General features: G+C 36.6%; 2 protein-coding genes and 2 pseudogenes across 2 annotated transcripts in view; all 4 read left to right on the forward strand.

Moving 5' to 3' along the window:
• Positions 1-4452: 4452 nt before the first annotated feature.
• Prl7a4 (prolactin family 7, subfamily A, member 4) lies at positions 4453-13510 on the forward strand. The gene is given in 6 exon segments (NM_001008341.2): positions 4453-4512; positions 5601-5776; positions 6529-6567; positions 9615-9722; positions 11333-11512; positions 13123-13510. Coding segments are annotated over 6 exon segments (753 nt in total). The 5' UTR covers positions 4453-4481; the 3' UTR covers positions 13342-13510.
• Positions 13511-15089: 1579 nt separating this feature from the next.
• Positions 15090-18358, forward strand: Rpl7a-ps15 (ribosomal protein L7a, pseudogene 15; annotated as a pseudogene).
• A 10105-nt stretch (positions 18359-28463) lies between these two features.
• Prl7a1l-ps1 (prolactin family 7, subfamily a, member 1 like, pseudogene) lies at positions 28464-40668 on the forward strand (annotated as a pseudogene).
• Positions 40669-71162: 30494 nt separating this feature from the next.
• The window catches only part of Prl7b1 (prolactin family 7, subfamily B, member 1), an 8304-nt gene continuing 7377 nt past the window's right edge, over positions 71163-72089 (forward strand). Inside the window, exon 1 of the mRNA NM_153738.2 lies at positions 71163-71227. Within this exon, the coding sequence (NP_714960.1) occupies positions 71197-71227 (31 nt within the window). The 5' untranslated portion in view covers positions 71163-71196. The remainder of the gene's footprint in view (positions 71228-72089) is intronic.

Genomic DNA, 72089 nt, shown 5'->3' on the forward strand with positions numbered 1-72089 from the left:
GAGAATTGTTCAATTTCCATGATTGTGCTGACTTTTGTGTTTTTCTGTTGTTGAAGTCCAGCTTTAATCCATTGTGATCAGATATGATACAATGCTTTATTTCAATTATCTTGTATTAATTATTTCTTGCTTTTTGAATAATGATATTGTCAATTTTGGAGAACGATCCATGAGGTGCTGAGAAGATGGTATATCATTTTGTGTTTTGGTAAAATAATCTATACATGCCTGGCAGGTCCATTTGATTCATAATGTTCGTAAGTTATATTAATTCTCTTTTTATTCTTTGTCTGGATGACCTGTCAATTGTTGGGAGTGAGATACTGAAGTCTCTCACTATTAGTATGTGGGGTTAGATGTGCAACTTAAGCATTAGCAATCTTTATTTTACAAATGTACATGGCATTTTGTTTGGGGCATAAGTGTTCAGAATTGAGATATTGTCTTGGTAGATTTTTCCTTTGATGAATATGATGTATTCTCTGTCTCTTTCATTCATTTTGGTTGAAAGTATACTTTATTAGATATTATAATGGTTACTCATAATTGCTTCGTGGGTACATTGGCTTGGAAAAGTTTTTTCCAGTCCTTTATTCTTAAGCATATGTGCAAAAATAAATAAATAAATAAATAAATAAATAAATAAATAAATAAATAAATGCAAGGATAACCATGTAGGAATCCACTTATGCAAAGTTAATATTTAATAAGCCAATAAACATGCATAGTAGATAAAATATACATCCTCAGAAAATTATATGTGTAATATGTAAATTATGATATGTGTTATACATGATATATAACGTAGTGTATATCATATATGTTCTGACAAAAGGAGTTTTGTTACCTTAAAAAGGTAAAGTGTGCCTACTAAATGCATTTGACAGTGTAAACTTTGTGCTAAATGATAATAGGTTTGAAGTAGTTGATTATAATGATAAAGATGATATATACCACAATTGGATAATGTCAACTAAAGACAAGAAATTAAGTTGAACTTAACTGCACATGTGAAATTAGAGGCTTTTATTCTAAACTTTGTTCAAAAAACCCTGAGCCTTTTCAGCAGACACATATAGGTAGATAAACAAGATTTCACGCCAGTATTCGCCTGGCGCCATTTATGTAGAAGAACCCAGGTTCTGTAGATAAAGATGGAGTAAATCCCCATTTACTCCTGTCAACTACAGACATTGTTCACTTTCAGTACCAAGGCCATTTTGTAAAAATGATTCAAGGCAGTGAATACGAATGACTTGTACAAATTCCTCCTCGTCTCTATCAAGATCAAAGACATAGTTAGACTGACTTTTCTCAGAAGGTTTTTGTAAAGTATAGCAACTATGGAAATTGATGTAGAGCTTCTTCAAAAAATATTGATATGGATCTAAATTATGAGCCAGCTATAGAACTCCTTGGAGTATATGGAAACGACACTATTATAATTTTTACACAAGTTATTTCTGCACTGTGCAAAATAAACAAGAATTAGAAATAGCTTAGACCTATCAATAGATAAATGAATAATGAAAATATGGCATACATAAACCATGAGTTTTTAGTGAAATTTAAGTATACTGAATTTTTTAGGGAAATGAATGTAGCTGAAAATAATTATTCTTAGGTAACTCAGACCCACAAAGACAACTTTTTACTTCTCATATATGGAATCTAGCTTTGAATTTATAATTTTTGTGTTACCTTTTTTAATGTGCTTGAGTATTGGTTTCAACTGCCAGGACTGAGGGCTAGGAATCAGACCCAGATCCTCTGAAAGAGCAATATTTGCTTCAGCTCCATATTTTTGAATCTATAGATATGACTGTTTTAGTAGAAATACCTTTAAAATTCAAGAAACTTTAATAGGTCTTTGGGATGACTGGCAAAATTTCAAGCCTGCCATGTGATAGTAAATTCTGGATGCTATTAAAGGAATGAGGAATAATTGGAAGAAGATATATTAAGTGATATGGAAGTGGGAACACAGGAGAAATGGTTACAACAAAGGATTAACTAACATTAAAAAATTTGAAATTCATATTCAAACCTATAGAGCCTAGTTGGTATTGAAATTTGGTAATGAAGGGTGTTAATGAGATGTCAACAAGCCATTTCTAAAACAATGAAAGAATTATTATTATGTTTAGTTGCTCCCTCTTACTAAGAATGATAAGCAGAGATGTTTGAATAAAAATCATGAGTACATTTAATTCTGTATAGTATACTCTCATTTTATATTAGGATTTAACTTTATTACCTTCAGGTCATTTCAATGATCCATGAAAGGGGCATTATGGGTGAAATTCAAGCTTATCCCTGTCATGAGTGAATGGGGAACCAGTCTATTTTTTAATACGACGATTACTATGGATATTCCTTGTTATCATGGTCTCAAGAGTATCCCTTAGTTAAATCCTTCTTAGTTAGATAAGTTTGATGAAACAATCCATTGAAAGAGGAATAATGTCTACCCTGAAGGCTTTCTTGTCTTGCAAAAAAATAAGTTTAACTTACATGACTTATGCTCAGGCATTACTTTTCTAGTTTTGTTATACAATATAATCTCTAACAGAAAGGTATCCTGAGAATATTTTCCTTTTGAAAATTTATTTTTTATTCACTTACAACCAATTATCAACACTTCCTCTCCTCCCAGCAACTCCACACACAAGTCCTCCCCGCTATTCTACCCTCTGGATGCTAGTGTAACTGTCCTATTACAGATTCTTACACAGCAGCCAATGGAATAAATGCAGAAACTCACACTCAAACATTAGATGGAGCTAAGGGAATCTACAGAAGAGGTGGAAGAAAGATTGAGGGGCCAAAAGAGAGTAGGGACTCAATAGAAAGACAAACATTATCAGCTAATCTGGACCCTTGGGGTTTCTCAGGGACTGAATCAACAAACAAAAAGACAGCTGCACTAGACCTAGCCCTCTTACACATATGCAGCAGATGAGCAGGTGGCCTTCATGCAAGTACCCCAGTAACTATAGAAGAGGATGTTCTTGAGCACGTTGTCTGCCTGTCTGTGGATCCTGTGCCCCTATATGGACCAACTTGTCTGGCCTCAGTGTGAGAGGATATGCCTAGTCCTACAGCAACTTAAACTGTGGTGGTGGTAGGGTGTTGTAACAGTGTGGGGTGTGTGTGTGTGTGTGTGTGTGTGTGTGTGTGTGTGTGTGTGTGTGTGTAGGGGGATTAACGCCCAGAGGGTATGTGTGTCTTTTACCAGACAAATTCATACTATATGATATCTGGAACAAAATACTTTCTAATATAAAAAGTTCCAAATTTCCCCATTTTTGTTCAGTACTCTAAATTAATTTTTGATATTCATTGGAATATACTTCACCAAAGTACTGCTCACATTTTCTCTGCTATTCAGAGAATGGTTGTTTTGAGATTACCACATCCATGAATTCTTTAAATTGTTGAGCTATGCAGCATAGACTATTGACAATGTGTTGGATGCAAACAATTTAACACAATAGGGAATGCTCTATCACACAGTATAATTGCAAAATAAAGAGATGTTAACTGAAACTGAAATGAAGATTCCACACTTTCGGTTTACTTTCTTATAAAACTTTGTTGGACACTGCTGTGAAATATAATAAAAAGTCCTGCTTAGGACAAATATATTTAATAATCCAATCATGATGCTTGTACTCAATCAACTGTGGTACAACTCTCATAGGTGCAGTCTGAATAGAATACATTCTACTTAGTTTTAAGCCAAGTTGCATGGACAGAAAATATGTTTATATCTGTAAGCCTGGCTAAAAATCTGTGACTTAGGATATTCTAAGGTACAAGAAGAACTTGTATGATGTTTTGCTAAATGAAGGTCCTTTGCCTACAAAAATGAAAAAAAATCCAAAACACCAAAAATCAAAAAACACATTTGTATTTAAATCTTTCATTCTCACCCATTATATCTAGTATGTTGAAAAAAACATGTAGAATCTAAAACCTATCATATGTTCCCTGGCCCCTTGAAAAAAATCATAAATAGTAATGACTCAGATGCAGTACTCTTCCTGTAACTTTGTATTCCAATGTTCAGAAAAAGTGAAAAACAAAGTTGTCAGTCAAAGATTCAGTGACACAAACAGGTAAGTCTTCAGAAAGTGAAACTCTGGGGCAGAAAAATTTTCTAGGGGTAGAATTCACATCAGCATTTATCAAGTAGAGATCGATATAACAATTGACAACTTAACTTGGATGCCTGTTATGTACTTGAAATAAGCTGAAGGGTATATATTGATGTCTTGATTCATCATGATCATGAGGCTTTTCGCATTGACTGAAGTTCAAGAGTCATATGATAGTCAGCTTTATTCCTCGTGTTACTTCTTCTTGCCTCCTAGCAGTGTGTTGCCCTGGGGATGGTTCAATGTCCTACATAAGAGGTGGGATATTTACTGGGTGTAAGACTGTGTGAAGAAGGCAGGCTCTGCCAGGACTCTCCAGAGATGCCACTGTCTTTTCCTCAACCACGCCTCTGTGAGTAACTCTATATGACAGGAACATATTGTTATTCATACCTGGTCAGGACAAGTAAGAGTAGAAAAAGTTGAGTTGTTTCTAATTACTACTCTAGAAAACAAATACACCACACATTCTTGGAACAGAGGTTCTGAAAAGGAGTTTTCCTTCTTGGAGACATGTTGGTATGTCTAGAAACATTGTGAATTTTCTTAAATGATCAATATAATAAGAACTGTATTACTGTGTAGTAGTAAGAGCAAGTGTTCTATTTTTATGTTCTCAGATGACCAGGGCAAAAGTGATCAATCCCAAAAGCCAGATAAGACATTTGATTGGATTGAGAAAAAAATTTTATATTAAATTTATAATTACTATAGAGGAAGAATGAAACATGTTCTGTTTTCTTCATTTCGGCTATAGATTCTTGACTTGAATGAACTTAATCATATTCTCTAATGTTGGGCTTATTACACAAGAGTAGCAGATGAGTATCTAGCCATACATCTTTGGGATTGTTATTCCAGCAAAATATTTTCCAAAAAATTCCAAAACAGGAGATGATGTATTAATTACCTTGTCTTCTTCATAAAATTTCTAAGTAAATGAATTATAATCAATATGAATAATCATTCATATTGAATGGATTTTTGAGGTTAAAGACTAAAAAAGTAGTAAGATTAAGTCCTCATATTCTGCTTAAACTGTGAATATCTTTTATATCATAAACAGTAGCAAAGTACACGTACTTACTGTACATGATGTACTAATTTCAAAAATTAAAGAAAAATGAAATTTTGGTGGAAGTGATCATTGAAAACCAGCACAAATTCTTACAATATTGAACTAGTAGACAATTAATTTAATCTCCAAATGTATGAGAATTTCAGCATTTTTTCTAGTATTTATTCCAAAATGAAGGAATTCACTAATTTCTAACATCATATACCTATGCACATGTAACTATTGAATTACATTTTACAGTGAAAGATTCTTTTACCCTACCACTGAAACACAGTATCAAATCTTATAGGGATAGGCACAGGGCAGAGAAAATAAAACTTCTTTTGATAATTTTGTATAAAGGCTCTTGTTTCTATTGTCAGGGGCACTTCTTCTGATGGTGGTGTCAAACCTCCTTTTATGGGATAATGTGGCCTCTGGAACATTGACTAGTCATGAGACTGATGGTGATCCAGTATCCATCAAGGGACTGTTAAATAATGCCACCAGAGTGTCTCAGAATATCAGGAACCTGAACATAGTATTGCGCAGGAAATATGTAAGTACTTCATTTATTTCTGGTCAATTTCAAAATGCAACCTCCAGCCAAATTGTTCTATACTTCATCTACATTTACAGTTATTATCAGCCAAATCTTTACAAATGCACAGTCTTAATAAAAATTAAAGCATCAGCTATTGAAAAGTGGAGTAAGAAGAAAGTTTCATGGAATCCCAAATATTTTGGAAGAAATCAATGATTCTTGGGATTTTCTCCTAGTTATTTCTAATTTTTTTTTAAAATTTCCATTTGTGGCATAAACATCTAATAGACACAGAAGGTGAAGGGCTCTGACATCCTTACCTTCTTTACAGCTCTATCAACACGTTTAGGTAATTCAAAATAATAATCCACTGGAGAAGAAATGTATTGCAGTGAGTCACATGGGATGAATGAATCTAATTTAAATAGTGATATAACAAGTGTGAAACAAAGCAAACAAACAAACTGGCAAAACATAAAACATTAGCCTCCTAAATGTTTCAACTCTCAGAGTCATTGTTTAAATAGGTTCAATGGGTAAGTTTTGTTTCTATTGGAAGGCTTGCTTAGAATAGGAAGGAGTTTGCTGTTTCAAAGTGTTACATGTTCTTGGTTCAGTGTCAGTACATATCAAGGACAAAATAATACATGAGGATTCTTTTTCATAACTAGGCACCCAGAAGATGTGTCTCTTTTTGCAATAAATATGCATTAATGTCAAAATTTAACTCACTAATTTTCTTTCTTTTTTCTGTTATCTTATCTCAGACAGTCAATGAAATCTCTCCCCTCCTATTTGGTAGTAATGTAAGTACATTTTTACTTTCCATCCTTCTCTCCCAAAGCCTCCTTGTTAATGACCTTGCTTTAGCTTAACACTGAAAATTAAATTCCAGTTTCAAGAGATACCCCTCCAAGGGTAAAATAAAGTGCCAGCCATTAAAAAGAACAATCACAGGATACCTTCATGAAATCAATGACTTGGGAGAAATATCATAATCTGTAGGTCTTTATCTGTCTTTTTAAATGGCTGTTTTTATTTAAAAACAATATTTGCACTTGAAACATAATATTTTAATAGTTGTTTTCTGGGAAGAATTATGATCCCTTGACTTTTGCTTCTATGGAGCCGGTCTCTGTTGACATTTTACTTTGCATACTGGATAAATCCAATAGAAAAGAAGTGTATTTCATTGAATCAGAAAGAAGGAATGAACTGACACTAAATTTTGATAACCCAAGAGGGGAAAAGGCAAACAGCAGCAACCATATATTAGCTTCTCATAGACCCCTAAATACTTGTGTTATATTTACATATGTTTACCGAATTTTGGTGCAGAAGTTATTCACTGGGAAGGCTGGATTATGACAGAAATAGGGTCTGTGATCCTGAGGACTGTATGTCTCTGTTCAAGGCCAGTTAGTAGCACAAAAGGGAGAATATAATGACTTCATTATTTACGTGGGAGCTCAGAGACTGTCTCTTTCTGCAAAAACTATGCAGTCATGATGACTCTTTATTCATTAATATTTTGCCACTCCCCTCATCATGATTCATCTAAATTCAGTATCAGGATCTTTTTTATAAATTTCTATTTTCCCTTATTTCAAAAGCCTTCATTCTAATGGTGTCACTTAAACTTAGAAGAGAAAGCATCAAAGACCAATTGACAAGTAACACATTTCCAGGTGTATTATGATCGTTCATTCTGTAGTATAATAAAAGAAAGCCTCTGAAAGTAAAGAGTGAATGGGGAAGCTGGCAAAGACTGATGTTCTGTTTTCTATAACTGTATTCATTTTTTAATTTAAAATCATGCTTTTGAACTATAAGTAACCGTTGTAACTAAGGAAGATCTCCTATATCTGCATGTAGTTTTGAAGGAGACTGTCAACATTGGCATTTTTCACTTAGCAGATGCCCAAGAAGGCTGAACTGCATGGTAGTCAGTGTGTGTAGGGAAAATAAACAATACAAATGGAAACCATATCAAGAGGGAAGAAAAGTACTAATTGATTTCAGAAAAGCCTAGTGCTTAGATTTATTTTTTAGCTCTTCAGTGCTAGAGTTTATTCAGTATGGAGGGCTGGTTGATAAGCAAAAATAGATACCCTCTTCCCGATGACTGCATGCTATCTATTCAAGGTCAGTAAAAATGTAAAACTTCTGTAACCGTGACATTAAGAGAACGTGCCTCTACATTTGCCACAAATGTGTTATTATTGTCTTTCAAATTGGTTGCTCTTTCCTCATTTCCTACCTACCCTTTTTCAAATGTGTAGGATTCCTGGAAACATATTCAATTCTACACAGAAGGTGATTAACAATTTTAAATAATACCTTATTAATAGTATATTTAAAGTACATTCATAATATCTACTGACCCAAATGTAAGGATTAATTAATATTTTGTTGATTTTATTTTCATTTTGCCTACTATTTTCTAAAAATGTTGTTTGCTTTATCTAATTTTATCAAACATGTCACATTTTCAGTCAGGATTTATGATTGTCACTGTAGGGTATGAATGTTTAGATTCTCTTGTAACAGGAAGAAAACACAGTTTTAGAATGCCTAGGTAAAAGTATATGCATCAATAGAACAAACAGGAAACAAGAAGTTAATAAATGTAGGTACCAAATACCACAATAATCGGCCCAGATTCTATAGAAAAATGATCTCTAAGACATTTCATATTGTCTAACTTTGTTATTTTTAACTTTCCCATTTAATATTGAAAAAAAATTAAGGTAAATAAGAAAAAAGAAGAGAGTAAATAAAATCATAATAAATAAAGTACAGAATGGGGATGGACATTTATATGACAGATAAAATGAGATTTCAAACCAATTAAGAGGTTTCAACATGTTTGTGTTGTTAAGTCTTTAATCTTAGATTTCATTTTTATAAAGCATATATGTTGAATATATTAATATTCTGGATAAAATTTCACTGACATATATCTCTATTTTGATTAACTGAATGCTAATTTTTTTCTTTTTTTTTTATTAACTTGAGTGTTTCTTATTTACATTTCGAGTATTATTCCCTTTCCCGGTTTCCAGGCAAACATCCCCCTAATCCCTCCCCCTCCCCTTCTTTATGGGTGTTCCCCTCCCCACCCTCCCCCCATTACTGCCCTCCCCCCAACAATCACGTTCACTGGGGGTTCAGTCTTAGCAGGACCAAGGGCTTCCCCAACCACTGGTGATCTTACTAGAATATTCATTGCTACCTATGAGGTCAGAGTCCAGGGTCAGTCCATGTATAGTCTTTAGGTAGTGGCTTAGTCCCTGGAAGCTCTGGTTGATTGGCATTGTTGTTCATAAGGGGTATCGAGCTCCTTCAAGCTCTTCGAGTTCTTTCTCTGATTCCTTCAACAGGGGTCCCGTTCTCAGTTCAGTGGTTTGCTGCTGGCATTCGCCCCTGTATTTGCTGTATTCTGGCTGTGTCTCTCAGGAGCGATATACATCCGGCTCCTGTCGGCCTGCACTTCTTTGCTGCATTCATCTTGTCTAATTGGATGGCTGTATATGTATGGGCCACATGTGGGGCAGGCTCTGAATGGTGTTCCTTCTGTGTCTGTTTTAATCTTTGCCTCTCTATTCCCTGCCAAGGGTATTCTTGTTCCCCTTTTAAAGAAGGAGTGAAGCATTCACATTTTGATCATCTGTCTTGAGTTCCATTTGTTCTAGGCATCTAGGTTAATTCAAGCATTTGGGCTAATAGCCACTTATCAATGAGTGCATACCATGTATGTCTTTCTGTGTTTGGGTTAGCTCACTCAGGATGATATTTTCCAGTTCCAACCATTTGCCTACGAATTTCATAATGCTAATTTTGACATATGCAGATACATGACTTTCATGAGCATATGGAGTTCGTGGTCAAGACTCTCACCTCCTGCCACAATTATTCCATTAAAACTCCAGAAAACTTGGATAAAGCTTGACAGATCCCTGTGAGTATTTAGCTTGAATATTTTTTATCTAAGAAGCTGAAGCAGTAAACTAACATTGTTTTTTTTTTTCATGCTGCTGGTTTTTGTAAGTAGTGTAACACATGTGGAAATCATACCTACACGGAAATGGAGTAGTAACGAACAAAGACAATATATGCTATTGATTTCATAAACAAAGGAAATGTTAAGTAAAATTATAGAAAGTCCTTTAATACTCGATAAGACATTTTAGCTTAATGATATCTCACTACTAGAGTTAACTTAATAAGGGCAAATGTCACTTACTGACTACCATGTTCAGTTTTCTTGATTTTCATAACTCTTCTTCTACTCGTGCTTCTTACATATTCTTGCCTGCATGAGTTCTGAGCTTTCTTCTATGTCTTAACTAAAGGCATCTGAAGAAAAGAGTGCTCATAAGCACTGTGAAATGCTCCTGAGAGTAACTTATATCCTCAGTTTTAATGAGGAGGTCTACATATCAGTGCAGCTCTAATTATAATTGTGTTACCTTTCCTTATGATACTTATTATCAAATGAACGTATTTAAACATCTTGTAGTAACAGACAAACTGAAGGAAGAAAAGATTTATATATATATTTTTTCAAGATACTCTACAAAGTACTTTATTGATATTACTACAAATACCCAGTTACAAAAACTAGCTGAGGTAATGGGACTGAGGCATTGGAGGGGTGTATGGAACTTGTATCTTTCATCACAACAGGAATCTGGGCTATATACAACTTAAGTCCTCATTCTTACCCATTACGCAATGATGATTCTTAGGAGACTATATTGCCAACAACTTTGGGTCTGGTTTTATCCATCATGTATTTTTCCCACTTCCGTCACAATGTCCACTCATTTTATTGTCTCTATGATAGCTGGAGATATCAGTACATATAGCCTTTTTACTCAAGAATAAATTTCATGTAATATCCTGGAAAGCACTGCCAAGTCAAAATTGCATTGTTATTTTTATTCATGCTATTACCAAGTACAATGACATTCCATTTTTTTTCTGTTATTCTTTGGTTATATGTTCCAACAAATGGTTTACTCTATTAGAGGTAAGAAGAGAGAGGGCTCTACACTGAGGAATCCACACTTATCAATGCCAAATTGACTTTATGGAATATATTTATTAATATTCTAAGATAACCTAAAATATAAGTAAGACTGTGAACAATGTAGTTCATTGGTGTGGTGAATGTAAGTTAAATGTTTTGTCATTTACACAGTGAGTATCTATTTCTCCAGAAGCAAAACATCTACTTAGCCTGAGCAAATTCTTGACCTCCCCACAATGAAACAAAAAAAAGAGACCACAGGAAGGTCTGATGGCAGAATTGCATACGGAAAGTAATATCAATAAATAAAATAATAATGTGAAATAATATATATCTACATAACCTATGTTGAAGGTAAATTATAGGTTTTATTTTACTTAATTAGTCTACATTATTTTTATTCCCCAAACCTTTCTGCTTTCCTATAAAAATATCAAATGGATATTTATTTCAGTCTGTCTCATAGAAAAGCAAAACTAACTAATCCTTTTTTTATTTACTTATCATAATGTAATTGATAAAATGTGGCTGCTTAGTTTAAGGACTTTCCAAAGCTGATCCTCAGTAGAGTGTGGGCTTGGAATGAAACTTCTAAAAATCTACTGAACATACTCAGAAGTATTCCAGAAACGCATGATGACGTCATTTCACTCGCCAAAGATATTGAAACAAAATTGGCAGAGCTTTCTGAGTATATCCAGTCTATACTTAGCTCGGTGAGTAATGTTCTCTCCTTCTACTTTTTTAAATAATAAATGATGTGACTTCTGCAATGGCAATTAAAATTTGAGGTGTTTCACTTGCAGATATTCTCAGATGTAAAACATACAGATTACAGTTTAACTTTTCACAGTTATTTGAACATTACCTCTTTCTCTGAGCAGAATGAAAAATTTCTTCATCAGATAATCTTAACAAAATTACTACTTGCTGATCAGCATTCTTGTATACCATGGCCAAACACAAGTCTATGTTTAAGTATAAAATCCGGATCCTCCATCCTCACAGTAATGAAAAGACAAATTTTACCTGAAGTCAATTAAATATAAGAAAATGTGTACAGGAGTCTTGATTTTACTTGGTGGTGCCTGACATATATATAGTACTGCATGCTAGAGATGTGAAAAAATCTACATACCTGTGATTTAGTTTCATATCGTTTTACTTTTCTTTGTTATAACATGTTTTCTTTTTTCTTAATTTTTTAAATTTTTTTTAAAAATGCGTTTAATACAGTATACTTTGATCATATTCTTCCCCTTTCCTAACTACTCCAAATTCTCCATACCAATTTATCTACCAAATTCTTTCTCTCCCTTCTTTCCATTTACCTTTTTAAAACAAGAAATGTGACAAAAGGGAAAATATAAAAACCAAAACAGAGGAGCAAAGAAAGAAAAAGTTAGCCAATGAGACAAAAATATCCAATGAAAACAAACAATCCACCCACACAAAACAGAAAATCCCAGAGACTATATTTTGTGTAGACTCCTGGTTTTGAAGCTTGACCCAGTGTATGGTTGAAATACCCAATGATATTCTTCTGGAAGAAACAGATTTCCCTTGCCCCTTTTATTTTGGTATCAATTAGAAATAACTTTTTGGTTAAGGATAAGACTTATGTCCACTTCTTATTCTCAATGATAGCACTTTGTGTGGTTTGAATCTGTGTAGGTCTTGTGAATGCTGTCAGAGTCTCTGTGAGGTTATTCATGTATCATTCCTATTGCATGTTGAAACTGCTGATCCCGTTGACTCACCTACTGTCTGTGTTTCTTTTACAATTTTTACCCTCTCTTTCTTTTTGATATTGGACCTTTGGAGGTAGTGGTGGGATATTAAAGACATCCTATTTAGTGTTGAGTGCTCTAGAATCTCTTACTCTCAGCACATTTTTCAGTTGTCTGTCTCTTTTTAAATTATTATGTACTGTCAGAAGAAACCTCAGACTTGAGAGATAATCTGATCTATGGGCATCACAATATTTCTATGCTAATTTTGCAGAATAATAATATTCTTTACTTTAGGTCAATGATCTTTGTAGTCTTAGATTCTAAGTCATACTAGCAGTGTCAGGTATGTGTTCAATCCAGTGGAATGATGCTAATACCAAATCAAAAAGTGGATAGTTACCCCTCTCAAAACATTTTTGCCGTCATTTTATCAGTATATCTTGCAGGCAGATATACTAAAACAGAAACCTTTCTGCAAGAAGTTCCGCAGTCTTATCATTTGTCTAAATGTAATTTGACATCTAATTTAAAAAAGGAAAAAACTAAAATAAGCTCTATAAATAATAACTGACTGATTTTAATTTTGATTTTAGATTTATGGACCAACAGAAGATGTAGATTACACCATCTTTTCCGGTCTTGAAGACTTACGATCATCTCATGATGAGTTTCGCATATTTGCTCTTTGTAAATTTTCCTATTGCTTACGTGATGATATACGTATGATTGAATTATATTTGGAGCTCTTGGAGTGTGTGAAAAATGTTAATGTTGATATGTGCTTATCCAACTATAGCAGAGATGCTTCTTGATGCTGAATCATTTTAAATAATCTTAATTTCATAATTGTGAAGGTATGGTTGTATATGATGGGTGTCTTTAAAAATATGATGGATGTCTTTAAAAAGAAAATGAATAGATAAATAAATAAGAACATATATGTATGTTAATGTTTACAAATAAATTTGTTAGTATCATTTATTCATTTAGTGCTAATTGTATTAATAGCTTTATGAGGTAGAAAATACAGATAATCTACAACTTGCATCAGATTCACAGTAAATTAATAATAATGGTGATAGTTATTAGTATAAAATATTAATCAACAATTGAATATATTTCCATGCTATTAAGTATGTGGGACTATTGGGATACTGAAAGAAAATAATTCAGTTTGACAGATCTTAACTTATTGCCCTATGCTATAGTCAGACACCCATCAGGTCTGCCATGCAATTAGCGCCATGTTCTATGGTTCAATTGGTAAGATTTTCCACTAATATACAAGTCATATGTACTCACTACAGCTTTCAAATGTGTCCCTGAAGTACCATACTAAGTAGTTCAATCTAGTCTTATGAGCCATGTCCATGGCTTTGCAAGCTTCAGGTTAGAACAGTATTCACATCCTGTGTACATGACCAGCTTCTCTGTCCATCATACATGATCACAACATCCTATGATATTATATTATGTCCAGGTACAGCCAGGTTGGCACAAAATGTGCTCTGGACAGAGCCTACAATCTCTTCTAAGAGATACATCCAGAGCATGTCCAGTACAGAGGTCAATGCTAGTAGCAAACCACCGAACTAAGAACACTACTCTCTTGGGGGGAATTAGAGGAAGTACTGAAAGAGTTGAAAGAGCTTGAAACCCCATAAGAACATCAATGCCAACCAACCAGAACTTCCAGGGACTAAGCCACTACCCAAAGACTATACATGGACTGACCCTGGACTCCAACTGCATAGAGAGCAATGAATAGCCTAGTAGGGGCACCAGCGGAAGGTGAAGCCCTTGACCCTGACAAGACTGAACCCACAGTGAATTTGATTGTTGGTGGGAGGACGGTAATTGGGGGAGGATAGGGAGGGGAACAACCACATAGAAGGGGAAGAGGGAATGTGAGGGGAATGCTGGCCTTTAATAAAGATGGGAAAAAAAGAAAAGATCAACGGCAGAGATGATATAAGATGTATCTAGCTTCTAACATGCTTATCAGTGTATATCATCATACCATTCACTGGTCATAAGAAGAGATGGTTACTATATATTGTCTCATTTCCTTTCTGGTGGCATAATTTCCCCATAATTATCTTAGGCTTAAGGACAGTAATGTCATTTTCAACTTACTTATTAATAGATTAGCTACTAAAACTTATTTAAGAGATGACTGCTTAGAACTCAGAGTTTCAGGGGCTGGAGAGATAGCTCAGTGGTTGGGATCTCTGGCTGTTCTTCCAGAGGTTCTGCATTCAATTCCCACCGACCACATGGTGTCTCATAAATGTCTATAATGGGATGTAATGCCCTTTTCTAGTGTGCAGGCATATATGCAGGCAGAATATTGGATAGATAATGAATAAATCTGTAAAAAAACCTCAAAAAAAAAGAAAACTTCGATAACCTAAAAAAAAAAATTCAAGCAGCTGACAGAACTCAAAATGGATTGGACCAGAAAGGAAATTCCTCCCATCACATAATAGTCAAAGCGTCAAATACCAAAACAAAGAAAGAATATTAAAAGCAGTAAGGAGCTCTCCTCCAGCAGAGCAAGATGACAAAATGAAAGAAGGCCAAGGGGAAGAAGGTGGCCCCAGCCCCAGCCATGGTCAAGAAACAAGAGGCAAAAAGGTGGTCAATCCTTTGTTTGAGAAAAGGCATAAGAACTTCAGCATTGGGCAGGACATACAGCCCAAAAGAGATCTCACACTCTTCCTCAAATGGCCCCGCTATATCAGGCTGTAGCGGCAAAGAGCCATCCTCTATATGTTGTTGTAAAAATATAAAAATACAGTTTCCTCTTGGGCCAGGGATATGGGCAGGGGTGGGCAGTATTGGTGATCTCTTCTGCTCTGCAGTCTCACACCTATGGTCACTTGATTTTTGACAAAGGAACCAAAACCACTCAATGGAAAAAAGATAGCATTTTCAGCAAATGGTGCTGTTTCAACTGGAGGTCAACATGTAGAAGAATGCAGATCAATCCATGCCTATCACCCTGTACAAAGCTTAAGTCCAAGTGGATCAAGGACCTCCACATCAAACCAGATACACTCAAACTAATAGAAGAAAAAGTGGGGAAGCAACTTGAACACATGGGCACTGGAGAAAATTTCCTGAACAAAACATCAATGACTTATGTTCTAAGATCAAGAATCGACAAATGGGATCTCATAAAACTGCAAACCTTCTGTAAAGCGAAGGACACTGTGGTTAGGACAAATCAGCAACCAACAGATTGGGAAAAGATATTTACCAATCCTATAACAGATAGAGGGCTTATCTCCAAAATATACAAAGAACTCAAGAAGTTAGAATGCAGGGAGACAAATAACCCAATTAAAAAATGGGGTTCAGAGCTAAACAAGAATTCAGAGCTGAGGAATGCCAAATGGATGAGAAACACCTAAAGAAATGTTCAACATCTTTATTCATAAGGGAAATGCAAATCAAAACAACCCTGAGATTTCACCTCACACCAGTAAGAATGGCTAAGATCAAAAACTCAGGTGACAGCAAATGCTGGCGAGGATGTGGAGAAAGAGGAACACTCCTCCTTTGTTGGTGGGATTGCAGACTGGTACAATCATTCTGGAAATCAGTCTGGAGGTTCTTCAGAAAATTGGACATTGAACTACCTGAGGACCCAGCTATACCTCTCTTGGGCATATACCCAAAAGATGCCCCAACATATAACAAAGATACGTGCTCCACTATATTCATAGCAGCCTTATTTATAATAGCCAGAAGCTGAAAAGAACCCAGATGCCCTTCAACAGAGGAATGGATACAGAAAATGTGGTACATCTACACAATGGAATATTACTCAGCTATCAAAAACAATGACTTTATGAAATTCGTAGGCAAATGGTTGGAACTGGAAAATATCATCCTGAGTTAGGTAACCCAGTCACAGAAAAACACACATGGTATGCACTCATTGATAAGTGGCTATTAGCCCAAATGCTTGAATTACCCTAGATGCACAGAACACATGAAACTCAAGATGGATGATCAAAATGTGAATGCTTCACTCCTTCTTTAAAAGGGGAACAAGAATACCCTTGGCAGGGAATAGGGTGGTAAAAATTAAAACAGAGGCAGAAGGAACACCCATTCAGAGCCTGCCCCACATGTGGCCTACACATATACAGCCACCCAATTAACAAGATGGATGAAGTGCAGGCTGACAGGAACCAGATGTAGGTCTCTCCTGAGAGACACAGCTAGAATACAACAAATACATAGGCGAATACTAGCAGCAAACCACTGAACTGAGAATGCTACCCCCATTAAAGGAATCAGAGAAAGGACTGTAAGAGCTTGAAGGGGCTGGAGACCCCATATGAACAACAATGCCAACCAACCAGAGCTTCCAGGGACTAAGTCACTATCCAAAGACTATACATGGACTGACGCTGGGCTCCAACCTCATAGGTAGCAATGAATATCCTAGTAAGAGCACCAGTGGAAGGGGAAGCGCTTGGTCCTGCCAAGACTGAACTCCCAGTGAATGTGATTGTTGGGTGGAGGGTGGTAATGGGGGGAAGATGGGGAAGGAAACACCCATATAGAAGGGGAGTGGGAGGGGTTAGGGGGATGTTGGCCCAGAAACCGGGAAAGGGAAGAACATTCGAAATGTAAATAAGAAATACTCTAGTTAATAAAAAAATAAAAAATATAAAAATAAAAAGTACAGTTGTCTTTTACCCTGCTAGGTCCGCGCTGCAGTGCCCCAAGATATCTGCTAGATATCTTGTCTGAAACACAGCCCAACCACTTTCCTACACTCAAAGCCTCACATAAATGAACACACAACACAATAATCTTAGATCCAATTGATAAGATATAATTGCCCACTTAAACATACAAAGCCCAGTACCATCCATATCTTGAGAACATTAATAACAACCTGTAAATACACAGAGCAGAATCTTAACATCACCTGCCATCTTGTCCTGCCATGGCTTCTCTGCTCTCCTCCTCCTTTCTCTTCCTCTCTCCCTTAGTCTCCTCCTCTTCCTTCACACTTCTCTCCTACCCATCCTTCCTTCTCCTCCAATGACAGGCCTCCTTCTATCCTGTACCTGCCCCTCACCAGTACTTTACAAATTCAATGGATAGGTGGTTCTGGTGAAGTAACCTGAGTTCTGAGTCCTTGACTAGGCAGCTGTCCTTGGGGCAGTGGAATTAGCATCAAAATATAGTAACTGCAGGGCAAACCACAACATCTATTGGTGGCTCAAAGTACCTCCTGCCCTCAACCAGTTCAACCAGGTGCTGGACAGGTAAACAGCGACTCAGCTGCTTAAGCTTGCCCACAAGTACAGGCCAGAGACAAAGCAGGAGAAGAAGCAGAGGCTGCTGGCCCATGCTGAGAAGAAAGCTGGTGGTAAAGGGGACGTTCCAACTAAGAGACCACCTGTCCTCCTAGCAGGGGTAAATACAGTCGCCACCTTGGTGGAGAATAAGAAGGCTCAGCTGGTGGTGATTGTCCATGTTGTAGACCCCATTGAGCTGGTGGTTTTCCTGCCTGCCCTTTGTCTAAAGATTGGGGTGCCCTACTGCATCATCAAGGGAAAGGCCAGGCTGGGGCGCCTGGCCCACAGGAAGACATGCACCACTGTTGCCTTCACACAGGTTAACTAGGAAGACAAGGGTGCTCTGGCTAAGTTTGTGGAAGCTATTAGGACCAATTATAATGACAGATATGACGAGATCCGCTGCCACTGGGAAGGCAACGTCCTGGGTCCTAAGTCTGTGACTCACATTGCCAAGCCGGAAAAGGGAAAGGCTAAAGAACTCGCCACTAAGCTGGGTTAAATGTACACTTAAGTTTTCTATACATAAATATAATTACAATATTTAAACAAAAAAGCAGTAAAAAGGAAATGTCAAGTAACATATAAAGGCAGACCTATCAGAATTTACACAAGACTTTTCAACAGAGACTAGAAAAGCTAGAAGCTGGAAAGATGTTATACTGACCCTAAGAGAACACCAATGCTTGCCAAGGCTACTAAATCAAGCAAAATTCTCAATTACCATAGATGGAAAAAACAAGATATTCCATGATAAAACCAAATTTACATAGTATCTTTCCACAAATACAGCCCTACAAAGAATAATAGAAAGAAAACTCCAATAAAAGGATGGAAAATATACCCTAGATGTATGAAGAAAGTAATCTTGTAAAACATAAACCCAAAAGGAGATAGTCACACAAATATAAGTCCACATCTAATATCAAAAATCACAAGAAGCATTCACTATTCCTTAATATTTCTTAACTTCGATGAACTTGATTCCTCAATAAAAAGACATGGACTAACAGACTGAATATGTAAACAGGACCCAGCATTTTGAGTCATACAGGAAATCCATCTCAGTGAATAAGAGAGACACTACATAAGAGGAAAAGGCTGGGAAAAATATTTCCAAGCAAATTGTCCCAAGGAAAAAGGTGGAAGAGCCATTCTAATATCCAATTAAATAGACTTTCAATAAAAAAAGATAAGAAGATCACTTTGCACTTATCAAAGGAAAAATCTAAGATGAACTCACAAATCTGAACATATAGATGCTCCAAAGGCAAGGGCACCCCCATTCATAAAAGAAAGTTTACTAAAATTCAAAGCATAGATTGCATTACACACAATAATAGTGTGAAGTTTCAGCACACCACTCTTATCAATGGACAGATCATAACAAAGGAAACTAAACAGAGATAGAGTGAACCAAACATAGGTTATGAACCACAATGTTTTAACAGACATCCAAAGAGCATTTCATCTTAAAACAAAAGAATATACCTCATGGTACTTCTCAAAATCTGACCACATAAAAGGTCTTGAAACAGGCCTCCATACAATACAATACAATACAATGCAATGCAATGCAATGCAATGCAATGCAATGCAATGCAATGCAATGCAATGCAATACAATACAATACAATACAATACAATACAATACAATACAATACAATATGAGGAGATTGAAATAATTCCAAGTATACTATCAGATCACCAGGGTCTAAGACTGGTCTTCAATAACAACAAAAACAATAGAAATCCCACATGTAAACTGAACAGTACTACTAAATGAACATTTTTTCAAGGAAGGAATAAAGAAAGAAATTAAAGACATTTTTTGGAATTTAGTGAGAATGAAAAACAACATAACCAAACTTATGGGGTTCTATGTTAGCAGTGCTAAGAGAAAAACTCATAGTTCCTAGTGTCTCAAAAAAAATGGAGAGAGCTTGACAGCACACCTAAAAGCTTTAGAACAAAAAGAAGCAAATACACCCAAGAAGAGTACAGAGCAGAAAATAAGCAAACTCAGGGCTGAAATCAACCAACTAGAAACAAAATGAATTATACAAAGAGTCAAGAAAACCAGTAGCTGGTTTATTGAGAAATCAATAAGTTAGTTAAACCCTTAGGCACATTAACCAGAGGCTCAAAACAGTATCCAAATTAACAGAATCCCAAATGAAATGGTAGACATAACAACAGAAACTGAGGAAGTTCAAAAAATTATCAGATCCTATTACAAAAGTTTATCCTCAACAAAACTGGAAAATCTGGAGGAAATGGACAGTTTTCTAGACAAATACCAGGTACCACTGTTAAATAAAGATCAAAGAAAAACTTAAATATTCCCATATCCCCTAAAGAAATGGAAGGTTTCATTAAGTCTCCCAAACAAAAGAGAGCCCAGGATCAAATGGGTTAATTTCAGAATTCTACCAGACCTCCAAAGTAGACCTAATACCAATACTCTTCAAACTATTACACATACAACTGAACAAACCTATAAAGAGAATTTCAGAGTGATTTCTCTCATGAATATCAAAGTAAAGATACTCAATAAAATTCTTGCAAATCAAATCCAAGAATGCACTAAAATGATCATTCACTCTGATCAAGTGTCCTTTATCCCAGGAATGCAAGGATGGTTGAATATATGGAAAAGCATCAACATAATCCACTATATAAACAAACTCAAGGAAAATAAAACATGATCATTTCATAAGATGCTGAGAATGCATTTTGCAAAATTCCACACCTCTCCATGGTAAAATTCTTGGCAAGATCAGAAATTCAAGTTCCATACCTAAACATGATAAAGCAATATAGAGCAACACAATAACCAACATCAAACTAAACTGAGAGATAGTTGAAGCAATACCACTAATATCAGGGACTAGGCAAGGCTGCTCACTCTCTCCCTACCTAATCAATGTATTACTTGAGGTCCTAGTCAGAGTAACTGGACAACAAAATGAAGACAAAAGGATACAAATTAAAAAGGAAGAAGTCAAAATTTCACTATTTGCAGATGATATGTTAGAAAATGTAAGTGATGCTAAAATTTCCATGAGAGGACTCCTACTGCTGATTAATAACCTCAGCAAATTTGCTGGTTCTAAAATAAAGGCAAACAAATCAGTAGCCTTCCTCTACTCAAGGGATAAATAGGTTGAAAAAGAAATTATGGAAATGACATCTTTCTCAATAGCCAAATCTAATATAAAATACTTGGTATTACTCTCACCAAGCAAGTGAAAGGTCTGTAGGACAAGAACTTCCAGTCTCTGAAGGAAGAAATCAAGGAAGACCTCAGAAGATGCAAACAAATCCCATGCTCAATGATTGGCAGGATTAATATAGTAAAATTGGCAATCATGCTGAAAGTAAATGACTGATTCAATGCAATCCCCATCAAAATTCCAACTCAATTTTTCATAGATTTAGAAAGGACCATTTGAAAATATATTTGGAAAAGCAATAAACCCAGGATAGTAAAAACTAATCTCAACAATAAAAGAACTTGTGGTGAAATCACCATCCCTGCTCTCAAGCTGGATTATAGAGTAATCATAATATAAACTAAGTGCTATTTGTCCAGAGACAGACAGTTAGATCAATGAAACAGAGTTGAAGATCCAGAAATGAATCCACATACCCATGTTCACTTAATTTTTGACAAAGGAGCTAAAACTATCCTGTGGAAAAAAGACAGCATTTTCCCAAAAATGGTGCTAGTTCAACTAGAGGGCAGAATGTTGAAGAATGCAAATTGACCCATTGTTATTCCCTTGTACAAAGCTCAAGTCCAGGTGGATCTAAGACCTCCACATAAAACCAGATACACTGTAACTAATAGAAGAGAAAGTGGAAAAGAGCCTTGAACTCATAGGCACAAGGATAGTCTTTCTGAACATAACACTAGTGGTTTATGCTCTAAGATCAAGAATCAACAAATGCGACCTCATAAAATTGCAAAACTTCTGTAAGAGAAAAGACACTGTCAATTGGACAAATCAGCATCCACTAGATTGGGAAAATATCTTTACCAATCCTATATCCAAAAGAGGGCTAATATACAATATATGCAAATAATTCAAGAAGTTATACTCTAGAAAATCAAATAATCCTATGGGTACAGAGCTATACAAACATTCTCAACTGAGGAATACTGAATGGCTGAGGAGCACCTAAAGCAATGTCCAATGTCCTTAGTCATCAGGAAAATGTAAATCAAAATAACCCTGAGATTCTACCTCACACCATTCAGAATGGCTAAGATCAAAAACTCAGGTTGCAGTAACTACTGGTGAGTGTCTGGAGAAATAAGAACACTCTTCCATGGTTAGAAGTTTTCAACTGGTACAAACACTTTGGAATGCAGTCTGACTGTTCCTCAGAAAATTGGTCATATTACTACCTTAGGAGCCAACTTTACCACTCCTAGGCTCACATCAAAAATATGCTCCAACATGTAACAAGGACACATGCTCCACCATGCTCACAGCATCCTTATCTATAAGATCCAGAAGTTGGAAAGCACCTATATGTCCTTCAACAGAGAAATGGATATAGAAAATTTTGTACATTTACACAATGGAATAATACTTAGCTATTAAATGCAGTGAGTACATGAAATTATTGAGCACATTGATGAATCTAGAAAATCATCATGATTGAGGTAACCCATTCACAAAAGAAAACACGTGGCTTGCATTCATGATAAGTAGATCCTAGCCAAAAAGCTTTTAATATCTTAGAAAAATTCACATATCGTATGAAGCTCAAGAAGAAAGAAGACCAAAATGTGGATGCTTCATTCCTTTTCAGAAGGGAGAATAAAATATTCATGGGAGGAAATATATGGACAAAGAATGGAGCAGGGACTGGAGAAAATGTCATCCACAGACTGCCCCACTTGGGGGTCCATCCCATATGCAGCCACCAAACCCATTCATTATTGCTGATTCCAAGAAGTGCTTGCTCAGAGGTGCCAGATATGGGTCATTCCTGAGAGGCTTTGCCAGAACCCTACTGATACTGAAGAGGATGCTTGCAGCTCACCATTGGACTGAACAAGGGGACCCCAATGGAGGAGTTAGAGAAAAGACTGAAGAAACTGAAGGAGTTTGCATCCCCACTGGAAGAACAATAATGTGAACTAACTAGAACCAACCAAATCTCCCAGGGAGTAAACCACCAACCAATGAATACACATGGAGAAACCAATGACTCCAGCTACATATATAGCAGAGAATGGCATTATCCAACATCAACAGGAGGGAAAGCCCTTGGTCTTGTGAATGCTCATTTCCCCAATGTAGGTTAATACCAGAGTGTTGTGTTTGTGGTGAGTGTGTTGGAGAGGGACCATCCTCAGCAGGAGAAGAGGGAAGGGTGTATAGAAGAGTGTGGAAGGGGTATAACATTTGTAATGTAAATGCATAAAATACCAAGAAAAATAAAATGAAAAAAGTGAAACTCTTCAAGCTGACCTAGATCTGTTTGTTTTCCTTAATTGTAAAAGTCAAATCAAAGAGGTAAGTTTCTTATAAAATATTTTTACCATTGTTTTGTAAATAATTTTGCTAATTATGATGAAAGAGCACAAGTTGTTGAGTGAAGCTGTCTGCGTCTTCATCACACTGCTGGAGAACTAGAGAGAGGAGGAATCTTAGTATGCTACTTTGACACTTAAATTTATAGTAGATATAACTGAAATATTAGATGTTAATTGAAGAGCTGTTCTATTTTTTCCTAAGTGTTAACATTTTTTACTACTGTGTGTGTGTGTGTGTGTGTGTGTGTGTATGAGTATGTATGTATATATGTATGTTTATGGATGGCTAGCAAATAAATAATTTATTTAATATGTAATTTAAATTTATTATCTTAAATATTAGAACACATTTTCTTAAATTGTGTATATTCATCAATCCCCTCTTATCAATGCTGAGGAAGCTATTCTTAATAGGTTGCCAAAATTGTAAAAGCTTGCAGTGATTAATCACATGTCAAAAATATTGTTTTACATATACAAATTGGGAGTTGGAATGCAGGGAGAGAATCTTCAAGGAGTTGGGAGAGGATAAAGTATTACTATAATATAATGTCTGGAATAACATTTTCAATAAAAAGATACATTTCATCTTATAAAATATTGCAAACAAAAATGTTAAATGATATGTGCACATCTCACTTAAGTGCATATTTGAATCTTTAAAGATCAGAGTAATCACAATTTTTCTTATTATTTCACTTATTGACAAATTTCTCAATATAAATACATGAAAGGAACACGATTCCTCAAAACTATGAATTTGAAAGTATTGAATTCATAGATATTATATAAGGAAGATCTAAATGGAGAATGGCCATTTAACCTCTTGTTTGTAAAAATTATCAGTGAACACAAACAGCATAAAAACAAGCAAATGGATGATATCAAAGAATCCACTGGAGATGAAAATCAGAAGCATGAATGATCCTGAAAGATGACATGCAAATACATTAATTATTTATAAAAATGCTTGGAAGAATCATCAAGATGGAAATAAATATCAGCAACATAGAAATGAAACTTTGACAAAAACCTTAGATGGTATAACAATCTATAAATCTTTTCTTCCGTGTATTAATTTATCTATTCATTTAACATTTTTGTCCCTTCATTTTCCTCCCAATCCCACCATTACAAATCTCTACCACCATTACTCACTACAGTTCACCTTAGAAAGTTAGAAGCCCCTCTTGTGTCCCAATGTTCCCATGTGACATCCAGTCACAGTAGGACTAAGAACATCCTCTCCAACTGAATCCCACCCAGGCAGTCCAGTTAAAAGAGGAGGATTCAGTGGCAGGCAACAGAGTCGGAGACAGACCTTGTTCCAATTCTTAGAGAACACACATGAAACAAAGCTGCACATCTATTCCAAATATGTTGGGAAACTAGAACCAGCCCCTGCATGCTCATTGATTGGTGGTTCCACAGGGAACAGATTAGATGAATCTTGATGGACTTGATGTCTCTGTTCACTCAGTTCTATATGTCACTCTTCCACAAGTAAATTAAGACAGTTCATTGATACATATTTTTCTTTAGACAATATACTTTTTGCTCTCTCTGAAGTGAATACACTGTTGTTCATGCCTTTTCAAGATAAATACAATTTGATTAAGCTGAGAAGTACTTTCTACTCATTGCTATTTAAAGTAAATACACCACACACTCTTGAATCAGAAGTTTTAAAAACAATTAATAATTATAGGTGACATGTAGAAATGTTTAGAGATATTTTGTATTTCTTAATTGACCTTGATAGAAAGGGAAGTTTATCATTGTATAGTGGTAAGAGCAAATGATTTGCTTATACCTCACATGATCAGAACATGAAAAGATCAATTTCAAACAGTCAAATTGTAGAAAATGAGATATGTGACTGAAATAATATAAGAAATTGTATATTAAATTTGTAGCATCTTCTATTTGTAGAAGACAGAATAAAACATGTTCTGTTTTCTCAATCTCTTCTCTGATATACTTGACTTAAAGGAATTTAGTTATATTGTATAAAGTGAGGACATGGTATATAAAGACAACAGATGTGAATCTCTACAACTTTAAAACTCTCAATCAAGCAAAATATGTATTACTTTCTCTTATTGGTAAATTGTTAAATAAATAAATTGGTAACCAATATAAATTGTTTTTTACAAGATTAAAAAGCAGTCTTATTTGCTACTTGCATTCCCCTTACATTGTAAATATTTTCATGTGATATACATGTATCTATACTGTATATATGTGTATCTACTGTTCATAAGATGATTTAGAAAAAGCATTTTTGTTGTTTTTAATTATTTTTGAATATTCGTGGTTAGGGTTCTTTTCAGGTTAATGAATTTCAACAGTGCCCTAGCATAATTTGAACATTATCAGTTTTATTTAGCAAAACTTCCATACAAGAAATATTTTTTCAAGTTTTTTGCCTAAATACTGCAAATAGAATTTTCATTTTGATTTTTATGTAATGATTCATTCTTTTAAAAGGATTAATTATCAATATGTATAGAGTTTTGACCACCTATAAAATCTAATTGGATGATGAAACTAATACTGTAGATTGTCAAGAAAACTCATTTAGAAGAGGGTTTTGTATAGAGCAAAACAAGACAATAAAATAGAGATTCATGGAGCTTCTATGGTACAGTGCACAAAGAAGAAACTTGACCTCTACAAGCAACAATTTCTGCTAACACAAAGCCAAAGATAATAGATATATTATGTGTACTCCAGTTATAACTGAGAGAGCCTGGTGTACTAAACCAAAGTGCATAATGCAAAGTCCAAAGTGTTGACAACCTGTTTTATATCAACTCATACTGGGAAACTCAAATAATGGAGGAAAACTCAAATAATCCTTTCAGCCCTTTCATTTCACAATTCAGTTTGAAGATACTACACAGGATCAGTCTATCCAGAGTAGTACTGGACATTACAGCATTATAGGAAATATATGATTCTGCCTGTAAAATTGCAAATGCACACATTATTACTGTAAGAGAGTAAATCCAGACCATAGGTTCCTCTTCTTCCTTCCTTCCTTCCTTCCTTCCTTCCTTCCTTCCTTCCTTCCTTCCTTCCTTCCCTCCCTCCCTCCTTCCTTCCTTCCTTCCTTTCTTTCTTTTCTTTCTTTTTTATTATTTTTTTAAATTTTCATTCCAAATGTTAACAACTTTTCGTTTCCTGTCATTAATCTCCTTATCACATCACTCTTCCCCCTTCTTCTATGAGGGTGTTCCCCTCTCACACCACCCACCCTTTCCCAGCTTGGGACAATCCTCTACAGTGGGAGTCCAGTCTTGGCAGGAACAAGGGCTTCTCCTACCATTGTTGCCCAACAAGGCCATCCTCTGCTACATATGCAGCTAGAGCCATGTACTCTTTGGTTAGTGGTTTAGTCCCTGAGAGCTCTGTTTGGTTAGTATTGTTCTTCTTATTGGGTTACAAGTCCCTTCAACTCTTTCAGTCCTTTCTCTAACTCCTTTAATGGGATCCTGTTCTTAGTTCAGTAGTTGGTTGATAGCATTCACCTCTGTATTTGTTAGGCTCTGGCAGAGCCTCTAACGAGAAAGCAATGTCAGGCTCATGTCAGCATGCACTTCTTGGCATCAGTTATATTGTCTTGGTTTGGTGACTGTATTTATATGGTCTGGATCCCCAGGTTGGGCAGTCTCTGAATGGCCAGTCCCTCAGTCTCTGCTCCAAATTTTGTCTCCGTATCTCCTCCTATGAATATTTTTGTTCCCCTTTCAAGAAAGACAGAAGCATCCACACTTTGGTCATCATTCTTCTTGAACTTCACGTGGTCTGTGTATCTTGAGAAATTCTAGTTTTGGGGCTAATATCCACTTCTCAGTGAGTGCATATCATGTGTGTTTTCCTGTGATTGGGTCATCTCACTCAGGATGATATTTTCTAGTTTCATCCATTTGCCTATGAATTTCATGAAGTCATTGTTTTAATAGCTGATCAGTACTCCATTGTATAGATGTACCACACATATTGTATCCATTCTTCTGTTGAGGGGTACCTGGGTTCTTTACTGATTCTGGTTATTATAAATAAGTGTGCTAGGAATATAGTGGAGCATGTTTCCATGTTAAGTGTTGGAGCATTTTTTGGTATATGCCCAATAGTGGTATAACTGAGTCTTCAGGGAGTACTATGTCCAGTTTTCTGAGGAACCAGGAGTCTGATTTCCAAAGTGGTTGTACCAGTTTGCAATACCACGAACAATGGAGGGATGTTCTTCTTTCTCCACAACCTTGCCAGCATATAGGCCAGGCTGAGCCAGGAGGAGACTGATTAGGGATGCAGGGGAGATTCTGGTACTAATTTCAGGAGAGCAGATCTCTTCCCGAGGCAGCAGTATTGCAGCTTTTATGACAGAAGCTCTCAGATGGTGAAATAATTCCTGCACACGTTTAATTCTGAACAAGATGCTGAAATAGAGGTTTTTGGATGGGTCAATGTCTACCAGTAGTTACTTCCTATTGGTTTGGCCTGAGAGCATGGGAATAATTCATCTACACATTTGGGGGTGTGGTTCTGTTTCAAAGACTGACATGTCTTGAACCTATGTGACCTATGTTCACGTCAATTGTTGGGGAGAAGTTTAGGGTGTTTTCCTATGTGACTGATCTTTCTTGGGCCTATGTAACCTGTAGTCATGTGCTCACCTGTGGAGGAGGGGCTTGAGGCAATACCTACATGACTGGCCTGTCTCAAACCTCTGTATAGGGGTCTTTTGGGGGTGCAGCTATGTGAGGTACTGATACTCTGGGAGACTAGGAATGTACCTGCCATCCCTTTGAGGGTCTCCTTGGGATTCAACTTATCTTGACCAGGAATAAGGGTACCTTCACTGCCCACCACCCCATACCTTCTACAGGTAGTACTTATATATTTAAGAATATATATCCAGGGGTTGGGGATTTAGCTCAGTGGTAGAGCGCTTGCCTAGGAAGCGCAAGGCCCTGGGTTCGGTCCCCAGCTCCGAAAAAAAGAACAAAAAAAAAAAAGAATATATATCCATATATATGTATGCATGAATGAATATTAGCATTCTCTTAGCAGGGGCACTTCTGTTGCTGGTGGTGTCAAGCCTCCTTTTATGGGAGAATGTGGCCTCTGTACCTTTGAGGAGCAGTGAGACTGATGATGACACACTATCCATCAAGGAACTGTTTGATCATGCCATGATACTTTCTAAGAATATCAGTGACCTCAACATGGAATTGCACAGGATATTTGTAAGTACTCCACTTACATCATTGTTGTTCTTGTTCTTGTTGTTATTAAGCAACCTTCCTGTCAAAAATTATCCTGTACCACAGTTATAGTTTTAAGAAGACAAATTTCTAATAAAATACGTTTACAAAAATGATTTAAAACAGTAGTTATAGAAATGTGAAGTAACAAAAATTGGATATACTTCATGAATGAACTCTTACTGATCTTTGAATAATTCAATGAGCCTTGGAGTTTTCCCCTACTTATTTTTTTAATTTTTTTTAAATTTCCACTTTTAGCATACAAATCTAATAGACAGAACTGGGGAAGAGGTTTGAATTCCTTACTTTGTTTGCCAGAGGACAGTCTCTTTTAGAATCTTTACTTAACACACAGCACCACATTCATTAGAGGAGAAATATATTACAGTGAGTCACAAGGAATGGACAAAACACATTTAAATGGTGATGATATGACAAGAAAAAAGCCATAAAACAAAAGAAAACAAAGAAAACCAAAAACCCTGAAAGATTAGACTCTCAAATGTTTAAACACCAAGAGTCCTTGTTCAAAGAGCTACAATCATTGGAAGTTTGTGTGTGAAGAGCAATGGTTCTCTGTTTCTGAAGGCTACAGGTTATCTATTCAAGGAGGAAAGAGTATACAGGGTTTCAGCAAGAAATACATACCCAGAGAATATGTCTCTTTTTCCAATAAGCATTCATTGATGCCATCGTTTAACTCACCACTTTTTCTGTTTTTTCTCTCATCCCGTCTCAGACTATCAGTAAGATCTCTGCAAAACTTTTTGATAAATTTGTGAGTACACTGTTTACTTCTATCTTTTTTCCATGCCCCCTCCTAAGGTTTGAATTAATGACTTTGCTTAAGCTTAGAATGAGAATGAATCAAATTTTACTTTCAAGTGTCATACCGCCACCTGTATAAGAAAATGACAGCCACAAAAAAGCAGAATAAGAAAGGGACAGCTTTAGGACATCTCTGGTTTGCAAGAAATACAAGGATTTCTAAGGTCCTTTTCCAATTTTTAATTGTTGTTTACTTAAAAAATTGTGTACTTGCAACATAATATTTTAATAGTTGTGTCTTGTGAAGAATTCTGATCCCATGATTTTGCTTCTATGGAGCCAGTCTCTGTTAACATATTTGCCTAGCACCTTGGAGATATCCAATAGAGAAGACAGGCACTGCAGTGAGTGAGAAGCAATGTGTGGAATGAATATAAAGTGTAATAATTCAAGAGGAGGGGAATAGAAAACAGCAACAATACCATATGTATTTCTCATAGACACCTAAATGCTGAGAATCATACATATTTTTTATTTAAAACATATGTAAGGATTTCTGTTTTAAAAAAAAAGGTCATTCACTGGAATTGCTTGTTTAGAAAAGAAACAGGTTCTGTCTTCCAGAGGACTATATGTTCACTGTTAAAGACCAAATGGTTTTAGTACTTAAATGTGCACCCATAGTATGTCTCTTTTTGCAACAAATATGCATTTGTGTTGTTGTTTGCACATATTTTTTAACCATTCTGCCCTTTCTGATTCAGCTAAGTTCATCATCATCACATTCCTATGACCAATTTATAAGTAACAAATTTATTTCCATTTCCCCCAAAAATCTTTAATGCACTAGTGATATTACTTGAACTTATAAGAGAAATCAGCAAAGACCAATCACCAGGTATTATATCCAGAGGTGCATTTTTGTTATTTCTCTCTTGTATTATGATACATGAAACATTATGGCAGTAAAAAGGAAAATGAGAGTGAAGGAATTTGTAAAAAATTATTTGCTCAATTTCTAAATTCTTTAAAATTTTAATTAAAATTTTAATTGTAAACAAAAGTATACCTGTTGTTGTGACTGGGGAAGATCTTCTGTATCTGAATATAACTTTTAAGCAGACAGGAAACATTGGCATTTTTTACTTAGTTCACTGCAGATGTCCTTGAAGGCTGAACTGCATTGTAGTCACTTGGGTGTAGGAAACAGAAGCAACGAAAATGTAAACCATATCAAGGGAATTGAAAAACACTAATTTACTTTCAGGAACCCCAATGCTTTGATTACATTTACAGATCTCCAGTGTTGGAGTTCAATTCGTAGGGGAGGCTAGTTGACAAGAAAAAATAAACATCCTCCACTGATGACTGTTATCTATTCAAGGTCAGTCAACATAAAGGAGAAAACTGTAAAGCTTCAGGAAAACCGTGGGTATAAAGAGAATGTGTCTCTGCATTTGCCACATATGTGTTATTATTGTCTATATTAAAGGTGGTTTCTCATTCCTAACTCTATACTGACTCTTTCAAATTTTTAACATTCCTGGGACCTCATTCAACTTCTCAGTAGCTGATTATTAGTTTAAATAATAAGTTATTATAGTATGTTTAAAATATAATATTTATAAACAATTTGTTAATCAAAATGCAAACATTATTTACAATTTCATTGATTTTAAATTTCATTGCTTACTAAAACGATAAAATTGCTATATCTAGTTGTGTCAAACTTAGCACAATTTCAGTCAGAGTTTATGATTAACACTGGATGGTACAAATGTTCATTTTCTTTTTTGTTTAATTTTCTTTTTCTTGGATATTTTATGTATTTACATTCCAAATGTTATTACATTTCCCCCCTCTCCCATACTACCTCCCCTACTCACTGCTTCTTAAAGGATGCTCCTTCTCCATCTCACCCACTCCCAATGTCAACAACCTGGCATTCCCCTACATTGCGGGGAAAAAGCCTTGACAGGACCAAGGTCTTTTGTCCTATTGATGCTAGACAATGCTGTTCTCTGCTATTATCCAGCTGAAGCCATGGGTTCTTCCATGTATACATATTGGGTGGTAGTTTAGTCCTTGGGGGTTCTAGTCGGTCCTGTTTAGTTGATATTGTTGCTCTTCCTATGTGGATTTAAAACCCTTCAGCGCCTTCAGTTCTTTCCCTAACTCCTCCACTGGGGTCCCCATGCTCAATGGGTAGGTGCAAGGATCCTTATCTGTATCAGTAATGCTCTGACAGAGCCACTCAGGAGACATTCATATCTGACTCTTGTCAGCAAGCACTTCTAGGCATTAGTGACTGGGTCTGATGACTGCATATGAGATGGATCCCCAGGTAGGGCAGGCTCTAGATGACATATTCTCCAGTCCCTCCTTCACTTATTGTCCCTGTGTTTCCTCCCATGAGAATTTTCTTCTCTCTTCTATGAAGGAAGGAGGCATTCACATTTTAGTATTACTTTTTATGAGTTTAATATGGTCTGTGAATTTTTTCTTAGGTTTTCTAAGCTCTTGGATTAATGTCCAATTATCAGTGAATGCATACCATGTATGTTCTTTTATGATGGGGTTACCTCACTCAAGATGATGTTTTCTAGTTCAATCCATTTGCATAAGTTCTTGTAGTCATTGTTTCTAATAGCTGAGTAGTACTCCATTGTATAAATGTATCCCATTTTCTGTATCTATTCCTCTGTTGAAGGGCATCTGGGTTCTTTCCAACTGAGTTTTATAAATAAGGCTGCTATGAACATAGGTGAGCAGGTGTCCCTGTAACATGTTGGAGCATCTTTTGGGTATATGTCCAGGAGGGATATACATAGATCTTCAAGTAATAAATAGTATGTCCATTTTTCTGAAGAACTTCTGACTGATTTCCAGAGTGGTTATACCAACTTGCAATCATACCAACAATGAAGGCGTGTCTCTATTTCTCCACATCCTTACACACAACTGCTGTCACTTGAGTTTTTGACCTTAGTCATTCTAATTGGTGTGAGGTAGAATCTCAGGTTTGTTTTGATTTGCATTTCTCTAATGTTTAAGGATGTTGAATATTTCTTCAGGTGCTTCTCAGTGATTCAGTATTCCATAGTTGAGAATTCTTTGTTTAGCTCTGTATGTCATTTTAAAAGTAGAATTATTTGATTCTCTGGAGTCTAACTTATTGAGTTCTTTGTATATATTAGTTATTAGCCCTTCATTGGATGTAGGATTGGAAAAGATCTTTTCCCAATCTGATGGTTGCTGTTTTGTCCTGTTGACAATGTCTTTTGCCTTACAGAAGCTTTGCAATTTTGTGAGGTCCCATTTGTCAATTCTTGATCTTAGAGCATAAACCACTGGTGTTCTGTTCAGGAAAATTTCCCCTAGGCTTATGTGTCTGCGTCTCTTTGCACTTTCTCTTCTATTAGTTTCAGTGAATGTGGAGGCTTTAGATCAATTATGTCTTTAGCTTTGTACAAGGAGATAAGAATTGGTCAACTTGCCTTCTTTTACATTCTGACCTCCAGTTGAACAAGCACAATTTGTTGAAAATGCTATTTTTTTCCACTGGATAGTTTTAGCGCCTTTATCAAAGATCAAATGGCCATAGTTGTGTGGGTTCATTTCTGGTTCTTAAACTCTATTCCACTTATCTACCTGCCTATCTCTCTAACAATCCAATGTGTCATTTATCACTATTGCTCCGTAATACAACTAGAGTTCAGGGATGGTGATTTCCCCAGAAGTTCTTTTACTGTTGAGAATAGTTTTTGATAGACTTTTTGTTGTTGTTGTTGTTGTTGTTGTTGTTGTTGTTGTTGTTACAAGTGAATTTGCAAATTTATCTTTCTAAATCTGAAGAATTCAGTTGAAATTTTGATGAGGTTGCATTGAATCTGTAGATTGCTTTTGGTAAAGTGGCCATTTTTACAATAATAATCCTGCCTATCCATGAGCATGGGAGATCATGAGATCACTCCTTTGTTGAGTCTTTGGGTGGTTTAGGTATAAGTATAATTTTGGCTTCAAAGATCAAATTGCATAGTGATACTTCTGTTTCTATTGTGCGGAGCAATTTGAAGAGTATTGGATTTAAATATTCTTCAAAGGACTGAAAGAATTCTGCACTGAAACCATATGATACTGGCCTTTTTTATTTGGAAGACATAATGAATGCTTATATTTCTTTAGGTATTATGGGACTGTTTAGAAGGATTATCTGATCCTCACTGAACATGGGTATCTGGTACCTGTGCAGAAAAATTTGCAGTTCCTCCAGTTTTCCAGTTTTGTTATGTATAGGTTTTTGTAGTAGGATTTGGTAAGTTTTTAAATTTCCTCTGATTCTGTTATATCTCCCTTTTACTTTCTGATTTAGTTAATATGGATACTGTCTCTCAGCTCCTTGGTTTGGCTGGCTAAGGGCTTATTTATCTTGTTGATTTTCTCAAAGAACCAGATCCTGGTTTTGTTGATTCTTTGCAATATTCTTGCTGATTCTACTTTGGTGATTTCAGTTTTGAGTTTGATTATTTTCTGCCATCTACTCTTGTTGGGTAAATTTGCTTCTTTTTATAATAGAGCTTTCAGGTATGATGTTAATCACTTAGTCTATGCTCTCGCCAGTTTCATTTTGAAGGAACTCGGAGCTATAGGTTTTCCTCTTAGCACTGCTTCATTGAATCCCAAAAATTTGGGTATTTTGTTTTTCATTTTCATTAAATTCTAAAGACGCCTTTAATTTTTCTTTATTCCTTCCTTGACCAACTTATTATTGAGAAGAGTGTTGTTGAGTTTTCATGTATATGTGGGCTTTCTGTTGTTTTTCTTTTTAATTGAATATTACCCTTAGTCCATGGTGATCTGATAGGAAGCATGAACTTATTTCAATCTCTGTATCTGTTGAGGCCTGTTTTGTGACCTATTATATGTTCAGTTTTGGAAAAGGTACCATGAGTTGCTGAGATGAAGGTATATTCTTTTGTTTTAGGATGAACTCTTCTATAGATTTCTGTTAAACCCATTTGGGTCATAACTTCTGTTAATTTCACTGTGTCTCTGTATGTTTTCTGTATCCATGATCTGTCTATTCATACGAGTGTTGAAGACTCCTATTATTATTATTGTGTGACTTGCAATGTATGTTTATGCTTCAGTAAATTTTCTTTTATGAATGTGGGTGTCCTTGCACTTGGAGCATAGATTTTTCAAAATTGAGACTTCATCTTGGTAGATTGTTCCTTTTATGAGTGCCATGTGTCATTCCTTTTCTTTTTTGATAATGGTTGGTTGACGATTTTATTCTGTATTAGAATGGCTACTCAAGCTCATTTGTTATGAACACTTGCTTTAAAAATTTTATTCCAACCTTCTAATTCTAGGTAGTGTCTGTCTTTGTCACTGGGGTGGATATCCTGAAAGCAGTAAAATGCTGGATCCTGTTTATGTATACAATGTGTTAATCTATGCATTTTTATTGGGGAATTGAGTCCATTGGTATTAAGAGATATTAAGAAATAGTGATTGTTTACTGTTATTTTTTTGTTAGTGGTGGAATTACATTTGTGTTGGTATCTTCTTATGGACTTGTTGCAAGAATATTTTCTTGCTTTTTTTAGGGTGTACTTTCCCTCCTTGTGTTGTAGTTTCCCATATATTGTCCTTTGTGGGAATTGACTTGTGAAAAGATATTGTGCATATTTGGTTTTGCCCTGGAATATCTTGGTTTCTCTATCTATGGTTATTAAGAATTTTCCTGGGTATAGAAGCCTGGATTAGTATTTGTTTTCTTTTAGGGTCTATATGACATCTGTCTAGGATCTTCTAGTTGTCAGTCTCTTTTGAGAAGTCTGATGTGATGCTGATAGTTCTTCTTTTATATGCTTCTTGACCTTTCCCTTACTGATTTTAATATTTATTCTTTCTTTGTGTATTTGGCATTTTGACTATTATGTTGGAGGAGGATTTATTTTCTGTTCCAATTTGTTTGGAGGTCTGTAAGCTTCTTGTACATTTATGGGCATCTCTTTATTTAGATTAGGGAAGTTTTCTTCTATAATTTTGTTGAATATATTTACTAGCCCTTTAATTTGGGTATCGTTTTTCTCCTCTATACCTATTATTGTTAGGTTTGGTCTTCTCATTTTGTCCTGGATTTGTCCAATGTTTTGGCTTAGGAGTTTTTTGCATTTTCCATCTTCTTTAAGTATTTTTTTCAGTTTTTTGTATGATATTTTCTGCCCCTTATATTCTCTCTTCAATCTTTTGTATTCTGTTGGTGGTGCTTGCATCTATGACTCCTGATCTCTTTCCTGGGCTTTCTATCTCCAGAGTTGTCTCTCTCTGTGATTTCTTTATTGTTTATATTTCCATTTTTAGATCCTGGATGATTTTGTTCAATTCCTTCACCTGTTTGGTTGTTTTCCTGTAACTCTTTAAGGGATTTTTGTGTTTACTCTTTAAAGGCTTCTATCTGTTTACCTGTATTCTCCTTTATTTCTTTAAGGTAGTGATTTATGTCCTTCTTGAATCCCTCTGTCATCCTCATGTGATATGATTTTAAATTCAAATCTTAATTTTCTTCTTTGTTAGGATATCCAGTCTTTGCTGCTGTGGGAGAAATGACTTTCATGATGCTAAGAAATCCTGGTTTCTGTTGCTTAGTTTCGTGCACGGGCACTTTCCTATGTGGTATTCTGTAATGTTAGTTGGTCTTGCTGTATCTACTGTAGTTTTTCCTTCCTGTGGGCTTTTAAACCTGTGATCTTAGGATTGAGAGTGCTCCTTGGAGACCAGCTCTCTGTGGTCATGTTTTGGGTCTGAGGGTTTTGGAACAGACAGAGCTCTGGCCCCAGGTGGAGATTGGAAATTTCCTGTCCCAGGTGTCCCTTTGTCTCCCATGCCCTGTGCGCTCTTACTGGGTCTCTCTTTGGAAAGCAGTGAAGAAAGGGATTAGGAGTGAGAGCACTCCTGGTAGACCAACTCTCTGCAGGAAGATTTTGTGTGAGAGTTGTGGGACAGTCCTAAATCTGGCCACAGGTTTATTTTTGCTTGTAATAGGAAGACAACATATTATGTAGAAAACATGTAAATGATCTCGATCAATTTAGACATACAGGAAACCATATATTGATGAATATAGATGCAATATACCATGACACTGGGCCCAGATTCTTAAAAAAAGATGATATTGAGGACATTCTTTATTTTCTATTTTTGTTATTTTAAGGGTTCTCTTTAATATAGAATGATTTAGGGAATAGAAAAAGTAATAGAAGATTTAATAGTTGAATGGGCTGAGGTTTGATATTCAAAAAAGAAAATAAAATTACACATCAAATTAAGAAGAAAGAGTATCAAACTGTTCACATCAGTATATTCTTTATCTTAGATGTTATGTACATTTCATCTGTAAAAAGTACACACCTATTGAGTACATAATATTCTGGTTGTGGATTCATTGGGTTATTTTCCAGATTTCAATTAATTGAAATTAATTTTGACATATACAGATGCTTGAATTTCTTGGGCAACAGGAGTTAATGGACAAAATCTTACCTACTACCACAAATATTCCATCAAAACACCAGAAGACATTGACGAAGCCCAAAAGGTCATCTCTGTGAGTCTTTAGCTTGATTTTCACTTGAGAACTGAGACAGTGGAATAACATTGCTTTTTCATACTGCAGGTTTTTTAAAGTACTGTAATAGATGTGGCAATTATACCTACATGACAATGGAGTAAGAATGAACAAAGAGTAGTGATTTTACTTACATAAGAAAATGCTAATATTATTCTAAGTATAGTAATTGTCCATTAAGATGTTTTGAATTAGTAATATATCTTACTACTAAATTTTATTTAATAAATTCAAACATAGTTTTGTTCTTTTGCTTACAACAGTGAATCTACCTCACTGGTATATAACACCATTACTGACTACCATGCCCAGTATTCTTGATTCTTCTGTTTCTACTATGTTCTTGCTTACCTATTCATTTCTGCATGGATTCTTAGCTTCTCTCTTTATCTTATCTGAGAGCTCCTGAACAAGGGAGTGCTTCTAAACACTGTTCAATGCTCCTGATATTAACCTATGTCCTCAGCTTTAATGAAAAAGTCTACATATCAGTACAACTCCAATTATATCTATTGTGACCCTCTCCTATGATTCTTTCCCAAAATATCACCAAATTAACATATTTAACTGTCTTGTGATAGTAATTAAGCAAATTGAGGGAAAATGTTTTTAGACATGTACTCCATGAGTAGACATTCCACAAAGTGCTATATTGGCATTGCTGTGATTACCACTCACAAAAGCTAGCTGAAGTGAGGAGACTGAGGCATTGAAAGGTTCTTATGAAACTTGTACCTGCCATCAGAGCAGGTAACAGGGCTCCATCCAATTTAAGTCCTCAGTATTATTTATATACAGCTGTGCTTCCAGGAGACTATATTGCCAATAACTTTGGATCTGATTCTTTTCACCGGATGGTTTTCCCATTTCTATCAAAATGTCTACTGGTTTCCTTCAAGCTCATTTCACTATCTTTATGATAGCTTGAGATTTCAGAACATGAAATATTTTAAGTTAGTAATTAGGTTTATGTAAAATCCTGGGATGCACTGAAAAGTCAAAATTCCAATGTTATTTCTAACCATGCTCTTATTGAAGACCATGGCTTTCTATCGTTTCATTGTTATTACCTTGTAAGTTACTACAAATATTTTTTCTCTGTTAGAGGCAAGGACAGGGAGTGCTCTAGGATGAGTAATCCACATTTAATAATTCCAATTGTTTTCATGGAGCATTTTATTAATTACTTAAAATAATGCAGAACACCTATGATTTTGAATAATCTAATTTACTAATTTAATGACTGTATGTTAAATAAATGTCTTACCACTAGTGCTGTAGGCACCTATTTATCCTAAACCAAGACAACTACTAAGCCCTAGTGAATTCTTGGATTCTCATGGCCAATTAAAATAGTGAAGTATGAAAGATCTTAAAGGGGAATCTGATTGTGCAATTTCATATTGAAAAGAAGACATGACCTATTAAATAAAATGTGTAATTTGAAATAGTGACCTACATAAGTTATTTCATAATGTCCCTTATTCTTTCTGTTTTACCATTCTATATTATTTTATTTTCCCATTTTTCTGCCTTACAATTAAAGTAATAGATGAATATATAACCCAGGCTGTCTCATAGAAAACTAAAACAGACCAATCCTTCTTTATTTTGCTTACTAATGTAATTGCTGAAACATTGCTGCTTAGCTCAAAGACTTTCCATACGTGATACTCATTAGAATGCAGGCTTGGAATGAAACTTTTAGAAACATAATAAACCTTCTTGAAGATATGCCAGTAATGGGTGATCACATACTACCAATATTTAAAAATATTAAAACAAAAAATGGAGAACTTCTTGAGGACACAAAGAGTATCTTCAGCCATGTGAGTATTGTTTTACTTTCTACTTTTCTCACTCATGAATGATATGAGTTCTGCAATGCATATTAAATGTAAAACAGTCCTTTTGCAAGAACAATATTTGGTGCCCAATAGAATAGACTTTCCCAGAATAAATGAATAACATTAAGGTATATCGTTCTCACAGTACTTTGAACAGTACCTACTGCTCTGGGCAGAGTGCAATATTCCTGACTCCTTCATTAAGCACTCATTAAAATTAACCCTTGCCAATCACTATTCATTATTAAGGTCAAACACAAGTTTATTCTCATATACCTAATTCTGGTCCTACATCCCAGATTCATATAAAGAAAAATTTTATCTGAAGTTAATTAAATATAAGGAAATATGTGCAAGAGTCTTGATTTTACTTGGAGATGGCTGACAGATTTATAATACCATGTACTAGATGTGTAACAATTCATGTCTATGATTAAAGTTTCATATTATTTTTTTCATTGTGATGACAAGTTTTTCTTTCTTAATTTTTATTTAAAATACTTTTTATATATTTGATCATATACTTTCCCTTCCCTAACACCTCCTAATTGTTCCCAATATGTTATCTAACAAAATGTGGATCTCCCTTTCTCTCTTTCTCCCTCATAAAAGAAGAAAAAAAAAGAAAAAAATCAAAATCAAAATAACCACTCTCATAAGAAAAGGTGAACCTGTGCAATATGGTTTGCATTGGCCTATTTTTTTCCTGGACTTGTAGTTTGAACTAGAGCGTACATACAACAAATGATCCTATTTTGGAGAAAACTGACATTTCTCCCTTTCATCTGGTATCATTTGCAAATAACTTTGTCTAGGGACTTTGTGTCAATCCCCATTCTCTGTGTTGGAATTTTGTCTGCTTTGAACTTATGCATGTTTTATGCATGATATCAAAGACTGTGAGATTATGGAAGTATCAGTTCTGTAGTATCATAAAGATCTGATGCCCTGGAACCCCTACCACCTACGCTTATTTACATTCTTTAAGTTTCTTTTTTATGTAGATAATGGATCTTTGGGGTTTGTGTTTAGGAGTGCAATGAAAAGATCCTATTTATATTTGAATGATCAAGAGTCTTACTCTCTGTACATTTTTCATTCCTGGATCTCCTTGTTAATTACTACCTACTGTCAGAAGAAACTTCTCTGATAAAGATTGAGAGATACTTTTCTTTGTTATGGTCATTACAATATTGCTATGTTCATTTAGCTGAATGGTAATTAGTTGGTTTTCCAGTGACTTATTTAGTCTTACATTCTAGGCCTCTTATTAACAATGTCAGTTAAGGGTCTTATCTCCTAAGCTGGTTATTAGATCCAATCAAGAGTAGATAGTTACTCCCAGAAAAATTTTGGAACTATTGGATTAATATATCTTGCAGGCAGGTATTCTAAGACCGATACCTTCCTGAAAGAAGTGTCACAGTCTTATTATTTTTCTAAATGCAATTTAATATCTAGAAAGGAAAGGAAAAGAAAGTATAAGCTGTAAAGAATAACTGATTATCATTTTGGTCATTAGTTTTATGGAACAACAGAAAATGTGGATGATTGCACCCTCTGGTCTGGCCTTGAAGACTTTCAATCATCTGATGAAGAATCTCAATTTTTGTCTCTTTGTAAATTATCCTATTGCTTGCATGTTGATATCCATACAGCTGACCTTTATCTCCAGTTATTGAAGTGTATGGTTTTTGTTAATAGTGGCATTTGCTTACCCCCCCCAAACTGAAAATGATTCATGATGCTGTATCATTTTTAAATAGTCTTATTTTCATACATTGTAAAGATAATCACGAGTAAAATGGGTGTCCTTTAAAAGAAAAATAAACATTGTATATGAAATAAAGTTTTAAAAATTGCTGTTAACTTTCATTTATTTAGTATTAATACCTTTTAAATGCTTGATTAACAAATGGAAAAATCCTCAACTTCCTTTAGAATCACAGTAAAGTAATGTATTGTTGATATAGTTATTAGAATCAGAGAATAAATTTACAACTAAACAAATTTCCATGTTATTAAATAAATGAGACTATTGGAATACCTCAAGAACATTCTTGAGTTTGATAAATCCTATCTAGTCACCCTATGCTAAAGTCAACCATCAGGGCCTGCCAGACCAGCACATGGTGAGTTCTGATTTAGCTTTTTATGCGTTATCTCTTATCTCTAAGATTCTTGCACTCATTAAAATCCTCAATGAGGATCCCATTGTATCAGACTCTGTTGTCCAATCTAGTCTTATGACCACTTCCAATGCCTTCCAAACCTTCAGGTTTGGGGAAGGATTCAGATCCTGTGAGCATGATCAATTCCTTCTTTCCACCAGACTTTACACTGTCATTCAAAGCCATTATATTCTGTCCAGGTACAGTCAGGCTGGTATAGACTTATCTTCTGGCCTAGCCTAGTCAATATCTACTCTTGTCTCTAACCCTTCTGCACTAACTCAAATACACCATTTTAATAGCCCAGAAAATGTATCCATATACTCGGGTTAAATATAGCTCTTATCCTTTCTCTAAGAAACTGTCCAATCTCATATTTCTCAGTATTCATATATTAGCTGCAGCTCTCAGATATTATCTGAGAATTTCCTTTGAGAAGTGCATAGTGATAAGCACAGAAACTTTCAAATAGTGAAAGGACAGAAAATAAGAATTAGTTATCTGGTTGGATGATTTCCCACCAAAAGTATATATATATATATATATATATATATATATATATATATATATATATATTGTGTGTATGTGTGTGTGTATGTATGTATGTATGTATGTATGTTTCACACCAAACCCAAATTCCAGGAACCACTTTGAAAACCAGAACAGAGAAATTGTTGAGAGAGAGAGAAAGAGCGAGAGAGAGAGGAAGAAGAAGAAGAAGAAGAAGAAGAAGAAGAAGAAGAAGAAGAAGAAGAAGAAGAAGAAGAAGAAGAAGAGGAGGAGGAGGAGGAGGAGGAGGAGGAGGAGGAGGAGGAGGAGGAGGAGGAGGAGGAGGAGGAGGAGGAGGAGGAGAACCAGAGGAAAGCCTTGACTTTTTCATGTGATAGGGCCCATTAACTCAAAGTAAATGTGCTTGCTTGTACAATAACTTCATGAGCACAAGACAGTAAGCATTCAAACATGGAATAGGGATGTGGCATGGGCATTTCCCTTACTGGTGGTTAATACTTTCATGGAAAAAAAGGCTATAGCCACTCTTATGTACTCCACAGCCCAATAGATGACAGCAAAACTATGTTGCCACAAATTTGACTTGGTGCGTTGCTCAAAAAAAGAATACAAACATTGAAAACTTCGAGAAGGATATAGGAAAGAACAATTACATTAGGCAGTAGATAAATTACAAGCAAATTTGAAGGCTAAGTAATATTGTCGCATGTCCATAAATTCTCCATGCAGAGAACCTGTTTTCCCAGTGTCTACACCTGGAGATGTTCTATTTATTGCATTAAAACTTTGAACTGAATTGCATACAAATGGTAAAATATATTCACATGTGTAAAGGAAATGCAAAAACAATTTTATTCATTAAATATCACTGAAGCCTTCTGTGTTTACAGCTTTGTAAATTATTAATTGCCATGCCATCTCATCTTAACTTTCAAGACCTTGTAGGTTCTGCTTTGGTTTCCGAGTTTTGGTTTGGTTTCTGTATGTTCATTTGTCAATGAATTATAAGATTGAATACACAGGAAACCTGAACAACTTCAAGTGGAAGGTCACAAAATAGGAGTATGTGTTCTGTTGTTAGAGGACGTGTGTCCTCTGCTGTCTGCTTTCAGTTATTATATACTCAAGCCAGTCACAGTGTGGCACTCTCTTTCTGCTGTCTGATGATCCGGGTTAGAAATCTCAGCTACTTCTCCAGCACCTTGCCTGGCTGTGTGCTACTACACACCCTGCCAAGATAATAATGGTCCAAATCTCTGAAACTGTAAGCAAAGCTCAGTTAAATATTCAGTTTTTGTTTTTGTTGTTGTTGTTGTTGTTGTTGTTGTTTAATAAGAGTAGCTTTGGTTATGGCTTCCTTTCTCAGCAATAGAAAAATCTAGCTAATACAGTAGTGAAAAAGGTGGAACTGGGAAGTGTTATGGAGATTAATGATTAGAATAAGAACATGTTACACAAAATTCACAGAGTCAATATGATATTTTGGAAAGGAAGGGATAAAAGTTATATAATTATATTTTAGTTAGATATAGTAAATTTGAAAAACACACAGTTGTAACTGGCCTAAGTATATACTAAATCAAAGCTATGTTCTAAAATCAAAGTCCCTAGGACTCCAGACACACAGACAAGAAGTACATAATAAGGTACAACTTGCCCTGATTGTGGACTACCATACCCTCTGAAGATAATACACTGCCTATAAACCTGTCCTGAATATAGGAATGCTTTAAGAGGGTATTAAGCAAGATGTTTTCTAAAAAACAATATTTTTTTTGGAGCTGGGGACTGAACCCAGGGCCTTGCCCTTGCTAGGCAGTGGTCTACCACTAAGCTAAATACCCAACCAAAAAAACAAAACAAAACAAAACAATATTTTGAGAGTTTTTTTGAACATAAGAACAATCTAGACAATCTTTTGTTACCCTATAATTCAGTTTGTAGGTAGGAAATGACATCCCCAGCCCTAGGCCTGATCAGAAAGTACTCTTTGCAGAAAATTACTCCTGCATATAGACGATACCAAGAGCCAGTTCTAGAGACTGGTTTGCTCTGCTTATTAATGTGTCCGCTGCATTTTACTTCCTGGTTAGACCATGTACCTGCATAATTCTACCAAGAACAGTTGGTGAAACCATCACTGAGCATCAGTAATAGCAAATTCAATAGCTCATAAAGAATTATTGTGAGTTTTAAATGAATGAAACAAGTAGGGCCTGACAACCATCTTTCTGTACCTAACTGTGATCTCTAGAAAAGCAAAATATGCAAAAATAACACATATTCATGTAGAGCTCAAACCTCACAAAGTTTTTGTTTACCATTACTATAACTGAAAAAAATTCAGAAGCCATTTTAACATTTTATATAATGGAATGTACTAGAGCTTCAGGGAGCATGTAGATTCTCTCCAGAGTTATCATGTAAAATAAAAAATCTACATTTGGTATTCTTTAATAAAGCATAAGAGAAAACTGAACTGATAGATTAATAGTGTAAGACAGTAGGAAAAAGTTATTTGTGAAATGGTACATAAATGTATGGTTAAAAAAAACATTTTTGTCAGCCATAGCAGTATAGAATGACATAGTACATCTTGGAGTATGTTACTTCACTATCACTTAGTGGATAGCAATAGTCTTTGAAATAGTCTTTAAGAACCTTCATAGAAATCAAACTGTTGAGGCTCCTCTTGCATACATGCTAGAACAAACTGATTGGACTTAGTTGCATAAGATACTTCATTATCTTTTCCATGGGATGTATAAAACTTTTTATGGAACTAGAGAGTGAACTGAAATTTTAATTCACGCGAACTGGCTTCCACAATTCTAAAAATACTAAGGAATCTGCTTGAAATGAACTGACATCAATGGGAGTATATGGCATCTGGGGCCACTTCTTCCTTGAGGAAGCCATGAACCTTGTGTTCAGGGCTGGACTGGGTGAGGGTGGGTACAGGCAGGATCTTTGTCAGCATTGAGTTTGTAGGTAAGTAACACATACTTAGGAACATCTTTGGAGAAATGATTAAATTTATTGGGGTAACCAAAGCTATATAAACATATTGGACTTAGGTGGTGGCTATCAGGGTGAGTGTACATAACTGGAAGTGGCCAGTGTTCTGGGGATGCCTAATTTTCATCATGAGAAATTCCAGGTGCTGTTGTATAACATGCACTTCATGTATTACATGGCTTTCAGCCTACTGAGCTCTTCTAGTGAAACAAAGGGAAGCAAAATGTTACGTACACTAGGACCTGCAAGTTCAGGGCAGTGGGGAATAATCCTACTTCTTGAGATCTCAGAAAGGGATTTCTCAGGTTAGAACACTCCTTGACTTCATTTTTCCTCTAGGACTACTCCTACAAGTTCTAGAACTCCCTGGTCTCACAACTATTCAGTTATATATTAACTCCAGGAGCAAGTACAGCAAGGCATGTCTACAAGGTAATTCTGGGATAATACTTCTTGAAATCAACAATATAATGTTCAATTTAAGGCCAACTCCACAGGAGAAGATATATATTTAATCGGATAAGCCATTCAAAAGCAAAGCATATATTTTTGATTCAAGAAAAATGCAAGGATATTGTTTACTTTTTACTTATTGAATGGATGAGGTGTATTTGTCAAGCTGCCTTACAGAGTTTTGTTTATGCCTAGTTTCTGAATAAACACACTTTATAGTAGGTATAGGCTGCATACAAAGGAATGATCGGTTAAGCTTATGAGAATAATTCACTAAAGCAATAAAATGGTTTGTTAATATTCAGAAAAAAATATAACATACAGATCTTAAACCCTCCAAGAAACAGGAAATATATAAAAGTTTATAGAAAAAAAATCAAGAGTCGGTGGAAGTGGGGATGTGATAAAGAACAGCAATTTATACCCTATATGACATGTCAATCAGGGACCATGGAGACAACTTGACTTCGTAAACAGCAGAAACATGCAGATACCAAGGTATGTTGTAATAGTGATGATGTTAATATTACCCTAAGCTGAAAAGTCATTGGAAAAATACCTAGGTTTTATTGCTTATTTCCTTCCTGTTACAGCAATGAATGGCCTTATTGCAATCTGCTAGAGTATATAAAAGGTAAAAAGTCAGGACTGCGGGTCAGCAGCATTCTCCAATGGCCCATAGTGGAACTCTGAGATTCATTGGTCATTGGGTCAGCCATGATGTTTGCAAGTATCCTCTCAATCATGTTCTTCTTAGTAAGTTAGAGACAACAATTAGTTTATTCAATCTAACTGCTAAAATGTTTTCATTCTAGTTGGGTATTAGATATTTTACTTTGTCAAGTATCCCAAAACTGATCTTGGGAATAAGTTTGCATCTAAAACAGATCTTTACAACACAACACAATCAGATATTTTTTAAGTGTGGGCATTAATCATTGGAATTCTTTGAGACTACTTGCAAGAGCTAATAGGGTAAAGTATCCTATTAAATTCTTCTCTCATACATTATTTTTCCAATTCCTCTCCTCCCAGCTTCATCCCCCTATTTCCTTCTTCTGCATATTCATTCCTCTAATGTTTTCCTTCAGAAAATGTCAGCTTTCTAGGGTATATCAAATATTTAGAATATTACATGTTGCAACAAGACTAGGCACCTCCCCTCATATTAAGACTGGATGAGGCAACACAGTAGGAGGAAAAGTGTACCAAAAGCTGGTAAAAGACTCAGAAACAACCCCTGCTCCCACTATGTTACTATCTTATTTTCATAAAGGAAATAAAAATGTCAATATGTTAGCTTAGGTTTGTAATCCCCTAGCTGGGGAGGAAGGTGTGCCCTAGAACCTGGTTGAACATCCAGAGTACTTTCTTTTAGCAAGTTTCAGGTTTTATATTTTTAATTAAATGAATAGTATCTCACTGTCTCAGCTGGAGACATGATTCAGTCCATGTTTAGTCTTGGGTAGTGGTTTAGTCACAGGGAGCTCTGGTTGCTTCACGTTGTTGTTCTTATGGGGTTGCAAGCCCCTTCAGATCATTCAATACTTTATCTAATTCCTACAATGGGGATCCTGTTCTCGATTCAATGGTTTGCTTCTAGCATTCACCTCTGTATTTGACACGCTCTGGTTATGCCTCTCAGGAGACAATATATCAGGCTACTGTCAACATGCACTTCTTAGCTTCATTAATCTTATCTAGTTTTATTAGCTGTACTTACATTGGCTGTATACCCATGTGGGGCAGGCTCTGAATGACCATTCCTTCACTCTCTGCTCCAAACTTTGTCTCCATATCCCCTCCTATGAATATTTTTGCTACCCCTTTTAAGGAGTGAAGCATCAGTCATCTTATTCTTGAGCTTCATGTGGTCTGTGTAGCATATTGGATAATTTGAACTAATATCCACTTATCAGTGAGTGTATACCATATGTGTTTTTCCGTGATTGGATTACCTCTCTCAAGATGGTATTTTATAGTTCCATCCATTTGCTTATGAATTTCATGAAGTCATTGTTTTTGATAGCTGAGTAGTACTCCATTGTGTAGATGTACCACATTTTCTGTATTCATTCCTCTGCTGAATGATATCTGTGTTATTTCTGGTTTCTGGTAATTATAAATAAGGCTGCTATGAACATAGCATGTATCCTTGTTATATTTTGGGCTATCTTTTGAGTATATGCACAGGAGTGGTATAGCTGTGTCCTTAGGTAGTATTATGTCCAATTTTCTGAGGAACCACTGAATTAATTTCCAGCGTGGTTGTACTGGCTTGCAATCCATCCAGCAATGGAGGACTGTTCCTCTTTCTGCACATCCTGGTCAGCATCTTCTGTCACGTGAGTTTTTTATCTTAACCATTCTGATTGGTGGGAGGTGAACTGTCTGGGTCATTTTGATTTACATTTCCCTGATAACTAAGGACATTGACATTTCTTTAGATACTTCTTGGCCATTTGAAATTCCTCAGTGGAAAATTAGTTCTGTAATTCATTTTATTGGTTTAATTTTTTTCTGGAGTCAAACTTCCTGAGTTCTCTGTATATTTTTGGATTGTAGCCTTATATCAGACATAGGTTACTAAAGATCTTTCCCCAATCTATAGGTTGCTATTTTGTCCTATTGACAGTATTGTTTCCCATACAGAACCTTACCAGTTTCGTGAGGTCTCATTCGTCAACTTTTGATCTTGAGATTTCTCAAAGTTTTCTCAAAATTTGTCCTCCTGAAAATATATATGCAAATATTATTATACTGTGACATAATGCTTGAGAAGTTGGCACAAGGGAAAAAATCTTGTGTCCTAATCATATTTCTAGGGAACCACTTACTCTGCATTTTTCATTGAGCACACTGGTTATATCTAAGGGACAAGCAATGAGTTGTGCTGAAGTCCCACATGGAACAAAATTGACCTAAACTGAAATTTCTGAAACTTGTTCCAGTATTGGGAACATTAAATAAACACACACACACACACACACACACACACACACACACACACACATACACACACACACAGGCACACATAAAATATGGAAACAGCAGGTTATAGGATAATATTTGCATGTTATAATATATTATATATACATATCATGATATATATGTACTTATTACTAAACAAAACTTAATACAGAAAGAAAGAAAGAAAGAAAGAAAGAAAGAAAGAAAGAAAGAAAGAGAGGAAGGAAGGGAGAAAGATTATACATAGGAAAGTAGAAGGCAACACTGGATGCTGAGAAATTGGAATAATGAGTGAAGAGAGTTGGGCATGATCTACAGGATTGAAGATGATCAAAGAATAGTATGTACGTGCATGATATATCTTGATAAATTACATTATAGTATACAATTAAAAGTTTTAATAAATAATTCAAAACTAAATGCATCTGATCAGAACCCTGTATTTCCTATCAGATTCTATTAATCACTGTGCTACTTCTAGATAGTTTATGTATTATATAGCCCTATGTTTGAAAAATAACTCTAAAGAATGAAGAAAATCAACTGATCATATTTGAAAGGCATTGTAGAAATTGTCACACTGGGGAAAAATTAAAATATCTCTTCCAAACATAATAACATCATCTATTTTGTATTATTTGTTTTATTGTCCAAGAGTATGAGATTATCTGATACCAAATATTTTCAAACAAGCAAATATATCTATCACATAGTAACTGGGGTACATTCACGTCCGTGATATTCTTTTGAATTATTTCAATGTTTGTTCTGATTAAAATGATAATATATAGGCTACTTTGAAGGTAAGAAAGCATTACAGATCAAAGCATTATTGCCTATGTTGGTGTTTATATTTCTCTTTTGTTAGCTTGAAGAGTGCCTTCCCTTACAAAAGACATTAGAGCATACATGAGGGGGTTATTTTTAGGTACTAGGTTGGTTGCTACCTGTTTAATGAATTATGTGGTGCTCTCTTAAGTAATTGGACCTAGCTGTCACTTTTTTGGAAAGTAACCTATTATTTTGGGAACAGCTTTCATTGTTTAGAGTTTTCAATGATAACCCTTTGGCCAGCAACATAATATAATTTAACCAAGAGCTGATACTGTAACTTTTGTTTGAGTAAAAGATGGCCAGCTGGCACCCTCCCCCCAATTATTTGAAGGCTTTATTAGGATCATCCTCTATATATTTTGGAGGTTTCCACTAAAATAGATTTCCACAAAATTTTATACTATGCTCCATTTTAGCTGTCTTCTTCCATATTCCCTTTGTCAACCCAATTTATTTTTCTACCTTCCATTCCACCCACAAAATCACTTTTATTTCTTTCTCCAAGAGAGGTCCATGTGTCTCTTCTCTACCCTTCTTCTATATATAACCTCTCTAGGTGTACAAATTGTAGGTTGGCAGTAATTTACTTAATGGTTAATATACACACATAAGTTAATTCATAGCATATTTATCTATCTGGTCTGGGATAACTCACTCCATTTTTCCAGTTTCATCTAATTAACTGTATATTCAATGGTGACAGCATTAATTGATTAACTAAATAATTAATTTTATAAGAGAATGTCTTTGAAAATGTACTACATTTTCTTTATGCTATTATAGGGACCCCTAAGCTTTTTCCAGCTTCTGGTTTCTATGACAAAGCATCAGTGAATATTATTGAGCAAGTGTCCTTGTGGTAAAATGAAGAATATATAACCAAGAGAGTATAGCTGGATTTTGTGGTAGACTGATATCTTAGTTAGGGTACTATATTCTATATCTATATTCTTGTCCAAAGGCAGTCAGGAAGAATCTTTTCTACGCATTTAGAAAGGGGTGTCACAATACATACCCACACAGTAACACCCATCCTCCAATAAGGCAATATTTATTGCAATAAGACCACAAACCAAATAGTGCCAATCCATAGGCCAAGAATATTCAAACCACGACATTGTATTCCCTGGAACCTATAGAATTGTTCAAACATATCTATCTATGGGGACCATACCTAGCCATAGCATAATGAAAAATGCATTTAGTTGACCTTCAAAAATCCTGATAGTCTATATCAGTATCAACAATGTTTAAAGTCTAAAGTTCACAGTCTCTAAGATTCATGGAATCTCTTAACAATAACCTCCTATAAAATCAGAATAAAAACACAGATCACCTAATTCCAACATTACAGGATATATATTACTATTCCAAAATGAGGAAATACTGGACCAATGCAAGACAGGAAATCAGCTGGACAAATTCAAACTGTGCACCTCCATGTCTGATGACAAAGCACTCTTTAGATCTACACCTCTCTTCATCTTTGTTGATTGTAACAATTTTTTTCTCTTGGGCTGGTTTTACTTGTCGTTAGCTGCTTTCCTCAAAAGATATCCCATTTCTCTGATATCTTTAGGCTATACAAGGCTACTTCAAGTTTACAACTTCTTGTTCCAACGATCTTCTGGAATCCCCCAAAGACTTAGGTCACTTCTCCAGCTCTGCCCTCTATAGTACTCTAGGCTATTGTTGATTCCACTCCACTGCTGCTGTTCTTGATGGTCATTCCAATGTACTAACATTCTTACACTGCAACTAGGCTTCACCAATAACCACTCATAGGGTCTCTTCAATTTTCATTCAAATTCTTTGCATGACCCCTTCAGTACTAGGCAATCAACTTCAATTGAGGTTGAACCTTCATCAGTGACCTTCCCTGTCCTGCCACAGTGTCAAACCTCAGTTACTCCCCATGACACCTTCATACCTTCAAAACCAATCACCACCTGGTGATTCTTTCATATTATCAAATCAGACTTCTGTCTCTGGAACACTGCATCATTGTATCTCAGAAAATGCTGTCTAGAAGATTTCAAATTAGTGATGCTTGTCTCTTTTTAATCACTGTTAATCTCTTAGTTCCAGCTAACCAGCATCAATTGTCCTAATAACCCTTCTGTTCTTGACTCTGAAGAAGAGTGCCACATGGCTGAATCTTTCAAGTTCTGCTACTTTCTTGGGCTGGAGCATTTCTGACTAGCTCTGTTACTGTCAGTTGTCTGTTTTCCAACTCCTTCATTGCCTAAGCTTTGCTGTCCTAGAACTTGCTCTGTAGATAAAACTTGAATTCAGAGATCTTCATAGCTTTATCTCTTGAATGCAGGAATTGAAGGTGTGTACAACCATGTCTGGACCTAAGCTTTTCTTTTTTTTTTTTCTCTTTTTTTTTTTTTTTTTTTTTATTAACTTGAGTATTTCTTATATACATTTCGAGTGTTATTCCCTTTCCCGGTTTCCGGGCAAACATCCCCCTCCCCCCTCCCCTTCCTTATGGGTGTTCCCCTCCCAACCCTCCCACCATTGCCGCCCTCCCCCCATAGACTAGTTCACTGAGGGTTCAGTCTTAGCAGGACCCAGGGCTTCCCCTTCCACTGGTGCTCTTACTAGGATATTCATTGCTACCTATGGGGTCAGAGTCCAGGGTCAGTCCATGTATAGTCTTTAGGTAGTGGCTTAGTCCCTGGAAGCTCTGGTTGCTTGGCATTGTTGTACTTTTGGGGTCTCGAGCCCCTTCAAGCTCTTCCAGTTCTTTCTATGATTCCTTCAATAGGGGACCTATTCTCAGTTCAGTGGTTTGCTGCTGGCATTCGCCTCTGTATTTGCTGTATTCTGGCTGTGTCTCTCAGGAGCGATCTACATCCGGCTCCTGTCGGTCTGCACTTCTTTGCTTCATCCATCTAGTCCAATTGGGTGGCTGTATATGTATGGGCCAAATGTGGGACAGGCTCTGAATGGGTGTTCCTTCAGTCTCTGTTTTAATCTTTGCCTCTCCCTTCCCTGCCAAGGGTATTCTTTTTCCTCATTTAAAGAAGGAGTGAAGCATTCACATTTTGATCATCCGTCTTGAGTTTCGTTTGTTCTAGGGATCTAGGGTAATTCAAGCATTTGGGCTAATAGCCACTTATCAATGAGTGCATACCATGTATGTCTTTCTGTGATTGGGTTAGTTCACTCAGGATGATATTTTCCAGTTCCAACCATTTGCCTACGAATTTCATAAACTCGTTGTTTTTGATAGCTGAGTAGTATTCCATTGTGTAGATGTACCACATTTTCTGTATCCATTCCTCTGTTGAAGGGCATCTGGGTTCTTTCCATTTTCTGGCTATTATAAATAAGGCTGCGATGAACATAGTGGAGCACGTGTCTCTTTTATATGTTGAGGCATCTTTTGGGTATATGCCCAAGAGAGGTATAGCTGGATCCTCAGGCAGTTCAATGTCCAATTTTCTGAGGAACCTCCAGACTGATTTCCAGAATGGTTTTACCAGTCTGCAATCCCACCAACAATGGAGGAGTGTTCCTCTTTCTCCACAACCTCGCCAGCATCTGCTGTCACCTGAGTTTTTGATCTTAGCCAATCGCACTGGTGTGAGGTGAAATCTCAGGGTTGTTTTGATTTGCATTTCCCTTATGACTAAAGATGTTGAACATTTCTTTAGGTGTTTCTCAGCCATTCGGCATTCCTCAGCTGTGAATTCTTTGTTTAGCTCTGAACCCCATTTTTTAATAGGGTTATTTGTTTCCCTGCGGTCTAACTTCTTGAGTTCTTTGTATATTTTGGATATAAGGCCTCTATCTGAGCTAAGCTTTTCTTACCAAGAAATTTTTCTCTACCAGGCTGGTCTTGAACTCTAAGATATGATTGCCTCTCTCCTAGGATCAAAGGCCTATACATTTATGCCTGGATCTTCATGGTGACTATGCCTTAAGATCCAGATCAAACTTTTGTGTCATACCATACCAATTAAGCATACAATGATTATCTGTTTATCCCTAAATTAAGGGAAAAACCAGGCAATAATATAAAAAGTATCACTTGTTCAACTGCAAAAACAAAATCACTAATGTTAGTTGGGTTGGATCTTGCCCTGAAGACACAGTATCTTAATCTGTTTACGTTCTTGAATACAGAATTTAGGTCCATTGCACTTTCTGGTGTACCTTTAATTCTTTTTTTTTAATCTTTATTAACTTGAGTATTTCTTATTTACTTTTCGATTGTTATTCCCCTTCGCGGTTTCTGGGCCAACACCACCCTGACCCCTCACCCTCCCCTTCTATATGGGTGTTCCCCTCTCCATCCTACCGCCATTAAAACCCACCCCCCCCAACAATCACGTTACTCTGTGTTCAGTCTTGGAAGGACCGAGGGCTTCCCCTTCCACTGGTGCTCTTACTAGGATATTCATTGCTACCTATGAGGTTGCATGTCCTATGAGGTCAGTCCATTTATAGTCTTTGGGTAGTGGCTTAGTCACTGGAAGCTCCGGTTGGTTGGCATTGTTGTTCATATGGGGTCTCCAGCCCCTTCAAGCTCTTCCAGTCCTTTCTCTGATTCCTTTAATGGGGGTCCCATTCTCAGATCAGTGGTTTGCTGCTAGCATTCGCCTATGTATTTGCTGTATTCTAGCTGTGTCTCTCAGGAGAGACCTACATCTGGTTCCTGTCAGCCTGCACTTCTTTGCTTCATCCATCTTGTCTAATTGGGTGGCTGTATATGTATGGGCCACATGTGGGGCAGGCTCTGAATGGGTGTTCCTTCTGCCTCTGTTTTAATCTTTAACTCCCTATTCCCTGCCAAGGGTATTCTTGTTCCCCTTTTAAAGAAGGAGTGAAGCATTCACATTTTGATCATCCATCTTGAGTTTCGTGTGTTCTGTGCATCTAGGGTAATTTAAAAATTTGGGCTAATAGCCACTTGTAATGAGTGCATACCATGTGTGTTTTTCTGTGATTGGGTTACCTCACTCAGGATGATAGTTTCCACTTCCATCCAATTGCCTATGAATTTCATAAACTCATTGTTATTGACAGCTGAGTAACATTCCATTGTGTAGATGTACCTCATTTTCTGTATTCATTCCTCTGTTGAAGGGCATCTGGGTTCTTTCCAGCTTCTGGCTATTATAAATAAGGCTGCTATGAACATAGTGGAACATGTGTCTTTGTTATATGTTGGGCACCTTTTGGGTATATGCCCAAGAGAGCTATAGCTGGGTCTTCAGGTAGTTCAATGTCCAATTTTCTGAGGAACCTCCAGACTGATTTCCAGAAAGATTGTACCAGTCTGCAATCCCACCAACAAAGGAGGAGTGTTCCTCTTTCTCCACATCCTCGCCAGCATTTGCTGTCACCTGAGTTTTTTATCTTAGCCATTCTTACTGGTGTGAGGTGAAATCTCAGGGTTGTTTTGATTTGCATTTCCCTTATGACTAAAGGTGTTGAACATTTCTTTAGGTGTTTCTCAGCCATTCGGCATTCCTCACCTGTGAATTATTTGTTTAGCTCTGAATTCCATTTTTTAATAGGGTTATTTGTCTCCCTGAGGTCTAACTTCTTGAGTTCTTTGTATATTTTGGAGATAATCTCATCTGTATGCTCTATCTGTTGTAGAGATATTTTCCCAATATGTTGGTTGCAGTTTTGTCCTAACAACAGTGTCCTTTGGCTTACAGAAGCTTTGCAGTTTTGTGAGATCCCATTTGTCGATTCCTGATCTTAGAGCATAAGCCATTGGTGTTTTGTTCAGAAAATTTTCTCCAGTGCCCATGTGTTTGAGATCGTTCCCCAATTGTTCTTCTATTAGTTTGAGTGTATCTGGTTTGATGTGGAAGTTCTTGGTCCTTTTGGACTTAAGCTTTGTACAGGGTGATAAGCATGGATCGATCTGCATTCTTCTACATGTTGCCCTCCAGTTGAACCAGCACCATTTGCTGAAAATGCTATCTTTTTTCCATTGGATGATTTTGGATCCTTCATCAAAAATCAAGTGACCATACGTGTGTGGGTTCATTTCTGAGTCTTCAATTCTATTCTACTGGTCTATCTGTCTGCCTCTGTACCAATACCATGCAGTTTTTATCACTATTGCTCTGTAATACTGCTTGAGTCCAGTGATAGTGATTCCCCCAGAAGTCCTTTTTTTGGTGAGGAAAGTTTTAGCTATCATGGGTTTTTTTTTTATTCCAGATGAATTTGCAAAATTTTCTCTCTAACTCTTTGAAGAATTGTATTGGTATTTTGATGGGGATTGCATTGAATCTGTAGATCGCTTTTGGTAAAATGTTCATTTTTACTATAATAATCCTGCCAAACCATGAGCATGGGAGATCTTTCGATCTTCTGAAGTCTTCTTCAATTTCGTTCTTCAGAGGCTTGAAGTTATTGTTGTACAGATTTTTTTACGTGCTTGTTTAAAGTCACACTGAGGTACTTTATATTATTCGGGACTCTTATGAAGGGTGTCATTTCCATAATTTCTTTCTTGGCTTGTTTCTCTTTTGTGTAGAGGAAGGCTACTGATTTTTTTGAGTTAATTTTATACCCAGCTACTTTGCTGAAGTTGTTTTTCAGCTTTAGGAGTTCTCTGGTGGAACTTTTGGGATCACTTAAATATACTATCATATCTTCTGCAAATAGTGATGTTTTGACTTCTTTTCCAATCTCTATCCCCTTGATCTTTTGTTGTCTGATTGCTCTGGCTAGAACTTCAAGAACTATATTGAATAAGTAGGGAGAGAGTGGGCAGCCTTGCCTGATTTGAGTGGGATTGCTTCAAGTTTCTCTCCATTTAGTTTAATGTTAGCAACTGGTTTGCTGTATATGGCTTTTACTATGTTTAGGTATGGGCCTTGAATTCCTATTCTTTCCAGGACTTTTATTGTGAAGGGGTGTTGAATTTTGTTAAATGCTTTCTCAGCACCTAATAAAAAGATCATGTGGTTTGTTCTTTCAGTTTGTTTATATAGTGGATTACATTGATGGTTTTCCGTATATTAAACCAACCCTGCATGCCTGGGAGGAAGCCTACTTGATCATGGTGGATGATTTCTATGTGCTCTTGGATTCGTTTTGCCAGAATTTTATTGAGCATTTTTGCGTCAATATTCATAATGGAAATTGGTCTGAAGTTCTCTTTCTTTGTTGGGTCTTTGTGTGGTTTAGGTATAAGAGTAATTGTGGCTTCATAGAAGGAATTCGGTAGAGATCCATCTGTTTCAATTTTGTGAAATACTTTTGATAGTATTGATATGACGTCTTCTATGAAGGTCTGATAGAATTCTGCACTAAATCCTTCTGGACCTGGGCTCTTTTTGGTTGGAAGACCTTCAATGACTGCTTCTCTTACGTTAGTAGTTATGGGGTTGTTTAATTGGTTTATCTATTCCTGATTTAATTTTGGTACTCGGTATCTGTCTAGGAAATTGTTCATTTCCTGCGAATTTTCAAGTTTTGTTGAATATAGGCTTTTGTAGTAGGATCTGATGATTTTTTGAATCCCTCTGATTCTGTAGTTATGTCTCCCTTTTCATTTCTGATATTGTTAATTTGTACACACTCTCTGTGTCCTCTTGTTTGTCTGGCTAAGGGTTTATCTATCTTGTTGACTTTCTCAAAGAACCAACCTTTGGTTCTGTTGCTTCTTTCTATGGTCCTTTTTGTTTCTACTTGGTTGATTTCAGCTATAAGTTTGATTATTTCTTGCCTTCTACTCCTCCTGGATGTATTTGCTTCTTTTTGTTCTAGATCTTTTAGGTGTGTTGTCAAGCTGTTGATATATGACCTCTCCTGTTTCTTTCTGCAGGTACTCAGAGCTATGAGTTTTCCTCTTAGCACAGCTTTCATTGTGTACCATAAGTTTGGATATGTTGTACCTTCATTTTCATTAAATTCTAAGAAGTCTTTAATTTCTTTATTTTCTCCTTGACCAGGTTATCATTGAGTAGGGCATTGATCAACTTCAATGTGTATGTGGGCCTTCTTCCTTTATTGTTTTTGAAGTCCACCTTTAGCCCGTGGTCGTCTAATAGCACACATGAGATCATTTCTATCTTTCTGTATATGTTGAGGACTGTTTTATGACCAGTTATATGGTCAATTTTGGAGAAAGTACCATGAGGTGGTGAGAAGAATGTATATCCTTTTGCTTTAGGATAGAATATTCTATAAATATCTGTTAAGTTCATTTGGTTCATGACTTTTCTGGTCTGGCTATGTCTATGTTTAGTTTCTGCTTCCATGATCTGTCCATTGATGAGAGTGGGGCGTTAAAATCTCCTACTATTATTGTGTGAGGTGCAATGTGTGCTTTGTGCTTTAGGAAGGTTTCTTTTATGTATGTAGGTGCCCTGTAATTGGAGTGTAGATATTTAGGATTGAGAGTTCATCTTGGTGCATTTTTCCTTTGATGAATATGAAGTGTCCTTCCTTATTTCTTTTGATGACTTTTAGTTCAAAATCGATTTTATTCAATATTAGGATGACTACTCCAGCTTGCTTCTTCCAACTATTTGCTTGGAAAGTTGTTTTCCAGCCTTTCATTCTGAGGTAGTGTCTGCTTTGTCTCAGAGGTGTGTGTATTGTAGTCAGCAGGAAGCAGTGTCCTCATTGCATATCCAGTTTGTTAATCTATGTCTTTTTATTGTGTAATTAAGACCATTGTTGTTGAGAGATATTACGGAATAGTGATTATTGCTTCCTGCTATATTCAGATTTGGATGCTAGATTATGTTTTTTGTGTTTTTCTTCTCTTTGTTTTGTTGCCAAGACGATTAGTTTCTTACTTTTTCTAGGGTGTAGCTTACCTCCTTATGTTGGGCTTTACCATTTATTATCCCTTGTAGCACTGGATATGTAGAAAGATATTGTGTAAATTTGGTTTTGTCATGGAATATCTTGGTTTCTCCATCTATCCTAATTGAGTGTTTTGCAGGATACAGTATCCTGGGATTACATTTTTGTTCTCTTAGGATCTGTATGACATCTGCCCAGGATCTGGCTTTCATAGTCTCTGATGAGAAGTCTGGTGTGATTCTGAGAGGTTTGCCTTTATATGTTACTTTACCTTTTTCCCTTACTGCTTTTAATATTCTTTCTTTATTTTGTGCATTTGGTGTTTTGACTATTATGTGATGGGAGGAGTTACTTTTCTGGTCCAATCTATTTGGAGTTCTGTAGGCTTCTTGTATGTTTATGGGCATCTTTTTCTTTAGGTTAGGGAAGTTTTCTTCTATGATTTTGGTGAAGATATTTACTTGTTCGTTGAGCTGGGAGTCTTCACTCTCTTCTATACCTATTATCCTTAGGTTTGACCTTCTCATTGAGTCCTGGATTTCCTGTATGTTTTGGACCAGTAGTTTTTTCCATTTTACATTATCTTTGACAGTTGTGTTGATGATTTCTATGGAGTCTTCTGCTCCTGAGATTCTCTCTTCTATCTCTTGTATTCTGTTCATGATGCTTGTATCTATGGCTCCTTGTCTCTTCCTTTAGTTTTCTATATCCAGGTTTTTTTCCTTGTGTCCTTTCTTTATTGCTTCTATTTCCATTTTTAATTTGTTCAACTCTTTGATTTTTTTCCTGCAATTCTTTCAGGGATTTTTGTGATTCCTCTCTGTAGGCTTCTACTTGTTTATTTATGTTTTCATGCATTTCTCTAAGGGAGTTCTTCATGTCTTTCTTGAAGTTCTCCAGCATCATGATCAAATATGATTTTAAATCTAGATCTTGTTTTTCTGGTGTGTTTGGATATTCAGTGTTTGCTTTGGTGGGAGAATTGGGCTCCGATGATGCCATGTAATCTTGGTTTCTGTTGCTTGGGTTCCTGCAGTTAACCTCTTGCCATCAGTTTGTCTCTGGTGTTACCTTGTTCTGCTATTTCTGACAGTGGCTAGACTGTACTATAGGCCTGTGTGTCAGGAGTGCCATATACCCGTTTTCCTGTTTTCTTTCAGCCAGTTATGGGAACAGAGTGTTCTGCTTTCAGGCATATAGTCTTCCCTATATACTGGTCTTCAGCTGTTCCTGTGGGCCTGTGTCCTGAGTTCACTAGGCAGGTTTCTTGGAGCAGAAAAGTTGGTCTTACCTGTGGTCCCGTGTCTCAAGTTTGCTCATGGGGGGCTGCTTTTGAGCTCTTGGTGAGGGCAGCAACCAGGAGGGCCTGTGCCACTTTTTCTGTGAGCCCCCGTGCACTGGGGTCTCAAGTGGCGTATGTGTTTTCCTCTTAATTCAGAAATGTGGGTAAAGTGTAGTCTCTTCTGGCTTCCCAGGCATGTCTGCCCCTCTGAAGGTTTAGCTCTCCCTCCCACGGGATTTGGGTGCAGAGAACTGTTGACTGTGACCCTTCAGTTCCGGGCAGTGTCTCACTTTAATTCTTGAACCATATATTTTGTATTTTTTTTTCCTTTCCAAGCTTGTTGTTCTTGATTAAAATGCTCTTCATGAAAGTAAACCAGAGGAAACAGCTATGGTAATCTTTTTCATACTTCCTTTGTCAGTTTAAAACTGATGAGAGTCTCTTCAGGTTAGCCCCAGGAAGATTCTTCAGACAAGGGTAAAATTCAGCCTTTCATCAACTTAACATCTTAAGAATGACCATCAGGCAATATACAAAAATTCCTTTCCTCTGACATCTCCAGAGCAAGAGGTAAACAGTTAAAATCTCCCTAAGAACCAACATCTTTCAGATTCCACTAGGATGATCTATTAAGTCATATGTTAAGCATTCTACCACTCAATGTCTTCTGTCATAGGTTGCAGTTTTTTTTTATTTTTATTTTTTTTGTTGTTGTTGTTTTCAAGAGACCCATGACCAAGGCAGTCTTATAAAGGACAACATTTAATTTGGACTTGGTTAAAGTTTCAGAGGTTTAGTCCATTATCATCATGAGTCAATATTTCTATATCATTCAAAGGTAGTCAGGAAGAGACTCGAGTCACCTAGAAGGGGGTCGTGTCATAAAGCCCATCACCACAGTAATATACTTCTTCCAACAAGACCATACCAAACCACCACAGTTGAGTATAACTTTTCTGAGGAAATGCCAAGCTGATTTCTAAAGTGGCTGTACAAGTTTTATTCTCACCAGCAATGGATGATTTTTATCTTATTTTGCTTCCTAATCAACATATACTATCAAATGTGATATTAAATTTCTAACAGGTATTAACTGGAATCTAAACTAATTTTATTACATTTCTCCAGTGGCTATAGATACTGAACATTTCTTTAATTTTTTTCAGCCATTTAAGTTTCTTCTATTGATAATTCTCTATTTAGGACTATATACCATTTTTAAAAATGCATTATTTGATTTTTTATGTCTAAAATGAACTTGGAGGAGTAAAGGAAGATAAATTTTAATCAGGATTTCATTTATGAGAAAAGATTCCATTTTAAATAGAAGGGGGAAATGTCAGCTAAATTTTTATAAGTTCAAAAAAAAAGTAAAGACAATGATGAACTTTTGCTATAGTTGGGATAATGTCTATCCAAAGCTATAATGTAGATATCTGTTTCTAGGTGTTAGTATTTTGTTGAGCAATAAAGGGAGTCTATGACCCTCAGTTTACAGTCTTGGAAAATGAAAGTACCATATGCCTAGCTTTGTGTGACCAATCTCTTGGTGCATAATTCTAAATCTTGCCCATATTATAAAAGGCATTGGACTTCTATCTTCCATAGACATTACTTCTAAAACGATAAGCCAAAGCAACCCTCCCTTCATAAGGCAATTTCAATTATATATTTGCTCTAGTAATGTGTACATAACTAAAACATGTTCATTTAAGAGGTTCTGCTAGAGTAAATTCCAATGTAGATATTACCACTATAGAAAAATAGTTTAGCCTGTTATAACAAGCAATTTTTCCGTATAAAACAGTGTGATTGCTAAGCCTCATGGTTAATTGAACTAGATTTAGAATCACTTATGTGTCTAGGAAGATATTTCCAATGATGTTTATTTAAGGAGGAAAGAGCAATTCAAAATATGGTAAAATAAGGCTTTGGGCTTCTAAGCTTAATAACTGAAGTCTGCTTTAAGCCATACATGCATCCAAAAAAAAAAAAAAGTCAAATGATTAACAGTCTTATTCCAGCTATTATATATATGAACTACACACAATACTATCATGAGATGATAACTCCAAGGTTGCAGTTGTGTCAGGTATTATATCTTTGTGTTTGTCCACAGCCATCCAATTGAATTTAAGATATGCTGAACAAGAGGGGAAACATGGCTGGTACTGGTAACCAGACCAATTTCTCAGGGCTAGTAAAATCACATATTTTGGACTAGAATCTGCAACTTCTTTGTAAAACCATCATAATTCTTAACAACATTCTAAATATTTGTGTTTACTCACGAATATCCACGGCAACCGTAGTTTTTACTCACATCAAGTAAACAACTTTATGCAATAGATGGAGACTATTACAAAATACTACAACTAATCAAAAGGCTGCATTGTGGTTTTTAGTACCAATGGATATAAAACTACAAAAATAACTTCCTCCATACTCATTGTTCAAAGAACATTTTAGAAAGTTGGTAGGAAAGATTGTAAGAACTGGACGGTAAGAGAGTTTTCTGGAAGTTGTGTCTGCTAAAATTGTCACACCTGTAAAGTCCCACTGACTTGAATGCACATGAGGTTTACAGTAACAACATACATCGACATCTGGTATTACTGGGATAGAATGTGATTCATCCTGTGGAGATTTGATACGCTGAGAAAGATGATGTTAAAGGGGTGAGGTGGAGGTGGGCAGGTGGTTGGAGAAGCACCATCTTAGAGGAAAAATGGAGGGCATATGGGATGGGAGGTTCATGGAGGATGGACCAGTAAGGGGGAAACAGGCCCGCAGCAGCTCTTTGCTCCCAGACACGGTGAGAGAGAGACCCAACCGCCTGGTCAGGTGGGCACTCCTGAGGCTGCAGAGCGGAAGAGACCAACAACACTGCTCACCCCTACCCACATCCCTGGCCCAAGAGGAAACTGTATAAGGCCTCTGGGCTCCCGTGGAGGAGGGCCCAGGAGCAGCAGGACACCTGCCTTAGACACCACCGGAACCGGAAAGAAACAGACCGGATAAACAGTTCTCTACACCCAAATCCCGTGGGAGGGAGAGCTAAACCTTCAGAGAGGCAGACAAGCCTGGGAAACCAGAAGAGACTGCTCCCTGCACACACATCTCGGACGCCAGAGGAAAAAGCCAAAGACCATCTGGAACCCTGGTGCACTGAAGCTCCCGGAAGGGGCGGCACAGGTCTTCCTGGTTGCTGCCGCTGCAGAGAGCCCCTGGGCAGCACCCCACGAGCGAACCTGAGCCTCGGGACCACAGGTAAGACCAAATTTTCTGCTGCAAGAAAGCTGCCTGGTGAGCTTGGGACACACGGAAGCAGAATTTCTCTAGGACCGGGCACGTTCTGTGTTTACCTGAAGTCCCACACCCGCGGATCCCGGCCCGCAGCAGCTCTCTGCTCCCAGACCCGGTGAGAGAGAGACCCAACCACCTGGTCAGATGGGCACTCCTGAGGCTGCAGAGCGGAAGAGAATAACAACACTGCTCACCCCTGCCCACATCCCTGGCCCAAGAGGAAACTGTATAAGGCCTCTGGGCTCCCGTGGAGGAGGGCCCAGGAGCAGCAGGACACCTGCCTGAGACACCACCGGAACCGGAAAGAAACAGACCGGATAAACAGTTCTCTGCACCCAAATCCCGTGGGAGGGAGAGCTAAACCTTCAGAGAGGCAGACAAGCCTGGGAAGCCAGAAGAGACTGCTCCCTGCACACACATCTCAGACGCCAGAGGAAAAAGCCAAAGACCATCTGGAACCCTGGTGCACTGAAGCTCCCGGAAGGGGCGGCACAGGTCTTCCTGGTTGCTGCCTCTGCAGAGAGCCCCTGGGCAGCACCCCACGAGTGAACCTGAGCCTCGGGACCACAGGTAAGACCAAATTTTCGGCTGCAAGAAAGCTGCCTGGTGAACTCAAGACACAGGCCCACAGGAACAGCTGAAGACCTGTAGAGAGGAAAAACTACATGCCCGAAAGCAGAACACTCTGTCCCCATAACTGACTGAAAGAGAAGAAAACAGGTCTACAGCACTCCTGACACACAGGCTTATAGGACAGTCTAGCCACTGTCAGAAATAGCAGAACAAAGTAACACTAGAGATAATCTGATGGCGAGAGGCAAGCGCAGGAACCCAAGCAACAGAAACCAAGACTACATGCCATCATCGGAGCCCAATTCTCCCACCAAAACAAACATGGAATATTCAAACACACCAGAAAAGCAAGATCTAGTTTCAAAATCATATTTGATCATGATGCTGGAGGACTTCAAGAAAGACATGAACACACTTAGGGAAACACAGGAAAACATTAATAAACAAGTAGAAGCCTACAGAGAGGAATCGCAAAAATCCCTGAAAGAATTCCAGGAAAACACAATCAAACAGTTGAAGGAATTAAAAATGGAAATAGAAGCAATCAAGAAAGAACACATGGAAACAACCCTGGATATAGAAAACCAAAAGAAGAGACAAGGAGCTGTAGATACAAGCTTCACCAACAGAATACAAGAGATGGAAGAGAGAATCTCAGGAGCAGAAGATTCCATAGAAATCATTGACTCAACTGTCAAAGATAATGTAAAGCGGAAAAAGCTACTGGTCAAAAACATACAGGAAATCCAGGACTCAATGAGAAGATCAAACCTAAGGATAATAGGTATAGAAGAGAGTGAAGACTCCCAGCTCAAAGGACAAGTAAATATCTTCAACAAAATCATAGAAGAAAACTTCCCTAACCTAAAAAAAGAGATACCCATAGACATACAAGAAGTCTACAGAACTCCAAATAGATTGGACCAGAAAAGAAACACCTCCCGTCACATAATTGTCAAAACACCAAACGCACAAAATAAAGAAAGAATATTAAAAGCAGTAAGGGAAAAAGGTCAAGTAACATATAAAGGGAGACCTATCAGAATCACACCAGACTTCTCGCCAGAATCTATGAAGGCCAGAAGATCCTGGACTGATGTCATACAGACCATAAGAGAACACAAATGCCAGCCCAAGTTACTATATCCAGCAAAATTCTCAATTAACATTGATGGAGAAACCAAGATATTCCATGACAAAACCAAATTTACACAATATCTTTCTACAAATCCAGCACTACAAAGGATAATAAATGGTAAAGCCCAACATAAGGAGGCAAGCTATACCCTAGAAGAAGCAAGAAACTAATCGTCTTGGCAACAAAACAAAGAGAATGAAAGCACACAAACATAACCTCACATCCAAATATGAATATAAAGGGAAACAATAATCACTATTCCTTAATATCTCTCAATATCAATGGCCTCAACTCCCCAATAAAAAGACATAGATTAACACCCTGGATACACAACGAGGACCCTGCATTCTGCTGCCTACAGGAAACACACCTCAGAGACAAAGACAGACACTACCTCAGAGTGAAAGGCTGGAAAACAACTTTCCAAGCAAATGGTCAGAAGAAGCAAGCTGGAGTAGCCATTCTAATATCAAATAAAATCAATTTCCAACTAAAAGTCATCAAAAAAGATAAGGAAGGACACTTCATATTCATCAAAGGAAAAATCCACCAAGATGAACTCTCAATCCTAAATATCTATGCCCCAAATACAAGGGCACCTACATACGTAAAAGAAACCTTACTAAAGCTCAAAACACACATTGCACCTCACACAATAATAGTGGGAGATTTCAACACCCCACTCTCATCAATGGACAGATCATGGAAACAGAAATTAAACAGTGATGTCGACAGACTAAGAGAAGTCATGAGCCAAATGGACTTAACAGATATTTATAGAACATTCTATCCTAAAGCAAAAGGATATACCTTCTTCTCAGCTCCTCATGGTACTTTCTCCAAAATTGACCATATAATTGGTCAAAAAACGGGCCTCAACAGGTACAGAAAGATAGAGATAATCCCATGCGTGCTATCGGACCACCACGGCCTAAAACTGGTCTTCAATAACAATAAGGGAAGAATGCCCACATATACGTGGAAATTGAACAATGCCCTACTCAATGATAACCTGGTCAAGGAAGAAATAAAGAAAGAAATTAAAAACTTTTTAGAATTTAATGAAAATGAAGATACAACATACCCAAACTTATGGGACACAATGAAAGCTGTGCTAAGAGGAAAACTCATAGCGCTGAGTGCCTGCAGAAAGAAACAGGAAAGAGCATATGTCAGCAGCTTGACAGCACACCTAAAAGCTCTAGAACAAAAAGAAGCAAATACACCCAGGAGGAGTAGAAGGCAGGAAATAATCAAACTCAGAGCTGAAATCAACCAAGTAGAAACAAAAAGGACCATAGAAAGAATCAACAGAACCAAAAGTTGGTTCTTTGAGAAAATCAACAAGATAGATAAACCCTTAGCCAGACTAACGAGAGGACACAGAGAGTGCGTCCAAATTAACAAAATCAGAAATGAAAAGGGAGACATAACTACAGATTCAGAGGAAATTCAAAAAATCATCAGATCTTACTATAAAAACCTATATTCAACAAAATTTGAAAATCTTCAGGAAATGGACAATTTCCTAGACAGATACCAGGTATCGAAGTTAAATCAGGAACAGATAAACCAGTTAAACAACCCCATAACTCCTAAGGAAATAGAAGCAGTCATTAAAGGTCTCCTAACCAAAAAGAGCACAGGTCCAGACGGGTTTAGTGCAGAATTCTATCAAACCTTCATAGAAGACCTCATACCAATATTATCCAAACTATTCCACAAAATTGAAACAGATGGAGCCCTACCGAATTCCTTCTACGAAGCCACAATTACTCTTATACCTAAACCACACAAAGACACAACAAAGAAAGAGAACTTCAGACCAATTTCCCTTATGAATATCGACGCAAAAATACTCAATAAAATTCTGGCAAACCGAATTCAAGAGCACATCAAAACAATCATCCACCATGATCAAGTAGGCTTCATCCCAGGCATGCAGGGATGGTTTAATATACGGAAAACCATCAACGTGATCCATTATATAAACAAACTGAAAGAACAGAACCACATGATCATTTCATTAGACGCTGAGAAAGCATTTGACAAAATTCAACACCCCTTCATGATAAAAGTCCTGGAAAGAATAGGAATTCAAGGCCCATACCTAAACATAGTAAAAGCCATATACAGCAAACCAGTTGCTAACATTAAACTAAATGGAGAGAAACTTGAAGCAATCCCACTAAAATCAGGGACTAGACAAGGCTGCCCACTCTCTCCCTACTTATTCAATATAGTTCTTGAAGTTCTAGCCAGAGCAATCAGACAACAAAAGGAGATCAAGGGGATACAGATCGGAAAAGAAGAGGTCAAAATATCACTATTTGCAGATGACATGATAGTATATTTAAGTGATCCCAAAAGTTCCACCAGAGAACTACTAAAGCTGATAAACAACTTCAGCAAAGTGGCTGAGTATAAAATTAACTCAAATAAATCAGTTGCCTTCCTCTATACAAAAGAGAAACAAGCCGAGAAAGAAATTAGGGAAACGACACCCTTAATAATAGACCCAAATAATATAAAGTACCTCGGTGTGACTTTAACCAAGCAAGTAAAAGATCTGTACAATAAGAACTTCAAGCCACTGAGGAAAGAAATTGAAGAAGACCTCAGAAGATGGAAAGATCTCCCATGCTCATGGATTGGCAGGATTAATATAGTAAAAATGGCCATTTTACCAAAAGCAATCTACAGATTCAATGCAATCCCCATCAAAATACCAATCCAATTCTTCAAAGAGTTAGACAGAACAATTTGCAAATTCATCTGGAATAACAAAAAACCCAGGATAGCTAAAGCTATCCTCAACAATAAAAGGACTTCAGGGGGAATCACTATCCCTGAACTCAAGCAGTATTACAGAGCAATAGTGATAAAAACTGCATGGTATTGGTACAGGGACAGACAGATAGACCAATGGAATAGAATTGAAGACCCAGAAATGAACCCACACACCTATGGTCACTTGATTTTTGACAAAGGAGCCAAAACCATCCAATGGAAAAAAGATAGCATTTTCAGCAAATGGTGCTGGTTCAACTGGAGGGCAACATGTAGAAGAATGCAGATCGATCCATGCTTATCACCCTGTACAAAGCTTAAGTCCAAGTGGATCAAGGACCTCCACATCAAACCAGACACACTCAAACTAATAGAAGAAAAACTAGGGAAACATCTGGAACACATGGGCACTGGAAAAAACTTCCTGAACAAAACACCAATGGCTTATGCTCTAAGATCAAGAATCGACAAATGGGATCTCATAAAACTGCAAAGCTTCTGTAACGCAAAGGACACTGTGGTTAGGACAAAACGGCAACCAACAGATTGGGAAAAGATCTTTACCAATCCTACAACAGATAGAGGCCTTATATCCAAAATATACAAAGAACTCAAGAAGTTAGACCGCAGGGAAACAAATAACCCTATTAAAAAATGGGGTTCAGAGCTAAAGAAAGAATTCACAGCTGAGGAATGCCGAATGGCTGAGAAACACCTAAAGAAATGTTCAACATCTTTAGTCATAAGGGAAATGCAAATCAAAACAACCCTGAGATTTCACCTCACACCAGTGCGATTGGCTAAGATCAAAAACTCAGGTGACAGCAGATGCTGGCGAGGATGTGGAGAAAGAGGAACACTCCTCCATTGTTGGTGGGATTGCAGACTGGTAAAACCATTCTGGAAATCAGTCTGGAGGTTCCTCAGAAAATTGGACATTGAACTGCCTGAGGATCCAGCTATACCTCTCTTGGGCATATACCCAAAAGATGCCTCAACATATAAAAGAGACACGTGCTCCACTATGTTCATCGCAGCCTTATTTATAATAGCCAGAAAATGGAAAGAACCCAGATGCCCTTCAACAGAGGAATGGATACAGAAAATGTGGTACATCTACACAATGGAATATTACTCAGCTATCAAAAACATCGAGTTTATGAAATTCGTAGGCAAATGGTTGGAACTGGAAAATATCATCCTGAGTGAGCTAACCCAATCACAGAAAGACATACATGGTATGCACTCATTGATAAGTGGCTATTAGCCCAAATGCTTGAATTACCCTAGATCCCTAGAACAAACGAAACTCAAGACGGATGATCAAAATGTGAATGCTTCACTCCTTCTTTAAATGAGGAAAAAGAATACCCTTGGCAGGGAAGGGAGAGGCAAGATTAAAACAGAGACTTAAGGAACACCCATTTAGAGCCTGCCCCACATGTGGCCCATACATATACAGCCACCCAATTAGACAAGATGGATGAAGCAAAGAAGTGCAGACTGACAGGAGCCGGATGTAGATCTCTCCTGAGAGACACAGCCAGAATACAGCAAATACAGAGGCGAATGCCAGCAGCAAACCACTGAACTGAGAATAGGTCCCCTATTGAAGGAATCAGAGAAAGAACTGGAAGAGCTTGAAGGGGCTCGAGACCCCAAAAGTACAACAATGCCAAGCAACCAGAGCTTCCAGGGACTAAGCCACTACCTAAAGACTATACATGGACTTACCCTGGACTCTGACCCCATAGGTAGCAATGAATATCCTAGAAAGAGCACTAGTGGAAGGGGAAGCCCTGGGTCCTGCTAAGACTGAACCCCCAGTGAACTAGTCTATGGGGGGAGGGCGGCAATGGGGGGAGGGTTGGGAGGGGAACACCCATAAGGAAGGGGAGGGGGGAGGGAGATGTTTGCCCGGAAACCGGGAAAGGGAATAATACTCGAAATGTATATAAGAAATACTCAAGTTAATAATAAAAAAAAAGAAAAAAAAAGAAATAAAAATAATTAATAAAGAAAATAATTAATAAAAAGTCTTCAAATGCTAGAGAAACCCTGAAGAAAAATACAGTTCAAAGGTTGATGTTGCTGAGATTAAAAAGCAGTGACTTATTAGGAACAAAAAAGTCAATGTTTTTGAACTATGACTATAAAGAGAGGGGGAAATTATTATTATTATTATATTATTATTATCATTATCATTTTTTGTTGTTGTTGCTATTGTTGTTAATTGTTTGGTCCCTTGTCCTTGTGAGTTTGCCTACTAGAATTTCAAACCATTCAGCCAGCCCTAACCTAAAGTTAACAATGTGTATATTATAGTCCTTTTCAGTCTTGTGTAAATTGAAAGAAACTACAATATATTAAGTTTGTTCCGGTCCCATTTTTCTACGTGACACTTGCAAGGAAAAAGAATTAGTAACAGCCACGAATTTATATAATGTATAGCAAAGATATTCCTTCTATTTTATTTAATTTTTGAATGTGAAAATTCTTTAGATGAAAATGGTTAAACACAAACACACACATATATATATATGCATACATACATAAATACAAACATATATATCAATACACACATACAAATACACATTTTTATAGTATGCAAAATGAAGTCATTTATGGGAAATGAAAGTCTACAATTAGCGTTCTCTAAAACTGACTTAATATACAGCATATATGCTAGTGTTATCCTTAAAAGGGAAGGTATTTGGGATACCTAAAGCTGTCTTAAGTATAATCTAACCAGAGGTACGTTCTCAAATCAAAATCCTCTGGACTTCAGGAAACTGTGTGAGGATAAGTACAGAGAAGGGAATATGTACAAAGTTAAGCTTGTCCTAAATGTAGATCAGTATTCTGTCCTCAAGGAGTGTATTGAGTCCAATTCTGTCCTGAGCATAGGAATAGTGTACAAGGGTATTCGTCTGGACATCTGCTACATATCCTATTGGAGATTTTGCCTGAGGATGAGAAGTGTTAGACAATCTTTGGTGTTCCAGAATTTTGTCTGTGGAGAAAAGGTTACTTACTCAGTCCCCACCCTCCCAGAGTATACATCAGATAAACTGTTTGGGAACAGAGGGACCACAAAGAGTCAGAATTAGAGAACTAACTATGGGATATGTGAACAATCCCTAGCATGGTTGGTGAGACTATGGCAAACCATAAGCTAACTCATACATGCCAGCAATGAAGAATAATTGTTAACTGTAAATAAATTATGATAGACAGACAGACAGACAGAAAACCAGCTCATAGTCTATTAAACATTTGAAAAGATTGTATTTAGTACACACAGAAATCCAAAATCCAGGTGACATTTTACACTTTCCTGAAGTAGGAAGCACTGGTCCTTCAGGGATTAAGCTGAAGCTCTACAAATCTACATGTTAATATAACCTCTAAATGCCTTTCTCATTTGGTCCTGAATAACATGAAAACTGATGAGTTAACAGAAGAGGACAACAGTTGAATAATTGATAATGTTTCATAATTATAAGAGAAAAGGCATTCCCAACAGATATTGGGCTATTTAACACAATGTCAGTGCTTGGAGTAAATAGAAACTAAGGTCTCTAAGGTACCCAACACCATTCAGGCTCTTGAGGTTACTGCTAGATACACGCCAGTAGTAAACTAAAGGAACTCAAATGCTACATGCTAAAGCCATTTCATTCTTTTCTTTCACTACATGGATAAATCGGAGTGCCATGAAGTAGAAACTTGGACTATGTTGCCGAATTTCATGTCTCCAAAGAATCTAGGGAATCTTTGTGTGGACAACTCTCAGCTTTTGGAAGACTCACTACATGCTAATGCGAGAAGCAAGCATGGCAAACGTGTCAATCAACATAATATGGTACAGTCGTTCTGGAAGAAAGCATCAACTTTTTGAGTTGATTACAGAGAGAACATAAAGGAAAGAACCAATGCTTTGCATTCTAAGATGAGGAAAAAGTGTACCTTATTCACCTAACTTTGTGTGATTAATCAAATCACTTGAACATGGCTGTGCAATATTGAGGAAAACTGTTATCTTATTATATACATCTTAACTGCTTCAGAAGGCAGTGAGTATACAAAAGGTTATAGAACAAATGCGAGAATCAGGTGAAGCAATCATGTGATAAAAAAACAATTTACGTCTGGTCTGACATCCTCATCATAGACCATGAAGTCAACTTGGCTTGTAAATATTACTGTGTTAACAGTGGTGATGCTGTGGACATTATCTGATGCAGGACAGTCATTGAGAAAATACCTAATGTTTTATAACTTATTTCCTTCCTGTTACAGAAGTAAGTGCCCTTGGGGCAATCTGTTAGTGTATATAGGAGGTACAAAGTAGGTAGACATCAGGTTCAGCAGCCTTCTCTAGTGTTCCACATACTGTGGTGGAACTATTCCGAGATGCATCTATCATTGACTCAACAATGCCTCTGTAAGTAACCTCTTAGAAATGCTTTACTGGTTGTTTCTGAATAACATTTTGGTTCTCCAAGGCTATTAAATGGGATCCTGTAGAAAGAAACTTGCCTCATGTCTCATGTGTTAACAGATGTTTTTATCTGTTCAAATATTGTAGATAGTTTACACTGGTTCACAAAAAAGGGAACCCCTTTCATTATGCCAAGTGACAGTAACTAATTAGTATTCCTTATCTTATTTGTAGTAAAGGAAGAAATAGGCAATATGAGCCTGACCTAGCAATTTAGGATCACAATCTTCTTTCTGGATGGTAGAGGCAGATGGGACCTTAAGCCTGTCTGGCTAGCCAGTCTAATTTATTTAGCAAGCTTCAAGGCAGTAAGAGTTTTCATCCCCACATATTAAATATAGATGTGTTTGGCATTAAATGACACTTGAGGTTGTTTTCTATCTTATGTACACACCTGTGAACATATGAAAACATACATAAACACATAATCTCAAACTAAAGGGAAAAGTGATAGAATAATATTATCTAATTGTTTAGAAACAATGCATGTTTAAAAATACTCAGCTGTCGGGCCAGTTTTTAGATGGAAAAATAAAGCTCAGAGATTGTTACTGCAGAAATTACAAAGTGGTACTTTGCTGGGAACCCAAATGTCAATAACTTCAAACTGTCAAATTTAGAAAGAAGAAATTATTAATTTATTGTTGTTGTTCTTTCCTTAGACTTAAACATGAGTCTATTCTACTTGATTATTTGACTTCAAAACATTAGTCTTATTTTGAAAGATTTCTCTGGACAATGGTTTGTAAATAGAGGATGCTATGCTACATTTCACTGGTATTACTGTTAGGTGTTACATTGTATT

Source organism: Rattus norvegicus, chromosome 17, assembly GCF_021556685.1.
Source record: "Rattus norvegicus strain SHRSP/BbbUtx chromosome 17, alternate assembly SHRSP_T2T, whole genome shotgun sequence".
Taxonomy (NCBI): domain Eukaryota; kingdom Metazoa; phylum Chordata; class Mammalia; order Rodentia; family Muridae; genus Rattus; species Rattus norvegicus.